At 36.5% G+C, this 60,948-nt stretch overlaps 1 protein-coding gene across 1 annotated transcript; it reads right to left on the minus strand.

Annotated features, from left to right (window-relative positions):
- Positions 1–18,244: 18,244 nt before the first annotated feature.
- On the minus strand, positions 18,245–57,338 carry LOC145292238 (armadillo repeat-containing protein 7-like). Its single transcript, XM_080138562.1, has 7 exons — positions 57,180–57,338; positions 43,275–43,373; positions 40,229–40,297; positions 33,400–33,466; positions 26,049–26,119; positions 20,339–20,430; positions 18,245–18,620 (listed from the first exon to the last, which is right to left on the minus strand). The coding sequence occupies exons 1-7, from the start codon at positions 57,286–57,288 to the stop codon at positions 18,570–18,572; spliced, it is 558 nt and encodes a 185-aa protein (XP_079994688.1). The 5' UTR covers positions 57,289–57,338; the 3' UTR covers positions 18,245–18,569.
- Positions 57,339–60,948: the final 3,610 nt, after the last annotated feature.

Below are 60,948 nucleotides of genomic sequence, written 5' to 3' on the forward strand. Positions count from 1 at the left end.
CTGAAATAGTTTTCCACCACTGTGTATTGGACTGAAGCCACCTCTTATCGATAGACGATATGCATAAAATTCTGCATGGAAACCTTGTTACGAACTCTAGTTTGCCTATTTTCTACATGAGGAATGTTTATATGCCATCCAAATTCACCATGAGGAAAGAGAAGAGGGTAAATCATTGCATCAAGATGGCAAGAGAGGTAAGATATCCTCTCCCTCTGTTGTCCTTCTGGGTACACTATAATGTCACGATGAACAGGAGGTACTCCATTATCACCGACAAATATTATTGCAACTTCTTCATTTGTCTCAATTATATAGAGCTGTCCATATTTTCTTTCTTCATTTTCATTTAGATGTAAATTTGTTGCATAATGATATATTTGTCCTTGCAATCGAAAACAATATGAACCATGTCCTGGGGGTGGCTTCACTGCAGCACCGAAAGAAGCAAAGGCAAAGGAGGAGTTATAATTCCTAATGTTTTTTCTAAAGTTGGTTGAATCCCTGTCATTTCCTTCAAAGAATTCCCTTAGAATGACCGGATATTCTAGCAGGGGCTCAAGTGAAACTTTTCCATTATGACAGCAATTCAGAGACTCTCCCTGGAATCGGAGAGCCTGGCAGTGTTCACAAATAACATTCATTGGGCCAATATAGAATCTATCAGGATTTGTAAATTGAACACCATCTGCATTATTTCTTCCTGTGTTATTTCTAGTTCTCCTATTTTCAAGATTCATCAGTCGTTCTCCTTCACTCATGTCATTTCTTCTAACTCTCATATGTTGTCTGTTGATGCTTCGTTGCTCGTCTTTCTTCTTCGTCCATTGCATATCTTCTTGTTCGCAATCTTTCTCTTGCTTGAGTGTTATACAATTCTCTTTCTTCTTCATTCATTTGAGTCATTCTTCTCTGCATTATGTGAGACTAACCGTAGCCCTCGGCGCAAGAGGGTCCGTGTGTGCCTGGCGTGTGGGGTGGTGGCTGATCCTGTGGTCGGGGCAGCGGAAGAAAGAGTTTCAAGATGGCGCCTGCCTGCTTTTATTAGAGACGGAATCTCGCAGGATCGCGCGAGATCTCGCGGGGATGCAAATTAGCTAGGCCATCTTGAGTAATAAAAATCGGTCCATTGGAGGTGCGAGTCAGTCGGGTTCTGACGTTCGTGGCGATCAGTACAGTGACCGTTGGGTTCCGTGTCTATTCGTGCAGTCAGCTGAGCTTTGTAAGTTGCCTTCGCGCCGTGGCTGTGATTGTTTGTTGGTTTGCTGTGTGTTGCTGTGGTTCTTCAGTGAAACGCTTCGTCGCCCACGACGAGTCTCACCGTCTCCTACACAAGATACTCTTACAAGCTATTTCGGCCTCCCCACTCCGAACTTGGTTTTCTTTTCTTCAATGGCGGATAGGTTCGATCTAAAATTGATACCGGAATTCGACGGATCCGACCCGGTACTCAGCTGGGTTGAGAAGGTCGAGTTACATTGTCAGTTGTCCGGCGTGAAAAATGTCGAGCGCGTGATTCCTCTGCGGCTGACCGGCGGGGCCTTCGCTGTATATCAGCAACTCAGCGCTGAGGAGAAGTGTGACTACTCGAGTATCAAGGCGGCGTTGTACAGGGCTTTCGCCACTGACCCCGCCACTGCATGGGAGCAGTTTGAGACGAGGTCTATACGCTTGGGCGAAACTGTGGACGTGTATCTCGCCGAACTTAAGAAGCTGACGGTGTTGTTCGGCGGTCTTCCCGAGAGGGCCCTAGCCTACAAATTCCTGTCAGGACTCCCCGCTGGAGCAAAGCAGCTCCTGCGAGCAACCTCTACCATGTCCTCACTACCGCTGAGTGACCTAGTGGACAGAGCCAGGACAATAATGAAGGACGACTCGACGGTGCAGGAAACGGTAGTCGCTGTCGCACAGGCCCCACCAAGTGGCGAAGGACCGTCTCAGGGACCCAGCCCGCAAGGTGATGTCATCTGCTACAGATGCAACGGGCGGGGCCACATGGCAAGAAATTGTAGAAGGCGGTCGACGGCTGTTCGCTGCTACCGCTGTAACAAGACTGGGCACATGGCCCGAGACTGTGCGGGAAACGGGGACGGGGACAAGGTGCCAGTGCCGACCTCTTCCCCGAACAGAAAATAAACAAGGCGCTCCCTGTCATTCAGGTCCGAGTAATTGACACGTTATGTTCAGCCCTCCTTGATTCCGGTTGCTCCCGCACCATAGTGTGTGCGGACTTCTGTCGGGCGTGGAAAAAGAAGAACGTCAGGATAACTACCATCACTGGAAAAATACGAATGTGTTGCGGCGTGGGTGTGGTACACATTCGCACAAGAACTGGGAACTCAGCCAACGTCGAAGCGCTGGTGACACGCGAAAAACCGCTGAGTTTCGACCTGTTGCTAGGCTACGATGCCATCAAAGCCCTGGGCGGCGTGCGCATAACGCGCGCTGGCGTTGTAGAGTTTCAGGATAGGCCCTCGGTGTGCGCAGCACTAAGAGTCGACCAGCCGGACTTCAGTGCGGAATTCGACGACCAACAGAAGGCGTGGACCGCCACTTGGAGGTGGTCAGAAGACAAGGAACCGGCCAAACTACAAAACAAAGTGGCAGAGTACCGTATGCCCGACCAGATAAGGCCTGCATACGAAAGCGAGCTCCGTGAATGGATTAAGAACGGTTGGCTGATTCCATACCCCTACGACAAACTTGGACCCCCCAAGGGCCTGATACCGCTGATGGCAGTTGCCCAACCTAACAAGTTAAAGGTGAGGCCGGTAATGGACTACCGTGAGTTGAATGCGCACGTTGATGCGTTCACAGCGGACGCCGACGTCTGTGCCAGCAAGCTTCGAGAGTGGCGCCGGCAGGGGTCCAATGTGTCCCTACTGGACTTGAGAAAAGCATATTTGCAGGTCCGGATCGGCGAGGCGATGTGGCCTTTTCAGACAGTGATGTTTTCCGGGAAGAGATACTGTCTTACGCGACTCGGATTTGGGCTAAACGTAGCACCCCAGATAATGAAGGCTATCGTCAATGCCGTGTTGTCACAAGAAGAATGGATCAGAAAGGGAACATCGGCGTATATTGACGATATATACGTGAACGAAGATATCGTGTCCTCTTCGCGCGTAAGATCCAAACTTGCCGAGTTTGGTCTAAACTGCAAGGACTCTGAGCGGCTTGAGGATGGTGCCCGCGTATTGGGCTTGAGCGTTCAAGAGGAGCGAGGGATCCTGAGGTGGAGGCGTGGAACCGCAGTTCCCGACGTACCCGACGTTTACACAAGACGTGCCGTGTTCTCCCTGTGCGGGAAACTTGTGGGGCACCTTCCAGTATGCGGATGGGTTCGTGCAGCGACAGGCGTCATAAAAAGGAGGGCAAATGCGGTCAGCAAAGGCTGGGACGATGAGATAACCGACGAACTATTGGTTCGAATGTTAAAGGAGACCGTCGCTAGTGTGAAAAAGAATGACCCCGCCACAGGGGACTGGTGCGTGCAGGGAGACAAACTGAGCGTGTGGGTGGACGCAAGTTCTCTAGCGATCGGTGTAGTTTTGGAGAAAGATGGGGCCGTAGTTGAGGATGCCTGCTGGCTGCGACCGGCGAATGATGCTGCCCATATCAACCTGGCAGAACTCGACGCTGTAATAAAGGGCATTAACCTGGCACTTCAATGGGAAGTGAAGAAACTGCGTGTGCACACCGACTCACTTTGCGTGCACCACTGGGTGTCGGACACACTCACGAGCAAGGCCAGGGCACGCACCAAGGCAGCCAGCGAAATGCTGATAAGACGGAGGCTCGAGACTGTGAAAAAACTGGTGACGGAGTACAACCTGTCCGTAGACGTAGTGCTCGTCACCTCGGACTACAACCTCACCGACAAGCTCACTCGTGTACCACGGAGATGGTATAAGGCTATGAAGAAAGAAGCTAAGCCATTGCCTCTGTGTGCTGCCTCCGTCGAGGAGGACGAAATCAGGAAGATACATCACGACAGTGGGCACCCCGGAGTGCAACGGACCTACTACTTTGTGAAGTTGGCGAGACCATCAATACCAAAAAGCGCGGTAAGAGCAGTGGTCAGGGAGTGCCAAACGTGCCAGTCCATCGACCCCGCCCCAGCCAGATGGCGGAAAGGACAGCTGGGAATGGACGCGACTTGGAGTCGGTTGGGTATGGATATAACCCACTACGGCAGCCAACACTTCCTCACGCTGATAGACTGCGGGCCAACGAGGTTCGCGATTTGGCGCCAATTGGCAAGGCAGGATTCCACCAGTGTCATCCACGAATTGGAATCCATATTCTACGAAAGGGGGCCGCCTGAGGAGATCCTCACAGATAACGACACGGCGTTCTGCAGCAGGGAATTTAGGCATTTTATGGACAACTGGGGGATCCGCCTTCGACACCGATGCGCGTATGTGCCGAGCGGCAATGGCATAGCGGAGCGATGCCACCGAACCGTGAAGAGGATCGCGGCCAGGAAGAAGTGTACGATCGCGGAGGCGGTTTACAGATACAACACAACGCCTAAGGACACCGTGACTGGCGGCAGTGCGCCTGCTGATGCGATTCATCACTACCACGTGCGCGTCAAGGACGTTGAAGTGTGTCTACCCGACCAACGAGAACTCCAGGGGACGTACCAAGTGGGAGACACCGTCTGGGTGAAGCCACCCGGCGGCCGGTGCACCAGCAGCTTTTGGAGGGGGCGGGTCACCGGCGTCATCAGTGAACAGGCCATACTAGTCGATGGTACTCCGCGCCACGTAAGGGATGTCCGGCCCGCTCTAAGCGCTGACCAATCGGCAAGCAGTGGAAGTAGCGAGTCATCCGACGATGAGCGATGGATCCAACCCGTGCCCCACGAACCTGGTGACTCAACTGCGAGCAGTGGAAGGAGCGAGTCATCCGACGATGAGCGATGGATCCAACCTGTGCCCCATGGACCTGATGACTCAACTGCGAGCTCTAATGCTGATGCTTCCGATGCCACTTCTGAGAGCTCCGATGAGGAAGTCCCGGCAATACCCCTCCCCAGGAGTGCTCGAATCAAACGGCCACGTCCGCCGTGTCACGTATGTGATCTGGAGACCAGGGGGGAGTGTGAGACTAACCGTAGCCCTCGGCGCAAGAGGGTCCGTGTGTGCCTGGCGTGTGGGGTGGTGGCTGATCCTGTGGTCGGGGCAGCGGAAGAAAGAGTTTCAAGATGGCGCCTGCCTGCTTTTATTAGAGACGGAATCTCGCAGGATCGCGCGAGATCTCGCGGGGATGCAAATTAGCTAGGCCATCTTGAGTAATAAAAATCGGTCCATTGGAGGTGCGAGTCAGTCGGGTTCTGACGTTCGTGGCGATCAGTACAGTGACCGTTGGGTTCCGTGTCTATTCGTGCAGTCAGCTGAGCTTTGTAAGTTGCCTTCGCGCCGTGGCTGTGATTGTTTGTTGGTTTGCTGTGTGTTGCTGTGGTTCTTCAGTGAAACGCTTCGTCGCCCACGACGAGTCTCACCGTCTCCTACACAAGATACTCTTACACATTATTTCTCTACTACGATTATTATACACATTTCTCTCCTCCTCGCTCATTTGAATCCTTGTTCTACGTATTTGTTCTCTGTTTCTATTTTGTTGGGCTTGTCTTTCACCCGCCGTGAACTGATTCCACCAACTATTTTGTCGTTTTCTGGCTGCCTGTCTTCGCTGCCTTTTTCGTTCGTCCATAATGAAGGTAAACAACCACAGTAGGTGAAAATTATTAAAACACACTTCAACAGGAAATGGTAATAAGAGTGATAAGTATTTAGCGTAAAACATAATTCTCTGTCAGCAATAAAAAATTTTAAATTTGACCAAAGTCCATGAACCAAATCCAAGATGACCGTAATCGTCTGCTCAAAAAACCATCAACACAATTACCTAAAAAAAGTGAATCGCTGGAACATGAAATAAAAAACGCACGATTTTTGTAGAACACCCCAGAAATCAAGGCTGCATCATCTGGGAAAGGCTTTCCTTTCAATAACAACTTCATTGCTGAGAAGAGGTGAAAGTCAGAGGGTGCAAGGTCAGAAGAGTAGGGAGGATGGGGAAGGATTTCATAACCACACACCCGTGCTTCTGATCTGGCGACATACGAGTTGTGGACCGGAGCGTTGTCCTGCAGGAGGAGGGTACCTTTGCTGATCTTGCCCCACCTCTTGATTTTGATAGCTTCCCTTAATTTCCTCAAAAGTGAAGCATAATAGGCTCCCATAATTGTGGTACCCTTTGCCAGGAAATCTGTCGTCACTACTCCATCCTGGTCCCAGCAGAGGGCTGCACCCTTGCTTTCTTTGGAGGTGGTGAGTCCAAGTGCTTCCACTGCATTGACTGGGCTTTGGTCTCTGGATCATAGTGATGGACCCAGGTTTCATCCTGTGTAATCAGTCTTTTGAAAAACTTTGACTCATCTTCTTGGCACATCTCCAAATTCATCCTCGAGCACTCGACACGTTCTCACTTCTGGAATGGTGTGAGCAACCTGGGAATCCATCTGGCAGACACCTTATGCATATGCAAATGGTCATGAATGATAGTTTCCACAGACCCTGTACTAATGTTGACATCTTGGTCTATTTGGCGAATAGTAATTTGCTGATCTTCCAAAATGGCAGCCTCAACTTGACGGGCAGATGCCTCATCAATGGCAAAAGGGGGAGGGGGGGCAGGTCTGGGAGCTGTTTCCACAGACTTCCGGCCATCTTTGAATTCACGATGCCAGCGTTTTACAAGGTCATATAATGGGGCATTATCACCATAAGTTTCTTTCATTTCATCAAAAGTCTCCTGTGGTGTGCATCCTTTTAAATACAAAAACCGGATCACTGCTCGACATTCAACAGGCTCCATTTCACACCTGACTCAGTTCAAACACCTGTAAAACAGAAACCACAATTAGTTCAGAGCTGTAATTTGCCACATAACTCGTAGATATATAAATCATTGCACATGCAAAATTTCAGCTAGATCAGACAACTGGAAGTGGGTCAGAGGCATTACTTATTGCACACCCCTTGGATTCGGCGTTCCATGGAGCTCAAAAGGGATCACATGAAACGTTTTGCATCGCAGAATTACTTATTGCATGCCCCTCGTAACAACTTTTGAAAGATAAAACCCTAAATTTTATAGAATTAAAAACAAATATAGTGTTTGTTAAAACAATGTTGTAATAAAAATAATTTATTTAAAAAATGAACTGTGATTTAATATATATATATATATATATATATATATATATATATATATATATATAGAGATTTAATGTTTTTATAAAAATATTTTATGTACAAAACAGGTTTCGTTTTGCTAATAATGTGTCACTTTTTTGGTTTGTAAGGTCAAGGCTTTTCATGAAAGTTGAGGTTTCATAACGTAGTAGGAGCAATAATATATTAACGAAAACATCAGCCGTTCGCTCGCTCTCTCTCTGTCTCTCTCTCAATAAACAAATGTAAAAAAATAAACAATGAAAAAAAATAAAATAATTGCTCAATTTTTTGTCTCCCCCGGCAGAGAGATTTGTTATCGATTTTATTACGGATTCACTTAAAATCAATTATTTCTTAACAACTTTTGAAAGATATAACCCTAAATTTTATAGAATTAAAAACAAATATAGTGGCAAGAACACGCTAATCAAATCGAATCTAGAGCATTCGTAAATGCTTATTCTGAAATTAAATGTCTATTCCAGAATTAAATCTCAACCAACCAAATTTGCTGGAAAGCGTAACACACAAAGAACACACACGCTATCATATTAATATATAAATTTACTCACCAAAGTTTTATATATCACAAATTAAAGATAAAAGATCAATAAATAATATATTGTAAATTAAAACAAAAAAAGTGTTTGTTTTTTTAAATTTACCTATAAAATCCAATGTGTAAAACCTTTTTTTTTAAAAACATGTTGATTTTTTTTTTTTAATTGGAAGCCTATGTTCTGCTTATATTGTCCAGTAAGTATTGGACGCTGACGACAATTTTTTCTATTTCATTCAATATTTTCTTTTTTAGATATTAAAAAAAAAAATTTCACTTGATAAAGAAGAATTAAAATATAATAAATACAATATTTATGTATTTCTTTGAGAAAAGAAAAAAAATTCCTCAACTTTTTTTTTTTTTAAAGGCAAAAACTTATAAATACAATTTGACTATTTTTAAACTATGGGAATACATATTCTTCACGCACAAGGCTAGATGGCTAATGCGAATGTGTGGTTTTTACTGCCTTCTGTCCATCCATAGTTCTAAACAAGAAAAAAACGGCACTTCTGTATTTTTTGATAAGAACGTAAAAATGTTTGCGTAATGGCGCTTTTTTCAAATAGTTGTGTAAAAAATTCTTTTATTAAAAAATAAATGGAATTTAAAATATAAATATGGATAAATTCTGAACAATGAAGAATGGAACTACAAATTCAATAGTATTTTTTATAGTTAAGTGATTTTTTGGAATTTATATCGATTTTTTATAATCAAAGTAAGTAAAATTTCGTTGATTTTCTTCATATCTTTTTTAAAGAAAACCGATTTAAAAAAACAAATATTGCATAATTTGCTATTTAACCTCTTATTTTTTTTAAATTTTGGTCTTTGCTCCTTTAATTGAAAAGAAAATTGGGGTTTGAATTACATTTTTCAAGTAGTTATAAGCTTGTAAAGATAGGAGGTCGAATTATTCAATTTTTTTTCACGCATTCTTAAGATCGGTTTCTGACACTGCTACCAGTACACAAATTATATTCTCCCTAAACACCCATGTGATTACAACTTCGACAAGACAGTACAGACGCTGAGGCAGATATTTGGTAAGCAAATTTCATTATTTAATATGCACTTCAATTGTCTTAATATAACGAAATGTGAGTCAACTGATTTCTCGACTTATGCAGGCATTGTAAACAAAGAATGCGAACGGTTCAAAATAACGTCCCCACAGACGCTCAATTCAAATGTTTAATTTTTGTGTGTGGCTTAAGATTGGTGGAGAATGCAGATATTTGTACATGGATTTTGTCAAAAATAGAGCAGAATCTGGACATAACTTTACAATAAGTTGCTGTGGAATGCCTGCACCTCGCATGATTCAACGATAGTACAACAATCAACAGCTTCCACAGTTAACACTGTCCAAAGACAACAGCATCCCACCCCACAGACATCAACAACTATCAAGCCACCTTCTGCTTGCTGGAACTGTGGCAACTGGCATTTTGTACATTCAAGGCATACCGCTGTCTGTTCCAAGATTCTGCACCTCACAAGGACAAAGATCGACGCAGAGTATACAACCTTTCTCCCAAGCCCAAAATCAAACCGAAAATATGTGGCTGTACAGTTGAATGGGCATCCTGTTCAGCTGCAAGTGGACACTGCCTCCGATATTACACTCATTTCAAAATTGCTATGAGAAACCACAGGTCAACCTTTATTGACACCAACAAGTCATGTAGCACAAAGTGCTACCAGCGACTGTGTCATAAGTGAATTACCAGTTAGTCTAAAAATGAAAGATAAAACGACATCAGATACACATATCCATCAGGTATACATAGCAAACTCTAGCCATAACTTACTTGGATTTGATTTTATCCTCGACATTCCACTCAACCAGATATGCAAGGTGATACCTAGTTAATCACGTCAGAGCAACAGCATCAATCAGACCAAAGACATCACAAAGCAATTTTTTCCAGTTTTTGCTAACAACCTGGGACGCTGCACTCAGGCAGTGGCTACTCTATTCCTCAAACCATCTGCTAAACCAGTGTTTCGACCCAAACGCCCAGTGCCATATGCTGCATTGTCATTGGTGGACCAGGAACTAAAGCGACTCGAGGACATGAAAGTCATTATACTAGTGGGCAGCACCTATCATTGTAGTGAAGAAAGCCGATGATTCAATTCGGTTGTGTGTGGATTTTTTGACAGGTCTCAACGCATCACTAGAGGATCACCAATCTCCATTGCCAATCCCAGATGATCTCTACACTATACTTAATGGTGGCTGCTGCTTTGCAAAATTAGAACTCACAGAAGCTTATCTACAAGTCAAAGTGGCAGAAACCTCAAGGGAATTGCTTACCATCAACACACACCATGGACTATTCCAATTCACTAGTTTACCTTTTGGGGTAAAAACAGCTCCTGCACTATTTTCAGCAGATCATGGACACAATGCTCACTGAAGTGGAAGGTACAGCTGCATGCTTAGATGACATCATCATTGTCGGGCAATCCAACCAGAAGTTGACAGAAAGAATCGATAGAGTCCTAACTTGCATCCAAGACTTTGGTTTCCAACTCCAGCCTGAAAAATACCATTTTTATTTACCTTCCATAAAATACTTGGGATATATTTTCGATGATCAAGGGCATCAATCAGATCCTGCAAATGTGGCAGCTATTCAACATATGCCACCCTCATCAGATGTTAGCAGTTTACGTACATTTCTGGGACTGGTGAGTTACGACAGGAGTTTCTTGTCATCACTCCATCAAATCAAAGCTCCACTCAACAAACTGCTGACACAGGACACAGAATAGTCCTGGCCCACAGACTGCAAAAGTCATTTGATAAAATAAAATCAAAGCACTCATCAGATCAGACCTACTGCTCACACACTGACCCAAATAAAAAAAACAGTTGTGGCAGCGGATGCATCAAACCATGGTGTGGGAGCAGTGATCTCACATATATTTGCAGATGGAAGTGAGGCCATCATTCATGCATCCAGATCCCTGACACCTGCAGAATGCAACTATAGCCAGGTTGTAAAAGAAGCACTGGCACTAATCTTTGCCATAAAAAAATTTCACAAGATTCTATTTGGTTGTAACTTTACACTGCTGACAGATCACAAGTCACTACTATCAATATTTGGCTCAAAGAGTATATTCAGGCAGTCGATAGCAACGATGTGCTATTATTCTACTAGGATATGATTTCAGTATATAATACTGCAGAACAACGGAATTTGGCCAAGCTGATGGCTTATCACGACTCATCAGAATACAGTCAGTGCTAGATGATGATACTGTCATCAGTGTCGAGGACGATTTTCAACGCACACTTACAGATTGTATCTGGACAATTCTAGTGACAAGAACTGACATCAAACGAGAAACACAAGATCCAATGATCAAAAAAGTGTGCAAATTTCTCAAAAACTCATGGCTCTCTAACCTCACGAGGGACCTCCAACAGTTCAAATGCCGCAGTGGCTCTCTTTCTGTCACTGACGATTGTCTGTTTTCAGTTCAGGCAAGCAGTCCTTAGACAATTACATTCAGGGCATCCAGGCATTAACTGAATGAAATCAATAGCCCATAGTGTGGTTTATTGGCCTAATTTAAACAGAGAAATTGAATGTACTGTCAAACATTATTCCAAATGGCCAGAAATATTTCCAATGCAACAGACTAGCACTCAATCCACAATAACAGTACTCAGATGGCTATTTAGTCAACATGGCTTGTTCGAGACTAAAGTCTTGGGCAACGAATCACAATTTACATCAGAGTCATTCCAGCAATTCTGCAAATCGTGCTGGATAACGCATGTCCAGTCACTGCCCTATCACTCTCAATTCATCGGACAAGCTGAATACTTTGTTAACACATTTAAATGGGCACTACTCAAACCAAAGGGAGAGGGGAAAAACAGATGAAATCCTACAGACTTTCCTCCTTTCGTATATAACAACACCAAATGGGGCAGTGAAGAATGGTCTGTCACTATCAGAGGCACTCATGGGATGGAAACTTCATACCATAATGGACGCTTTACAGCCCCCTGACAAAGACAACAATAAGGCCCTAACGAAAAATCAATTCCAGTTGACACACCAGCATTTGTATGAAACTACAGATCTAGCCAGGCAAACTGGGTTCCGGGCATCATTTGCACAACAAGGGACAATTTTTCTATGATGTTCAAGTCGGGAACCAATTCTGGGTACGGCACAAAAAACAAATACGTTCCAGATACACTCAAGGCAACCTAGTTGACAGCGTGTCAAACTTTCAATTTGATCTGTCAATGGACACATTTGAACTGCCATTTCCATCACCTCCCATGCAAACAAATGTAAATTAGAAGGATGAAAGACTCGACAGGACTTGGCCAAAGTGCAGTTGCATTTTAAGAAGGCATCTCTAAGTTAATCCTAAGTGCATTCGCTACAGCTAAATACTTGAAGGGGAGATGTTAAGGTCCACATAACGATCAAAAGAGTTATTCCCTTTAGCAGAAGCTGCAGAATCGGCCATGACACTTAGGAGATAACAGTGTCTGATCATTACGCACTTACAACACCAGGCTAAATGTTAGGGGATTTCAGAGCAGCAGGGGGCCCCAGAGGTGCTATGCCATGGCCCACCATTGTGTGGACATGCCTTGACACACTACCAATCCCTGCTCTGCTGCCTTGCGAGTCCCTTGACTGGGATAAGGCTAGGAGAAGGAAAACTCTGACTTTAAAAAATCCCAATAGTAAGACGGACTGGCTATGAGGCGATTAACAAACAAATAAACTGTTTTCGTTTCTGGCTGTCCATTGCAACCCACTTTCCCTGATATCGCACATCACCCCCACAAGTGCCACGAAGGAAGGTTCGGGAGCCACAGTGTGTGGGTTTCTTCCTGGCAAATTGATGCCCACCCTAAACAAATTCATGTGGCAATGGCTTTTCCTTCTTTCCTCTGGTTTGATTTTCTCTCTCTTTTACTGCTTAACTTCCTCTTTTTCTCTCTTCTACAACAAGACCAGCGGCGACAGGGAGCAGGTTTTGGTGAAACTTGGAGCTTCTAGTCTGGACCTGTACGCTGGCAGTGGACACGTGATGATCGCCCTCTCTTGGAACTGTGACTATCCGGAGGTTCGGTCCTGCATCTATGACTGGGCAGGTCTATTGAGGACACCCGCTGCCCACCTTGAATAGGGAAGGCCCTAGAAAATGTGGGCTAAAAATCGGTCACAACTGTGCCTGACTGGAAAGCTGCATCCAGTGGGACACCGTATTTTGCGGTTGAAACCAGAAAAATAAAAAAAAAACAAATCCACATATCTAACCTTTGGTGAATGGACATAAGAACCTTGCTATACCTCAATGACACGGACAGACCAGCATAACGAACTGCCCTGGTCTCAAAGGAACTCGTGGCTCTTAACGTGGACATTGCTGCACTAAGTGAGACACAACTCTCTGAGGAGGATAAGCTGGAAGAAAAAGGCTCAGGATACACCTTTTGGAAAGGAAGGGATAAAGATGAAAAAAGAATACAAAGAGTTGGCTTCGTTATAAAGTCACATATCGTGCATGATCATCAGCTCACACCAACAGCTGTAAATGAGAGACTTATGTCTCTTAGAGTCCCACTGCCTTCTGATAACTTCATTACTGTCATCTTGGCATAAGCACCAACCCTAGACGCTGACAGTGAAGTGAAATGAGAATTTTACCATTTTTAATGCTGCTGGGTAATTTAACACGAGAGTGGGGAAAAACCATAGACTCTGTAACTCTGTCATTGGTAAATGCAACTCAAATGGCCGCCTGTTGTTAGGACTTTGCTTAGAATTTGAGCTATTCATAACCAACACTCAGTTTCAGCTCCCAAATAGATTTAAAACCACGTGGAAACATCCTCGATCTCTGCATTGGCACCTTCTAGACTATGTCATCGCCCGTCAGAAAGATAAAAAGGATATCCACATTACTAAATCAGCACTCAATGTAGATGACTGTTAGACTGACCACTGTCTGGTCATCACACGTGCTAAATATACCACCAGAAAGAAGCCCAAATTTGACTTAAAACAGCAACCTCGGAAAAAAAAATATAACCTCTCAAAACTTCACCTAACAGAGGTAAAGACAAAATACTAACACACCATCGAAGAACACCTTGGTATAAACCCAACCAATTCTTGCGACCTAGAAGATGAATGGTTGTCAATGAGTAAGATCATTAATGAATCAGCCAAAGTCACAGTCGGTTTAAAGAAAAAGAAAACTCAAGACTGGTTTGATGAAAACTGTGCTGAAATTAATCTACTCATTCAAAAAAAGATAAATGCTCGCCATGCTCATGAACAAGACCCTCGAAGCCGGCATAAGACCAACAACTATGGAAACTGCAAAAAACAGTGTCAATCAAGATTACGGGAACTAGAAAACAAATGGTGGCAGTTGAAAGCTTTAGAATTGGAGGGTTTTGCAGAAGCCCATGACCTTAGAAATTTCCATGCTGGTGTAAAACAAATTTTTGGGCCTATGAGATCCTCAATCAGAACACTCTTTGCAGCAGACAATGCCACCATCCTAAACAATACACAATCAGTTCTGGATCGTTGGAAGGAGCATTTTGCCACTCTACTCAATAAAGAATCTGTTGCAGATGAGGACTTTCTCAAAATGGTCCTACAGTACCCAGCGCAATTATGGATGAATGCACTACCATCCTTTCCAGAATTTCAGATTGCGATGAAGCAAATAAAAGTAAATAAAGCCCCCGGGCCTGATAATATCCCTTTTGAACTTATCCACCATGGTGGACAACATCTGAAAACAAAGCTATTCACTCTCATTCTCTCAAGATGTGAGAAGAACGTCAAGTATCAAAAGATCTGAAAAACGCAGTAATAGTAATCTTCAAAAGGGTGACCAAAAATCATGTGGTAATTACTGTGACGGGCCGTACGGAAAAAGTAAACAAACCCGTCGAAACGGCACGTTGACAAGAGAGAGAGAGAGAGAACGTAGAGAAAGAATATCAGCAGGAGCGAGGAACAAGGGAGATAACTAAGGCGGCAAAAGAAAAAAAAGAGGAAAAAAGAGTCAGTTGCCGCGAAGATTGAAAAATGGGATAGACACAGCACACCACGTGGGAATTAGAAAAAAGAGGAATTACCAATTTAACCCCATCAAGATAAAAAAAAAAAAAAAGAAGGAGGAATATGAACCTGGAAAGCCTAAGGTAAATACAGGCATTTTTTCTTTTAACGCGGAAGGCGATACGACAAGTATGAAAAAGAATTTTTCATAGCGGGGGTTTTAATTATGTAAAAAAAAAAAAAAAAAAAAAAAAAAAAAAGAGAGAAAGCAACCAATATGATTCTCGGAAGAGATCTAGAACTTTTCGCAGATATGTCCTCTTTTCTATGTCATGAAGTGCGGATGCACTATGAACACAAAAAAAAAAAAAATGATTGATTATTATTTCAGCATCAGTATATTGAATTGGCATATATATATATATATATGTATATATATATATATATATATATATAAATGAGTAATGTGACATTTCATTTTAAATATAAAAAAAGAGAAAAGGAATCAAATTCCGATTTAATGTGCGAATGATTGATTATTATTTCAACATCAAGATATTGAATTGGCATATATATATATATATATATAAATGAGTAATGTGACATTTCATTTTTTTTATAAAAAAAAACAACCAAGAGAATTTCCCTCTCCATCTATTTCTATATTTAGTAATAAAAGAAGAATCGCGCGTGGTGCACCCGTGATTTTGGAATTAAAACATAATCCGCCATCTGTTTTTCTTTTTCTTCTCTTTGTTGTTTGATGTATATAAAATATCACAAATGGAACATTATTCCATCTAACCTCAGCGTGCTTTGGATTCTAGAAGGGAGAACCATAGTTTAGCGCATTCGCTGATCGGTCCTTCCCGAGTTTGTATGTATCAAGTATATACATACCCAGCAGCGAATGTCACATTACCATGGGATTGCCTGCTTGTTCATAATGGAAAAAATCTTTGCTCGCATACTAGTGAATCGCTTACTGCAAGTCACTGAATCAGTCCTCCCAAAATCTCAGTGCGGCTTCTGTGCCTCTTGGAGGACAATAGATATGATTTTCTGTGCTAGACAGCTGCAGGAGAAAAGCAGTGAACAACAGAAACCCCTCTTTCTTGTATTTTATGACCTACAAAAAGCATTTGATTATGACCTATAAAAAGCATTCAATAGCGTTCCAAGGGACACAACGTGGAAAGTTCTCAAGCAATTTAGTTGCCCACTTCACTTTGTAGAATACATTCCGGCACTGGATGACGACATGTCAGGATATGTATCACACCAGGGCAAGGAAACAAAAAAGTTTCCAATTACCTATGGACTAAAACAAGGCTGTGTCCTTGCACCTACTCTTTTTTCCTTATATCTTGCTGCAATGTTGCACAAACTTCCCTCAAATAACTCGGGGGTGGATATTAGGTATCGTTATGATGGGGGACTTTTCAAGCCTGCTAGACTAAAATCTCAAAGCCTTGTGAAATTTCAACACATCACAGAGCTCCAATATGCAGATGACAACATGATTCTTAGCCATTCCAAGGAAGACATCCAGAGATTCGTCAACAACTTCACAGCAGCCTATCATCACTTCGGACTCTGTTAATATTGGTAAAACAAAAGTATTAGCATAACCAGTACCCAACACCATCTTACAGGACATAAGTATTCACATAAGTGACACTCCTCTTGAGCAAGTAGATCACTTTCCATATCTCGGTAGCATAATATCGGAAAAGTGCTCGATTGAGAATGAAATAGAAAGCCGAATTGGCCTCGCCTATGGAGTTTTCGGTAAACTGATGAAGCGTGTCTTCAAAAATAAACATTTATCAATAAAAACTAAACTCATGGTATCCCACGCTTGTTATCCCTACGCTTTTGTACGGGTGTGAGACCTGGACTATGTACCAAAGTGATCACATTAAACTCGAAAATTCCACCATGAAAAACTTTGAACTATACTGAACATCAAATGGTATGACTATGTTACCAACACAAGCATTCTTGAGATAGCAAACAGCTGCAGTATTGAGGCCACCACCATGAGGCACAGACTCCGTTGGTTGGGGCACATCCTCAAAATGGATGAAAACAGGCTCCCTTGACAAACCCTGTACTCGGAGCTAGCCACAGGAAAAAGACCTACCAGCCACCCTTTACAGCGATACAAGGACCAACTCAAGTCCACTCTAAAAAAACACCGGATTTGATCTTCTCATCTGGAAAATAACAGCTCAGGATCGATGCCTGTGGCACCAATCCATCATACACGGTACCAAAGGATACGAAGCAGAAACCAGAAGACTGGTGGAGATCAAGAGGCAAGCAGGAAAAAATCGTGCTGAACAACCCCACCCCCTGCCAAGCATAGCTTGCCTTCTCTGTCCATGCAAATTTCATGCTCAGATTGGTCTGAGAAGCCATCCAAACACTGAGGGAAGAGGAAGTTGAAATTCTTGGATACAAGAAATTGGCCGACGATAGTGGCGATTTTCAATTTTTATATTTGAGATTATTGAAAGAACATTTATGACCAGAAAATCTCTCCTTGAAAGTATTACTAGCCATACCAATATAATATTTATTTTGTTTAAGTGGGAATTCTGACTTATTTAAGCAATTACAAGATCTAGTATGTTTGAGTTTAATTATGTTGAATTTTTTTTCGTTATTTATTATTTTCCTGTTATGTTTTCAATAATTTTTTCAAGATTGTCACTACAACTACAACTTAATTTTACAGTATTTTGTTAAAAATTTTATGAAGTATATTACTCGGTAGGAAATGTACTTTGATAAGGTTAAGAAATTTGTTTTAACAATTAAGTGCAAAGGAGGGGTAAACCAAATGATTTTCCTTTTCCTATTGTTTTTGCAGACATTTTTATTGGATGAGGTTTCAATGTACTCTATTTGAATGTTTTTATAACCACTATCTTTAAGGGCTTTACTGTAAAAGTTTTTATGGGAGTAAAATATTTCTTTGCTCAAGGAGTTATTGCAAATTTTTTTGCTGATATACTTAATCACCGATTTTGGATGGTTGGACAAGGTGGACGTATAATGGATTTGCGTTATCTTTTCTATAAGGTTCATAGGATCCTTTATTCAGATTAAATGTTACGCCTAGGAAATCTACTACTTTTATATTGGAGTTAATATCTACTTTGAGGTTCTCTTAAATTTTCTCAGGATGTTTTTTTTTTTACCATTTTCACATTTTAGACTGTTGGAATGTTTTATTACCATAAGGCTATCATCCCTGTCAAGGCCAATGGTGTCAACTTCAACATTTTTAGTAATATAAGATGTAAAGACCTGCCAATATATATATAACTTTGAATACAAAAGTGTTTTGAAAAACACCTTAAGATTTAAGATGCAAACATTTTCTTTTCATTTTTTAATTGAAATTTTGGATGAAACCATCCTTATTCACAGTTGTTTAGTTTCTTTTTTCTCATAAGTAAAAAATGTGTCTGTCTTTTGACTTGTGGAATCAAGGTTGTGCTAGGTGTTGTTGGCGCGCATTGATGTGATATTCAACATTCTTTATTTGAGGTTTTCTTGGTGAGATTTTAATTCCAATATGGAAAATAATTTAAAATTTTTTTTTATATTTATAAAATCCGTTGTTACAATGGTAAAACTTCTCCATGTTCTCTTACCAGGACACTTTCAGGAATTATATTTTTTTGCTTCTTCAATCTGATTTTTATCAAAGTAATCCTGAAAATGAAAAATACAGTTTGTCAGAATTAAAAGAAATGGAAAAATTCTACTTTAAATGAAGAATATCTATGTTCTCAATCTTGATAGGTTCTGTTCAAAATACTTAAGATTGTCAAGATGTATCTTCTCAAGGATTTTCACAATCCCAGATTGTTTGCAATATCTTTAAATGCGATGATGTCCTCTACTGATGCCAAATCAAATATGTTGCCAAGATCACTGTAAAAATGGTTAGATCACTCTACCACTCCAGGAGGTATCTCAATGCTGATGTATAAGAGCCAGATATGCCCTAAAATGGAGTACTGTTGCTATATCTGGGCTGGAGCTGCTCAACGCGCTCTATCCAGCCTTGATAGAGTTCAAAACCGGCCTCAAAACCTTGTAGGTGATGCTCTTTTCTCTTCCCTGCAACTTCTTTCCCACAAAAGAGATGTTGTCAGCCTGTCTCTGCTTTATTGTTATTTTCACAGCAAGTGCTTGACTGAATTCCAATCTATGGTTCCCCCTTGCTAAACTTTCACAAAAATACTCAACTAGCTACAACCACTATATCTGATTTCCCCACACTCTGTGTCTAAATCTAAATGCAGATTCCATGAACAAAGCTTCTTTCCCAGAACTGCCCGTTTGTGGAACACTGTTCCACTGGCCTGCTTCCTAGTTGAATACATGGTGGCTTTCAAATCCAATATAAACAAGTTCTTGTTGAGCTGTTCCCATAAATAATCAAATTCTACCCAGTTTATACCATTAACGATTACTACACTACCATTAAGCCTTATCCTCAAGTGGTCTTTGGGCTTTAATAAGTGGTAACCCCCAAGTTAAAAAAACAACAACAAAAAAAGAGAGTTCACTTTTAGGTATGTAATCTTATCATTCAACAGGACATGTTATTGGTTCTTTCTGTCACTTTCTTCCAATTCTCACATGATCCATGACATAACAGATAAAGTACAAAGTAAAAATTCAGTAATAAGTGACACTCTTCTGGAGGTGGAAGCTTCAATCCTCGATGCAGATGATGCTAAACATACAATCGTGAATTACTTAAATCTTCCACCCAGTCACGGCTGATGAAGCAAGAACATTGTAAATTAAACAAAGGGTTCCATTTCAACATTCCATACAGATTCCCGAGTTTGATAGAAAGACTCCCTAGTTCAACAAGATGCAGTTGAAGAAGGTTGGAGGTTACCCCGGCCAAAACGTGAGAATAACACTCAAGATGAGAATGGTAGTTCAAATAACTCAAATTATCAATCATCATCTCAAAAATTCAGAAACATAAAAAACTGATTCTTAGAATTCTAGCAACATTTAAGATTTAGAAATAATGCAAAAAACTTTATGAATCGTTGAAAAATTGCAAATGTTATGAATCATGATTTAAAGAAAAATCAAAAACAATAAACAAAATAAAATTTAATTTTAATGGAACAAGAGAATTCTACCCCCAGTGGATTAAATAAAAGGTTCAATTTGAAATTACGTGCAGATTCCTGAGTTTGACAGAAAGATTCCAGAGTTCAACAAAATACACCTAAAGAAAATCAGAGATTACATCAGCCGAAATGTTATCAAAATAAGACAAAGTAGTCTGAATAATCCAAATTATTAATCCTCATTTCAAAAATTCAGAAACATAACTAATATTTGATTCGAAGTTCTATTTCACATGAAATGATAGAAATGGTGACTGCAAAACTTACCTTCAAGAATATATTAGCCAGATTACTAAACCTCTGGTTTGAACTTTTTGCTAGTTCAAGCATTTGCTTGGCAAATTCTAAAGTTAGAATCTCTGCAAATAGAAACAAACTTTAAAGAAATATTAGGATTTTCAAAGAACATTAGTATTTTATGAAACAAACAAAATAAATAAATTTGTTTAAAAAAAATGGGTACTTGTACAAGACATTAAAAAATGAAAATATTGAAAAAAAAGTTATATTGTATGTATCCGTTTTGGACTGAAGTTCCCCTATAAAAAAATATTCACTTAATTTGATTGAGTAGTTTTTTTTTTTTTACAGCAGGAAAACACGTTTTTATGACAGCGTGTTGGAGGCAACCATGTTTGAATTTTTAGAACATGCCATGGGGAGATAATTCAGTCTAAAGGGCCAACACTCCTCTTCTTTTTTTTTTTTTTTTACACAGTGATCACCACTTATCAAGGCCCGGAAGCCACTCAGGGATAAGGGTTATTGCAAGTACATTACGTTAGTGTGGAGATTTCATGAAGTGTTTAATTAAGGGGGCAGTTCATTAGGAATTTCTTAACATTGGACTTGAAGACATCCAAGTTGTAGTCTGGAGGGAAGCAGGCAGACGGAACAGAGTTCCACAGGCGTGCAGTTCTAAGAAAGAAGCTTTGTTCATGGAATCTGCGTTTTGATTTAGGCACAGATATAGAGTGGGGGAAATTTTTCACAGTGGATTCAGCTAGACAGGTGTTTTTCGTGAAAGATTGGCGAGGGGGGACCAGAGATTGGAGCTCAGACGAGCACTTGCCATGGAAATAACGATAAAACAAGGATAGGCTCGCAACGTCTCTTCTGTGGGAGAGAGGTTGCAGGGTAGAGAAAAGGGCATCCCCCACTAAGCCACGAAGTCTATTTTGTACTCTATCAAGGCAGGATAGGCTGTTTTTAGCAGCTCCTGCCCAGATATGGCAACAGTATTCCATCCTTGGACGTACTTGGCTTTTATATAGATAGAGAATTGCATCAGTAGTGAGATATCTTCTGGAGCGGTAGAAGGATCCCACCATCTTTCCAGCGACCTTGGCAACAGACTTGATGTACATGTTCCATTTCAGATCAGGAGTAAAGGTCAAACCCAGAAGCTTGTCAAAACACGGGGCCTCACCCAGACGAGAGCCATCCATCACAATTGATGCCAGCTGGGGATCAGAGCGTTGATGATGTAAGGATAGGAGTTTGGTTTTGGATGCATTTCGTAAACCAGCCACATCTTCCCCCACTGAACCACGCGCTCGAGATCAGAGGAGAGAGAACCAGAGAGAACTTTGTCATTTACAGCCTTTGATGTGTTGTCGTAAATGGTCTTCTTATCTTAAATACTAGCTTTTATCCTAAAAATCGAAACATGGCTACCTGTTGATTGGTATAATAACAAACTGTTTTTTTGCTGTAAAAAAAAAACAAAAAAAAACTACTAGATCAAATGAAGTGAAATTCTTTTTCGGAGAATTTCATTCCATAACGGATACGTACAATTTAACTTTTTTTTTTTTATATTTTCATTTTTTAATGTCTTAATTAAACTGCACAAGTACCCTACACTGTTTTGCATGCCAATATATATTTTAATGAACTTGCACAACAAAATGAAAAGGAAATGACTGATTGAATATAAACTGGAACTTCTATCATAATAGGATAGGAGAATCATTATGATTCGTTTTACTTTAGCATGTTTCAGGATTTTAGTTGTGATTTTTTACTGAAAGTCAAAAAATCAGCTGAGGATTGTTAACTAAGGATTTGTTTCCCATGAATCAACTAAATAACATACTCAAAAGTAATATGTTGCCAAATTTCTGAGATGAGAATTGATTATTTGGATTCTTCGGATTACTGTCCTTATCTTGAGTGTTATTCTCACAATAATTCAGTTGATGTAACTTCTGACCTTCTTCAAGTGTATCTTGTCGAACTCAGAAATCTGCATGGAATTTCAAACAGAATCCTTTATTTAATACTAAGAATACAATTTCAAATTATTTTAGATTTGTACGTGGTCATAGATGATGAAACAAGAGCACACTACCACCATGAATTAAATAAAGTGTCACATTTGAAATTTCATACAGATTCCTCAGTTTGGGACAAAAATTCTCGAGTTCAACAAGACACACCTAAAGAAAGTTACATCGGCTGAAGCATTGTGAGAATAACATTCAAGATTAGCTCAGTAGCCTAAATAATCCAAATAATACATACTCAGAAGACTTTGTAACCAAAACGAAGGAAGAAAACAGTTAACTGTTGAATAATTCACTACAAACTATAATCCTGCTGTGTGCTGTATTCCATATATTTATGTTTAGTGATAGTAACCCATTTTCAGTGGCTAAGGCAACACTATAATCTAGGGCACCAGCAGCAGCTTTTGCTTTCAGATAGAGTATAAAAACATGTGTTCATCTTTGCATATTCATGTCTTATTGAAACGTGTAACTTTCAGCCGTTGATAACATTGTGATATCAACAACTGTTGCTTGATGTCACGTAACCACAGGAAATGGTAGTTTGTTGCATGTTTTATGTTCACTTAAGAAAAATCCTTGATGTTTGTTGTACTGAGGTTTGATGACAATGTAAAGCACTTTTCAAACTGTAATTAGTGATGCTTGTTTAAGGAGAAGAAATTGACTGATTGTCCTGCAAAAACCCATGACATTTGACTTCAATGTATGATATACATTCGAAATTTGGATTTTCAATCTCATAATTTGAAGGGCACCTATTGTTTTGTTTTAAATTCTTCCCCTCCCCTCTAATACAGGGAGTATATGTGTATATCTGGCTCTTTATTTTAAGGGTAAGTGTGACCAAAAATGAAGAAGGGAGTAGGGTTACATATGCAAAAAAAAGTAAATATATTTATATATTGAATATGAAAATAAAACATTACACCTTTGTAAAGTTTGTTCTTTACTTAATAATCGGTGAAAATTTCATATTGATTAGATAGATACCCGATTTTTGGTAGATTTTTTTAAGAGAGACCCTGTCAAAACAAACCTTACACCCCACCCTCCATTTTGTCTGTCGCAAATATACATAAAACATGCTTATCTTTTTTTTTTTTTTTTTTTTACATAATCTGCATATTGACTTTTCATTCAGTTGCGCACCTCCTCCCTCCTCCCTGTTCATCTTCCAAGCACAGTTAATGAAGAGAACACAAGAAAAATTCTGTATAGTTATTGGAAATGGTTTTATGTTGTTTTTGTTAAATATTATTAATTTATATTAATAAATATTATTGGTACTTGTACAGTTTAATCAAGACATTAAAAAATGAAAATACCGAAAAAAAATGTTTAAATTGTACGTATCCGTTATGGAATGAAGTTCTCTGAAAAAAAATTTCACTTAATTTCATCAAGTAGTTTTTTTTTTTTTTACAGCGAAAAAACAATTTGTTATGATACTGAGCAAAAGGTTCGATTTTTAGAAAGAAAAGCTAGTATTAAAGATGGGGAGGGAGTGTCGGCACTTTAAATTGAGTTATCTCCCCGTGACGTGTTCCAAAAATTCAAACAAAAATTTAAAAAATTCAAAGATGTCTACCTTCAACTTGCTGTCATAAAAATGTTTTTTTCCACTGTAAAAAAGAAAAAAACTACTCGATCAAATTAAATGAAATTTTTTTTTGAGATCTTCGGTTCAAAACGGATACGTACAATAAACCTTTTTTCCAATATTTCATTTTTTAGTGTCTTGATTAAACTGTACAAGTGCCATATTATTAAATGAGGAATCATTTTGAATGAAAATTCGAGTTTCATTTTTAGATAAACATGACATCAGATCAAATTTGGTGGCCATTTTTTTTGATTTAGCTTATTCACATAATGTTGACACATTTCAAGCATATTTAAAAAATAATATTAAAAAAATTATGTTTATTGTTATTAATATTATTAAATATTTTTTTCAATATCTTTACAAAATTCCTTCATCAAAGATTATATAAGCAAACTTGTCTGTTTGTGTGAGGAATGCTCTCTACCAAACTCCTCTGTTAATTTTTATTCTACAGACTTGAAACTTGATATAGGGGATTTGGATCTGTGGAACAAATTCAATTTATTCTTTGGTTGGTAAAAATAGCTGCTAAGGGGTTGAAATTGAAAAAATTGAAACTTGGTAGGCGTAGGTAAATTAAACGTGTTATTTCTATGCATGCACAAATGTACATTTATATCTTTAACAAAATTATTTTTTAAAGTTTTTGTATACATATGGATTTAGGTAGACAGTAATAAATAAGGCTGAAGAGTTATGTTTGGATTTTAATTCTAGCTAATGGCACTCAAGTCATTTTTTAAAAACTTTTGAAATCACTATATATATTAGGTACAATATAATAATAATACAGTATTCGCTTTATAATAATAAATACAATGTCTACATGAATTAAAATATCATATTTAAACATATTTTATGACTGGGCTATGATGGGAGGAGGGTGCACTACTATATAATAGGTACAGTATAATAATCAATAGAAAATTGGCTCTATAATAATGATAAATATAAAATTTGCATAAATTAATATATCATACGTAATCCTTAGACTAGGCTGGCTGTTAATTTTTTAACACCTAGTTTTTACTATTACAAACAACTGCAACAATGGTGTCTTCAAGGACTATGGAAGTCTTCTTTGCCCCAACTGCATTAATCAATGAATGAAACACATGCTTGAACCCCATGTTTGTATTGTTTTTTCATAAAAAAAATTCTTTTTCAAAGACCCTAGACTTGCTTTTATGTGATGTGAAGAAATTCACACCCATCATAAGCAATGTGTGTAAAAATACCACCGTAGCCCAAGGGTTAAGCGTATTTTACAACCGGGTAGCCTACTAGTATATATATAAATCTATTCATTTTATCTCCAGTAGTGACTGGATGATTCCAATATTTATTTCAGATTTCAATACAATTACTAATTCTGTTCTTAATTACTGATTCCAATTCTGATTCTAAAATCATCTATTTGGGGAAAGATGATCGAAGGGAAAGTCCTTATCTACTTTTAAATGTAGATATAATTTTCTTTTTAATTTGACAAACTTCTTAATGTTTTCCCTTTTTGAGAATTGGCGTTGGCAGGTTTTAGAAAATTGTTAATTATAATTCGAAAGTTGGATTTTTTATTTATTTATTTATTTTTTGTACGTAGGTTTTCAATTTTCACTACTATAGTCATTTTCTGTTATCTTTTCCTTTATGTGTGGCAAGCGAAGATGTGTCAGGCACAGAACTGCAAATCAATAGCATGAAAGTGGCAGTATTACTTCTGCCGCATTCTTTTGTATGTTCTGAGCCAAACCTGCTATAATTTTGCATGCAACTGCTGAGTCTCATTATCCAGAGTAAAACCCTGCAAGTCTGCAGTTTAACAAATAGATTAATGAGGAGGACTTCATGCAGACCAGAAAATCCTGAGGCACAATCTTCATGAGCTCTGTGCAGAAGTCCGACATGCTGATACAAACAAATACACCACCATTACAAAAAGTCTGATTCAATACCAACATTCCTTTCCCTTACCTACACCACCGTGTAAAAAAAAAAAGAAAAGAAGATGAAGTCAGAAAGAAAAGAAGAAAATAAAAAGGAAAAAAAATGAATAATTCAATCAATGAACGCTCACCTTTCTTTGATTCTGGGTAGATGAGAAACATGAGAGTTGTAAGAGCCGATACTTTTGTCTCAACATTACAGCTGAAAGAAAAGGGGAAAATATATTTGGTTATTAATGCTTGTTTTAATTTCATATTATTGTTTGTTGCTATACATATAAGAATGCCACTTGTAAAAAAAAAAAGCTAATAGCTACAGCAGCATTTAACACAAATCATTCTAACAAATAACTGAAATAGATTAAAAGTAAACTAAAAAAAAACATCCTTTACAAACTAAGCTTTCCTTTTTTATAAGAAACTTTGACAAAAATAGGTATTTACACCAAAAATTAAGAAAAATTAACAAATAGAATTTTACTTAAAAATAGGAATCAGTTTTAGCATATTTTGCATTGATGAGAGCAGAAATTTTGTAGAACAGGAGGGGAATAAATGTCAGATTAACAAAATATGAAAACTGATATTTATCTCTAAATTCTACTCAATAATTTTTCTAATTTTTGGTGAGGATGCTTATTTTTACATACTTTTACTTGGAAGGCAATTTTTACCTGTAGCTCATACTATATAAGCACTGAAACTCTTTCTTTGTGTAATGATAGATTTCTAATATAGTGAATCCCTGAATCTCATTTCATAGATGGTAATTTGAATGGGTCCTTGGAAAATTCAGAGGGTCTAAATCAATAGTTATTATTATTTTTTTTTATGTTTAGGTTTTTTTATAAGGGAACAGCGAGGATACTAAAAAGAGCTCTCGGTTGGTTTCAATAAAAAAGCGGGGCAATGTTGGCAGCTGGTTTGGCTGCCCCATACCCGGCATTACAATCTTCAAAGGAAGAAAAAAAAAAAAAAAAAAAAAAAAAATGAAAGTTACATAAAGTCAATAAACATGCACATGTGGAACATGCAGCAATAGTTTTATTAATATGGCAGTGAATTAATTTGGCCAGTTAAAGGGAAGTAATTTTAAACGTCGTATTCAAAGAAATTCTAATTTAATTCTACTCGGAAATTTTTTCTAATTTTTGGTGACGATACTTATTTTTAGATGCAACATAAGTAATTATTGATGGGACAATTCCAATTTTTTTTTCCTGATTCTGATACAATTACAGATTCTGTACTAAATTCCCGATTCTGATACAATTAACGATTTCAATTCTGATTCTTTATAAACCTCTAAAAATTCAACTATAGCTTTTATTTTTAGTCATAACATTTGAGGAAAATCAAGTGCTTGTTCAGGTTTTATATGGTGAAATACTGGCATTATATATATATATATATATATATATATATATATATATATATATATATATATATATATATATATATATATAATTTAAAGGACATTAGAACAATAGTCTAAAGAGCTGAGTGTATTTCAATGTAACAGTGAAATTACTAGTTTAATTAAAATACAGGAAAGAGAAAGTGCTCGTTGTAATTTAGATATATAATAAGCTTGATAGGTAAATATCCTAGAGCTAACTCAATATTAAGTAATGTGATTGATAATTTAAAATTTAAAAATCAAATTATAATTAAATTAAAAATCCGTTTCATAAGAAGGAACAAAAAAAATCCATTTCATAAGAAGGAACAACAACAAAATCAAAATTTTGTTGTTGTTCCTTCTTATGAAACGGATTTTTAATTTAATTATAATTTGATTTTTAAATTTTAAATTATCAATCACATTACTTATATATATATATATATATATATTTATATATATATATATATATATATGTAACCTTAATATGTATGTGACCTTGTTATTGTATGTGCAAAATATCTCTGCCAAAATCCTCTCTGAATATTTGGTCTACAGACTTGAAGCTTGATATATAGAGTATTTGGATCTTGGAAACACTTTCAATTTGGCTTTTAGTCTGTAAAAATAGCTGCTAAGGGGGTCAACATTAAAATTAAAATAGTTAACTTTAGCAGGAATAAATCAACTAACTGCTGAACATGCATACATATACATTTTTAGCTTGAAATCACTTTATTTTTAGGCATTTTTATCCATCTGGCACCAGAAGGTAACAACAAAGACTGAAGTGCTAAAAAATGACTAAGACTGGAGTTCTAAATGTTTTGGTTTTGATTCTAGCTGATGGCACCAAAGCCATTTTTCTAACTTTTAAAATCATTATAAATATATAGAATATATATGGGGTACAATATAATAATAATCAATAGAGAATTTGCTCTATAGTAATGAATACGAAATCTGCATGAATTAAAACATCATAGTTAAGTGTATTTTAACACCAGGCAATGCTAGGCGGTCTGCTAGTCTCCTATAAAATACAATGATTGCAGATATTCCCCACTGGACCAAAGTACTGTAGGTTTGCAACAACAGATGCCACATACACATTTAATATGCCTAGACTATTAGCTACTATCTTATATAACTTTAGAACACCATTTTAAACACATTTAGTCGTTATAATAAAATGCTACATTGCATCCTAATAGCAACACCATCACAATCACAACATCTTTAGAGGAAAGAGTTCCTATTTTTCTCTCTAAATATTTAGTCCTCCTACCATCAGCAGTCACCACCGGGAGGAAATCTACACTTTCTACAGATAATGTGATTTCACCCATTGTAACTAGATCATAAACATATAGACATAACATAAGCTTTCCCTTTTCAGATTCATAAATAATAAATCCGTCCATTCTGATTGGCTAAGCGCTGAAAATTCTCAAATTCCGGAATTCTATTCTACTAAATAAACGAACACTTACTAACACTAAAACATGGCGTCACTAACAGATATGTTTTAAAGGCTTTTTATTTTTCATTAGATTTATTGTTCATATTAATAATCCAAACTTTTCTTATGCACTTACATTAATGTGCTGTTTTTTCAAATTGTATTTACAAGTTATATTTGTGTTTTTTGTTTGCGTGTGTGCACGTATGTGTGTGTGTGTGTGTGCATATGCTACGCTACAATTCTTCTTATTTTACATTAAATACATCTTAGATGTTACTAGTAAATATTTTGCTTACGCACTTATATTACTTTGCTATTTTTTTAAATCGTATTTAAAATTTATCACAGTTGTATGTGTGTGCGAACAATACAAATCAATCTAATACTGCGTTAACCAGACTGAACCACAGAAAAGTGTGGCCAGGTACAGCTAGTATATAATAAAGTTTACAATTTATTTTTAATTTTAATTTGAGAAATGAGTTTCCCTTTTCTTTATTGTTTCGTTAATGTCAAAAATAATCAGTAAATAATGGAAGAAAATTGCATATATATATTTATGAAAGTTACATAACGCAATAAGCATGCATATACGGAAACATGTGAAAATATTAATACGGAGATGAATTAATTTGGATAGTGAAAGGGGAGTAATTTTTGAACGTCATATTCAAGGAAAGTAACTCCAGATTGCTTATTCTTAATTATATCATTTTTTTTGTAATTTAAAACTTCATACTTTTTTAAATAAAAATTAATTTTAATATGTGTTTTCTTTTATTTAAATGATTACCTAAATAATAATAATAATAATAATAATAATGTGTAAGACCCACGTAAACGGGTTTCTTGTAGTTTGCTCTCTCTCTCATTACTTTCGACTACATTTTAATTGCTTAAAAGTAACATGACGCCATTTGCATTCCAACTACTTACAACATTAAAGCAGCAGCAGCAGCAGCAGCACTGTAAACAAATTCTTTCTATTAACTCATCACCCCACGACAACAAAATTAGACACAAGATTAACTCCTTGAAAATGGGTCACTCTGGATTAGAAAAATAAAACTTGCCTTAGTCTAGAAACACTCCTCCTTTACGGATTGATAGAATAGAAAAGTGTTAACATCAGAACAGATACTACACTTTTCCTGGCCAAAAGGCCAAGTGTAGTCCAATTGTTTAAATTATATATAATATATATATATAAACTATATTAGAATGAAGTAATTTTATGAAAGAATTGTGCTAATATTTTTATGTTAGAAAATAAATATAATAGTTTACCTGATAGTGTGTTTTGGGTGTCCATATTAGCAATATTCTCACTAGGCCCAATATTTTTTTTCTTTTTTACAAGAAATTGTAACTAAATACATTATTATATTGCTAATAACAAAGTACAACAAAAAATAAAAAAATTGGTTAATCAGAAACAAAGTTTAATTTGTAAACTTAAATGCTATTTGGGTCTGATTTTGAAAAATTCAACTGACTTAATTTTATGGAGTAGATATATCATGTGACATAAATGTTAGATTACTGAATATATTTATTAAAAACACAAAATTGGTTAAAATCTCCAAGGGATTGAGGATGCACATAATATTCAATCTTATTGACATTTAACAGTATGCCATCATAGAGTTTATATGTTCAGAAATGTTGTAAAACCAGAAAAGAGGAAGAGAAGGGGAGACTATCATCCTCATTGATTTAACGTCTGTTTTACATGCTGGCATGTGTTGGACAGCTTTTAGAAATTGATTTACCAACTAAACTATCTCTGACCAAGTCTTTATTTATCCCTCTTTCAAGTCCATTCTTATCACTTCTTTTCATGTTTTCCTTGACCTTTCTTTGCCTAAAATTGAACCTGCTACTTCAACTGTTCTACATCTATTAACCCAAGAACTCTTACCCATTCTTTCAACATGGCCATACCATCAAAGTCTTCTATTCTGCACACATTTTCCTATAGTGTCCAGATTTAATCTTTCTCTGAGATGATCAGATCTACGCCTGTTTTAAAGCGCATATGACAGATCCGTGGTGTAATTTCTGTCTATGAAACTGTAATAAATCCAGTTGTCAACAACCTTAGCAAAAACAAAATGCTTATTGATAAGCAACATGGATTTCATTCTGCAAGATCAACAACTGACTGTGATATCGCACAGGATCAGTAACTCTATCAATGAGGGTCTTACCTCTAGTACATATTGAAATATCAAAGGTTTTGATAGGGTTTGGCATAAAGGTTTGCTTCACAAGGTTGATAGCTATGTAATATCTGGAAATGTACTCTCAACAATCAAATTCTTTCTCTCTAATAGGTTTGTAAAAGTAGTTGTTAGTGAATAGACGTCCAAAGTACACTGCATCAATGCCGGAGTGCCTTGAGGATCTATTCTGAGCCCAACCCTCTTCCTGATTTTTATAAATGATCTTCAAAATCATATTCTGAGGTAATTTGTTGACATCTATGCAGATTACACAACTATTTATGGCAGCACTTCAAAGAGCATTGATGATTAAGATCTTACAGATTCTCTTTCTTCCGATTTTGAGTATGTATTTTCTAGTTTTATGTTTCTGAACATATAAACTATGATGTATTTTACAAATATTTTAATGGTAAATGCTTCGAAAAAAACTACAAGTACCCCCTTCGATGTAAATACCCCCCCCCGATAAACCCGACAAGCAGCAAAATCCTACCCCTACACAGTAGAAATCCCCAGATGCCAGAAAGCCTTCTACGCTAATAGTTTCTTCCCCAGAACTGCTAGACTTTGGAATTCCCTTCCAGGTTCCTGCTTCCCCAACTGTACTGACATGCAGAAGAAGTTTAAGTGTAATGTAAACAAACATTTTGCTGCTCAACTCCCTACATAGTATCCCTACAATTTATGTACCAGATAGTAGTTCCCTACATCAAAGTGGCACTATGTCTTGTTTGGGGTGAAAATGCAATAAAAAAAAAAATGTAATATAGTGAGGGTAAAAGTGGTTAGTTACTTTTACTGCCTCTAAATCCAAGCTTCTGTCTTTTCAATACCAATGCTCATATTATCATTTCCCTCTCTTCCCGAGTTAAAATGAATGTCACTCTTCTTAAAGAAGCCTTCTTTTATCAGCTTGTAGGACTGACTTTTACTCCAGACCTAAAATAGAGATACCTCATTCCTGACACAATCATTTACCTGTATAAGAGCCAGATATATTGCTGTCATATATAAGGAAGTGCTACTTGGAGCACTCTTTCATACTTTGATAGTATAAAACCGATTTCACAATATAGTTGGAGATGATCTCTCCTTGTGCTTACAACCTATTTCATACAAAAAAGATGTTTGCTAGCCTCTCTCTATTGTATTATGTTCATTGTGTTTGACAGAACTCCAATCCCTGGTCCCTTCCCTCTTCTAAAAGAAAAAAACATTCATAATAAGAACTTGTCTAGCTACAACTGTTACAAGAAAAGGTTCCCCTTTTCGTGTAAGTAAGAAAAACATTAGATAGACCGAGATTCGAACCTTGTAAGCAAGGTTCGGAAATAGATTCAGAAAGGAATTCGCATTGTTCAGTTTCACATAAAATAGTTTAGATATGTTGTTGTAAAATGAATTTTAATTGTTCAATTCTTTTTATGAAAACTGTATTAAAAGTAGAAGAACAAACAATAGCAAATTAAAAACATATCGAAAAATAAGTTAGGTCAAAAAATAGGTTAGTAAGAATTCTTTGTCTGCAGAAATGGTTTGGACATGTGCGAACCATGCATGTTTAGGTCACGTGAGTTTCCACATGTGTGGCATGTTTTGAAGCCATACATGACGTCATAGCAGAAAATGAATTCTCAATATAGTTTGCTAGTTTTAGGAGATTGAAAGATGGACGGAGAGAGAGGGAGACAACGATAGGAGACAGAGTTGACTTGGTCAGAAGAGGGTCCCTTTAGAAGCGAAGGGGAAAGTTTTAAACATGTAGAAACAACTTTGAATTCCTGGATGTGATCATCATTTTGACCGGTCAAATGGAATAAAAGAACATCTCATATTTTTGTAACTGCCGTCGTCTTTCTACCAAATTGAAGGTAATGTGAAATCATTTATATGAACATTGTTCCCACTCATCTTTATAATGAACTTTGTGTATAACTCATCTAAGTAATGTGTCCCCCTCTCCATCTAAGTAATGACTGTCCTCTCTTGTGTTAAAAGAGCTGATCACCCTCCCTCCTCTCTTCAATAAACTGTAAATTGTATAAATGTCTCTTCTCTATCTTCCCATCTCATCTTAAAAAGACCCCAACTACACAACACAACCATGAACTTTCCTTTTTACCAAAAACCAAACAAAATCTCCATAAACAAAGTTTTTTTCTAAAACATCCAATCCGTGGAACAAAATACCAGAAGGCTACTTCCCAATCAATTACAACTTAGTCATCTTCAAGTTTAATGTAAATAAATTCTTGCTAATCCATTCTCTTGGATGGTCAATTTCGCTTAAATAATCTTCTGCCCATTTCACCTATTGCTTCCAATCCTTTTGTGGTGTTAAGTATGTAAGCAGACATTTGAAGACAACCCAAGAAGAAACTACTTACCTTGCTAAACATTTTCGAACAAGCCGAACACCATCATTTTTGACTATATATTCTTTGTTTTGTTTATCTGAAAATAAAAATCAATAAACGTATTTGTATATTTTGTTTAACTACATTACAAAGCATTTAAAAGATGGAACCAATAAATCAAACTGATGTATTCATTGGCATTCCTTAACCTTCAAACATTTAAAGTTACTTAATATAATTATTCTTCTTTATCGAAATTGTGTTTCACTAACAATGAAAAACTGTTAGCATAAAACAAAATGGATGCTTAGTGCCAGTTTGTTCATCTTAGGGAAAAGAGATATAGAGAAGGGGGAGAGAGAGTAAGGATGTGAAGAAAGGGAAAGAGAGAAAATAGAAAGAGTTTATGATATCACAAGAGTTTCATAAATGTTTGGAATTCCCAAATATTTATGAAAATTTCTTGTGCTATTATAGACCCTCTTTCTCTTCTCCCCACTTTTTTTCCTTTCTCCATTTTACTTATCTCTATTCTTCTCACCACTTCTCTTCTCATTTGCACTTTGTTTATGTCATTTGCCCTTCCTCCTACCATCTAAGATCTTCATGTAAAGATGTAAGGTGTGCATAGTGAAAAGCAAGCAAGATAAACTCATCAGAGTTTTACTAGTTTTCTCCTTTATTGTAGACTAGCATTGCCTGGGTGTGTGTAGGTGGTGTAGCAAGGAACCCGGGGGGGGGGGATTAAAAAAGTGGTAGTAGTGAGGGGGTGTAATCAAAACAACAGTAGACAATTTGGGTGAAGAGAGGTGTTAAAAAAAAAGTGGTAGTAGGCAAGCAGGCTTAAACCTGTAACGCGAAAGCGGGGGGGAAGGGGGGAAAAACGTAACGTCTTAGCTAATGTCTCCATCGCGCAACTGGAAGTCAAGAGCATTGAAATTAAGCATAGTCAATCCAACGGTGACGATGACTTGTTAAAATGTCGACGAAAAAAATGACCCCTTCCTTGTACAAAACTGTCTAGTTTAGCGTGAAGGAATGAATGATTTTGGCCAATTTTTCGATATTTGTCATCCGAATGACCAAGCTTAAAAACGATACCGATCTCAAGAGGATCTGTCACGTGTGTCAAAAGTTTTTGGCAGACATAAAAACACACACACATTTTGCCCTTTATATATATAAATTTTTAATTTTTTTTATTCATATTCACCCAAAACAAATTGCCGCTGACATGTAATGGGCTACTGTGAATTAGAGACTATGCCTACAGGAACACTCTATGGCATAATCATGTTGACATGCCGATTCTCGTTGTGTCACTGACATTAAGCATCACTGACCTTGGTCAGTACTAAAAGTGGGTGACTATTTGGGAATACCAGGTGCTGTATATGCTATCTGCTTTTCTTGGCGTTGTTTCAAGTTGTCCTGGACTTCACCTTACCACTGGAATCAAGCAGTGCCAACTCACGAGAGAAGTGGTTAGAGATTGAGCAACCCTTGCTTTACAATTTAGCAGGTGAAATCCATCATTATCATCATCAGTGATAAAATGGTTCTCACCATTCTGACGGGAACTATCCACCCAAGTAGAGAGTTGAGCAGCGAGATGTCTGTTCACATTACATTTAAATTTCTGCATGTTAGTCTAGTTGGGCAAGCAGGATACAGAAAGAAAATTCCAAAGTCTAGCAGCTTAAAGGAAGAAACTTTCAGAGTAGAAAGTTCTCTTGTATAGGAGGGGACCTCGGCAATGATGGCATTGGAGTTTGCTGCTTGTTGGGTTAGTTGATGATATTTATATCAAAGAGGTACTAATGCTACAAGTTTGTTGGAGCACATTCCATTAAAGTACTTGTAAAACAAGGGTAAACTGTAGGACCTGTTAATCTCTCTCTGATATTCTAAAAGGTTATCATATGGGTGGGGTATATAGTGTTCCTCAGTTGCAGTGAAAATAATATATCTAGGAAAGGGGGTGTTCTGTTGAAAAGCCAAACTGGAGAGAGGAGGCTCATTGGATCTGAAGAGCAATCTTTTAGTGATGGTGTCACAAAAAAATATACCTGCTTTCAATTTGTCATGAGCCAGATCGAAAGTAGTAAGGCTTAGAAAACTGTCATGAGAATGCTCATGTCAACATGTAATCTAATCTAACCAGAGACAGTGAATCTAAAAATTAAAACAAGAATAGAGATGCAACGTTGCGGCCATTGGACGGGTGTTGGAGCTTGGTTAATAGTGCAGGATCTATTAGAGTGGAGATTTTTTTTTGACTCCGTTCAATAAAGAAAGACTAGTGGTTAATGCACCTGGCCCATATATGACAACAATATTCCATGCATGGACGAATGGTGACTTGTTAGAGATATAAGATACTGTCAGGTATGGGTATTTTTCTTTATACACATAAAAATAACTTTAATTTTATAAGAAAAGTATTAAAAGTACAAATAAAAAAAAACTTTCTATATATATTTACAAAATATTAAATAACTAATTGTACCTATTCAATGTTACCAAGAGTTTTTTTTTATTCTTATTTTATTTTGCATTTTTTTTTAAAATTATGCTGGTTTATTTATTTTATTTGTTTACCTAGGTATTATTATTTTTTTAATTTTTTTTCAATAGGATTTTTAAAATTATATTAAAGTTATATTGAAATATCATAGTATCATTTGATTATTAAATTATTAGTTGAACTGTTATGAAACTATGACTAACTTTATCATGGTAATGTTATGATATGGCGGTTACCATAGATTTTAACGACGTTTGAAGAAGGATCACCATTTCGGTTGGTCCCCTTTTTGGGGCGCCTCTGACATTAGAGAGAGGACAAAAGTGCTGAAAAAGAACAGTTGAGGAAAAGAAAACATTAGGTTATAATTAAGTGCGACGAGACTTTAGGATTGATGATGTTTTATAAAGGTTTGCAAGATATAGGGTACAAAGAGGATGGTACATTTCTTTGATAAAAGTCTTTACCCAGGGAAACTGGTCCATCACATGTTGATGCTTCTATCGTTTCCACATGTCTGAGAGAGATTTCTTCTTTGTATCTCTCTTCAGGACAGTCCTCTATTCCGATTGGCTGAAACCTCTAGTGACGTTGATAGAAGAAAAGAAGGGAAAAGTAGAAGAATAGGGAGAAAGAGAGAAATAAGGGAAGCATACCGTACCAGCATCATAGTAGTAGTTCACTACACAAGTCCCTCTCCAAATAACGGAGTTAAGTACCCTCCACAGAATTATTAAATATGTATATTGCCTAAATTTGTTTAAAAATAAAAGTACTCATTTTTCTTTTTCCTTGTTACTTTCCTACCAGATCTAGACTTATATGTGTCAGCAACTTTATCTTCAACTTTGTCGGTATCGTCTGTCTTAATAAGTTTATCATTAGTAGTACCATCATTTGTCTGTGCCTTCTCAGTCGGTCTAATTTTATTAGTACTAGTTGGTTCTATATACGGCTTTAATCTATCTATTCATACGTGTGTATGAGTACCATTGCTCATATCGCTCTGATAATGCTTATCTGATCAAGTCAAAACTTTATAAGGACCTGAGTACGGTGCTTCTAATGGTTTCCTAACTCGATCAACTCTGAGCCATACTTTTTCACAGGAAAATAAACCTTTCGGTATAAATGTTTTGGGACTGTCATGGATATATCCTTTTCCGGGTTGAGTACATCAATTTGGGACATCCATTCACACAAATTACGTATGTACTGTTTATTAACTGGAGTTTCTCCTACTCTCTGCTTGTGTATCAACTGCTGAGGAATCAATATCGGAGCTCCAGTAACAGACGTAAAAGTGGAAAAGCTTCATTCATTAGGGGTGCTACGTATACCCAGCAGAATCACCGGTATCGCTTTCATCCATGATTCTTTTTGAGCCATTATTGCTGCTTTAAAGGTACGGTGTGCTCATTCGATCATCCCGTTACTTCGAGGGTGATATGATGTTGTCCTCAATTCGTAAAAACTTACTACCTTGGCTAATTCCTGGAACAATTCGCTCTCAAACTGACTACAGCTGTCCGTTATAACATGCAGTGGGACTCCAAATCGAGATATCCATGCATTGATAAACGCTTCTGCTACCGACTGTGCAGTTATCTCAGTCATAGGCTGTACTTCAATCCAGCGAGTTGCACGATCAATGCAAGTAAGCAAATATTTGTAAGGGCTCAGGTAAGGGTCAGACTCATTGCGCGATATGTACCGTCTGTAAACGTGCAGATGGTAACTCAATTTTTTGGACTGCAGACTTTCTGTGTCTGTGAATTTTTGATTGTTGACACACTACACATTCTGCACAGAATTGTTTAATCGTTTTATCTAAACTAGGTGAAAAGTATCTGGACTTGACCAGTTTTATAGATGCTCCCGTACCAGGATGTGCCAAGCTATGTAAACTGTTAAAAATAGCTTGACGAAGGTCTTTTGGGATAAACGGTCTGGGGTACTTAGTTGAAGTGTCACATAGGACTGAGCCGACTTCGCTTGACACACAGTATTCTTTCAAATTAGTGTATGACTTTATTTCATCATCAACTTTTGTGCCTGGGCTATTTCAGCCAAGTCGCATGCATCTATCTGCACAGCTAATGCAGGCCGAGACATACAGTCTGCAACTATATTTTCAGCTCCTTTAATGTACTCCACGTCAGCATTATATTCGGCAAGCACTGATAAGTGTCGCTGTTGTCGATCTGACTTTGCTGGTGTCTGACTATAAAAGGCTCCGCATAATGGCTTATGATCAGTGAATAATGTCACATGACGGCCTTCTATAAGGTGGCGGAAATGTATCACTGAAAAATAGGCTGCTAGTAGCTCTCTGTCAAACGTGGAATACTTAGCTTGGGTTTGAGAAAATTTATTGGAAAAGAAACCTATAGGTACTGGTTTCTTATCTATCAACTGGTGTAATACAGCACCAGCGGCGTATTGACTAGCATCTGTAACTAAGTGGTATTCTGTAGCTGAAGACTGCGGATGAGCTAATGCTGTAATTTCCGATAATTTGCTTATTATTGTTTTGAAGGCGTTAGTTTCTTCCTCATTAAGCTCGGTCTTTGCTTCCGGATCCAACCTTATCCGTTCGGATAGTGGTAAAATTATGGATGCATAATTAGGGACTAATTTGTGGTAAAAATCTGTCATCCCCAGAAATCTACGTAAGCTTTTTGAGTCCTTAGGTATCGAAAAATTTTCGAACGTTTTGATTTTCTTTAAAGTAGGCAGCAAACCTTCTTTGCTTACGTGAAAACCTAAGAAATCTAACTCTGGTACTCCGAATACACACTTATCTAAGGAAATCTTTAAATTGTTATCACTAAGGATCCTAAATACTCTATCTAAATCTTCCTTGTGCTGTTGCTCACTTTCGCTAAAAACTAGTATGTCGTCTAAATATATAAATATGCAATTTAATTTTAAAAATATTTTATCCATAAAATGCTGAAATGTAGCTGCAGCATTCTTTAAACCAAATGGCATGTAATTAAACTCAAACAAACCAAAAGGTGTCACTACTGCTGTCTTAGGCACACCTTCAGGGTGTACCTTAATCTGATGATATGCTGCAGTTAAATCTAATTTGGAAAAATATTGTTTATTATCTAACTGTGTGCAGAACGAATTTATATTTGGTACCGGGTAGCGGTCTGTTTTGGTAATGCTATTTAACGCACGGAAATCACTACACGCTCGATATGACCCATCCGGCTTCTTCACCAAGTGCAAAGGGATTGCCCACTCGCTACTCGAAGGCTGGATAACTCCAGTATTCAGTAACTTTTTAAATTCTGCCTGTGCTGCATCTAACTTAGGACCGGAAAGTTGTCTGGCTTTAGCAAAGACTGGTACGTGGCTGCCTGTATCAATCCTGTGATACACTCCACCATAATCTTTGTTTGTGTCGCTATGTAGTGAAAGCACATTATTATATTTACCTATTACTTCGGCAACATAATCTGCTAATGCTATTTTGTTAATCATTACAGCATCGGTTCCCGTTACTGCATTGACTGTAATTTCACGCTCCGTTACGTTATCACGGATGGATCTATTTTTACAATCCACTATAATGTTAAATTTGTTTAAAAAGTCAAATCTTAACAAAGGGTTAGTGACATCTGCGATCACGAAACTCCATTGAAAAGATCTTCTCAAATGGGGTATCTTAACTTCAAGGTTTGTCTGACCATAGCATTTTATGCTTTCACCGTTAGTGGTAGAGATATGAACAGGAGTTGGCTCCAGAGTAATAGTAATGTTATAATCTATATTTATAATGTTATGAAACTATGACTAACTTTATCATGGTAATGTTATAATATATATTTATAAAATTATTAAACATAAATCGCTTTTAAAACTTTTAATATGTGAAAATTTTGACTGCTTCCAAAGGAAGTTACTCTTTACGTGGAGGTGATATGGCTAAGTGATTAACAACACTGACTGAAAACCTATGTGTGCTAAGTTCAAATCTCATTTGTTCGACAAAACCTACATCTGACCTTGTGTCTAACCTCCTGAAGAAGTGATAAATACTCTTTGAGAAAAAAATCTTTCTTACTTCCCAATCCATTGAATGTATTTTCAGAAACTGAAACAAAATGAAATATATTCCTGTCAATAATATAGTGGAAGGAAAAACTGAAAAAAATGGATTCGTTTGAATCGAGTATGTGAGATTGATTTCTATTTGGGTCTACCTTTGAAAACTTTGTAAGATATTTTTTCTTCAAGTTCTTTGTGCCATATGATGAAGTTATATAAACAAATGTTTCGGTTAGAAAGAAAAAGAGGTGAGAGATAATGGTGTATCACCTAAGCAAACGTTGCACAATCCTCCGGACGCAAATTCTACCAATTTATCATCATCATCTTCTATGGCATCTAAAAAATAAAATAATAATGAAACAATTCAAGGCAATAAATTTTCATGTAAAGGAATCTGTAAAAATAGAATACACTATGTTTAACTTTTAAGAATACAATATGTTTAACTTTAATGAGATTTCGATAATCTTGCAGAATAGTTAACAGTCAAGAAAACTGAAAAAAATATATGCAACAAATAAAGGCATTAAAAAATAACAACAAATAAAGCCATTAAAACTTAATTTTCTACTAATCTGAAATCTAGAATTAATCAAGCAATGCTTTATTTAATCCAGGATTAACATAATATTTTCTTTCATCTAGAATGAATCAATCAATATTTTATTAAATGTAGGATTAATCTACCAAAGATTCATTTAATCCAGGATTAATTTAGTATATTTTATCTAATCTAAGATTAAGCTAAAAATGTTTTATTTAATCCAATTCAATCTGGTAATATTTTATTTAATGTTGGATTAATCTTACAATGTTTTATTCGGCCTATGATTAATCTAGCAATGTTTTATTTACTATGAGATTAATCTAGCAATATTTCATTTAATCAGAGATTAATCTAGCAATATTTCTTTTAATTTTGGATTAACCTGGCAATGCTACATTTAATCTTAGATTACTCTAGCAATGCTACATTTAATTTCGGATTAATTTAGCAATGTTTCATTTAATATGGGATTTGTCAAGAACTTTGCAGCTAATTCTACCCTTTGCGACCAAGACCGCCAACCCCCAATATTTCCTCCTGTATCAGAAAACACGCTATGTGATATACGTATATCTGTATGTGATGTTGCGAAGCTAATCAAAAACCTTGATTCGAGTAAAGCAACTGGCCCTGACGGTATTCCAATTATAGTACTCAAAAAACTTCAACCTGAATTAGCGCCCATACTTACAAAACTGTTTAAACGTTGTCTTAAGGAGAATAGTTTCCCATCTCCGTGGAAAATCTCATCAGTATGCCCTGTATTTAAGAATTCAGGTGATCGCTCATCCCCCTCTCAGTACAGGCCAATAAGTCTCCTGTGCGTCATGAGTAAGTTGCTAGAATCTGTGTTAAATACAGAAGTAATGAACCATCTCAACAAAAATAACCTTCTTAGTGACACTCAATATGGTTTCCGTTCTGCTAGATCTACAGCAGATGTCCTTACAGTTATATCGCATAGGATTAGCAAATCTCTCGACGGTGGCAATCTTTCTAGGGCAATTGCTCTTGACATATCTAAAGCCTTTGATAGGGTATGGCATAAAGGTTTACTTCATAAGATCGCTAGCTATGGTATAGCTGGAAAAGTCTTCTCAATTATTAAATCATTTCTTTCTGATAGGTTCATAAGAGTAGTAGTTGAGGGGCAAAAATCAGAAGCTCACAGTATTAATGCCGGTGTCCCTCAGGGATCCATCCTGGGCCCAACTCTTTTCCTGATCTACATTAATGATCTTCCAAATCATATCCTTACATCATTTGTAGACATTTATGCTGACGACACTACCATTTATGGTAGCACATCTAAGACCAAGTTCTCTCCAATTCTCTCTCCTCTGATCTTGAGCACGTAGTACAATGGGGAAAGGAGTGGCTGGTTACTTTTAATGCATCTAAAACCAAGCTTCTCTCTTTACATCATCAACATTCTAATCCACATTTGTCATCAATTGAAATGAATGGTTCTCGTCTTCAGGAGGCCTCAAGTTTTGACAAGCTTCTGGGCTTGACCATTACTCCTGATCTTAAATGGAACACGTATATCAAATCTGTTGCCAAGGCCGCTGGAAAAATGGTGGGATCTTTCTATCGATCCAGTAGATATCTCACTGCTGATGCTATTCTCTACCTATATAAGAGCCAGGTACGTCCAAGGATGGAATACTGTTGCCACATCTGGGCAGGAGCTGCTAGAAAGGACTTGTCCTGCCTTGATAGAGTCCAAAATAGACTTCGTAGCCTCGTAGGAGATGTCCTTTTCTCCTCCTTGCAACCTCTATCTCACAGAAGAGATGTTGCGAGTTTGTCTCTGATGTATCGTTATTTTCATGGAAAGTGTTCAACTGAGCTTCAATCTATGGTCCCCCCTCGCCAAACTTTCACAAGAAACACTCGTCTAGCTGTAAACACTATCAATAATTTCCCCCACTCTTTATCTGTGCCTAAACCTAAACGTAGATTCCATGAACAAAGCTTCTTTCTTAGAACTGCACGCCTGTGGAATTGTCTTCCGTTTTCCTGCTTTCCGGCTGACTACAATATGGTTGTGTTCAAGTCTAAAGTAAATAAGTTCTTGATGAGCCGTTCCATATAAGTTATTAAATTTACCAAATTTTCATTACTAATGATTACTATATTGACCAATTTCTACTGTACACTCTTTAACCCTTATCCTTGAGTGGCCTCTGGGCCTTGATAATGTGGTGACGCCTTTGTAAAAAAAAAAAAAAAAAAAAAAACCTAGCAATGTTTCATTTAATATGGGATTAATCTAGCAATGTTTCATTTAATATGGGATTAATCTAGCAATGTTTCATTTAATATGGAATTAATCTAGCAATATTTCATTCAATATGGGATTAATCTAGCAATATTTCATTCAATATGGGATTAACCTAGCAATGTTTCATTTAATATGGGATTAATCTAGCAATGTTTATTTAATATAGGATTAATCCAGCAATATTTCATTTAATATGGGATTAATCTAGCAATATTTCATTTAATATGGGATTAACCTAGCAATGTTTATTTAATATGGGATTAATCCAGCAATATTTCATTTAATATGGGATTAATCTAGCAATATGTAAATCTGATTTCATTGCTCATTCATACATTTCAACTTATCTAAATCTTATCTATACTTTTATATATTATGATCAAAAATCAAAAAAAAAAAAAAAAAAGAAAAAGTTCAGGTAAAAGATGAAAAACTGGTAGTTTTCATTTTTTAAAAATCTCCAAACTTAATTTACTTACCTAAGAACATATCCAAGACATTCAGTTGTCGAAAATAATCATAATTTAATGGATCATATCCAAAATTGGCAAGATTGGCAAGTATTTGTCGTTTGGCATCTGTAAAGCATCAAAATTAATAAACTTTGTGTGTACTGAGTATATATATAAAAAAAAACACTAGGTAACACAAATTGAATACAATTTAGCTTGATTTCCTAGAGGGATGAAACCCAAAAGCCTTTGTGTTGCTTAATTGCCATAAATATATTTTCAGAACTTACTACCTACCTCTATTCACGTATTGAGAATAGTTAAAATAAATACTGAAAATCGACACATAAAATATTACATCTCTTTATAACATTTTATGTGAATACATGAAAAAATTATATATATTCAAGCAAATATTATTAAATGCAATGGAGAAACTTTGCTTTATGATTCTTTTTTAATTTTTCGATTTTCCGTATAATCTCTTTCGTATCAAAATCAAAAATATTAATAAAAGCTCCATAGTTGTTGCTGTCACGAGTGCTTTCGATTCAGATGTTGAAGTAAAAGTCCGAAGGAGCGAAAATGAGAATTAAATGTAAAAACTAAAATATACAGAAAACGGCGATAAGTTAAAATATATAGTCGATGAAAAGGCGATTAAAAATATAGGTCGATTAAAAATACAAATGTTCTACTGTCCTGTCCAGTACATACTACAAAAATACAATTTTTGAGACAGTGTCAATACCTTAAAAAATCCATCTTTGTGGTATTGTATGCCCTCGGTGGTTTCCTTTTAAAATGATACTTTCATCTATTTCAACAATTACGCCACTACAAATTTTGCACAATGTGTTACAGTTCCCCTACCATTAAAACGCTTTTGCTTAGTCATAAGTTCTCCAAAATTGGTTCATATTGTGGTAATGTCGCTAAATAGGCTTTGTGAGTGACATGAGAAAATAAGTCTGTGTAGGCATTAAAAATGTTTATCTCAAACATTTTTACATGAGGAGTCATTTCGAGTATGATGTTAATTTATTTTACCCATAGAAACTCGAGAAATGCATGATTAAAATGTGTAAACATTAAATGAATAAAACTCAAGACAGCTGTAACCTGGATTTTCGTAGCGTAAGGTAGCAGCCTTGACCTTGTGATCACAAAACAAGATCGAGTAAAACTGAGGCAAAACTGACAAGACAATGAAATAACTGTTATCAATATTTCTATAAGTAAAAAGAAATGGTGCTTCATGACAATAGTGTATTGTTCTCAGGGTTGCAAGACCATAAAAATATTTTAAGCCAAAAAAAAAGGTCAAAAAAGGCCAAATTGTAGCCAAATTTTCACAAACAGTAAAAGCCAAATTGAAATAACAAAGATTGTGAGCATGAATTTATAAACATTTAAATTATTGCTTTTTTGTGTACTTGCGTAGATTGTGATGTGGCGCCCAAAAATTATGTAAACGGTTCATTAGAAAAATAATTATTAAAAACCAAATTTTTCAAAGTTGCGATTTTAATTTAACCCTTCCAAGATTGGAATCAAGGGAGATAACTGCAACTATAGATGTAATTGTTGAAAATGGACGTCAATTCTCTGAATTTGGTATATTTAATTGATCTAACTAGGCATCACCAAAAACTGACTGAATTTTTTCAATCACAAAATCTATTGGCATCTGTATGAACATGTTCATATCAGACACAAATGCGGCTTGCTGTATGGACAGAGATAGTGGATGGATTTATGTGAACATGCTGTCATTGCAAAAAAACTGTCTAGTAGACATAGGTTTTATTTTTTCGGTTAAAAACTGCCACTAAGAAATTTATGTTCATCTAATTCTGGGTATATGAGAGAGTAGATTATGAAAGCATGAGCACAGGTGTCACGTGACGTATAATCAGACAATTGTTGATTGGCATATGTTTATGCACGATCTGTGCGTCGGATACTTCATATGCCATTCTCAAGTACTTGGTGGCGACGGATGAACAGCAGAAATCGACAAGACACTTTTCTGTCAATGAAAATACAACATGGGCCGTATAACATACCAACTTTGGGTTTTGGGTAGCTACAAAAAGGTCACAAGATCAGGATTTCTAGTGACAGTGCCCTCCAGAAACATAGAAATCCTGATCCCCATTATAAAAAACTATGTGCACCTTGGCATCACTAAAGTGTCAGAGTGTTGGAAAACCTATGACAGGGTTTCCTCTAAAGGTTTTCACCATTTACGTGTTAACCACAGATACAAGTGCGACAACTAACCACATTGAAAGAATATGGCATGAGGTCAAAGGCCAAAAAATAAAAAGGAATACGGAACACATAGCAACATCATAGATTCTTTTTTTTTTTTTTTACAGTGATCACCACTTATCAAGGCCCGGAAGCCACTCAGGGATAAGGGTTATTGCAAGTACATTACGTTAGTGTGGAGATTTGATGAAGTGTTTAATTAAGGGGGCGGTTCATTAGGAATTTGTTAACATTGGACTTGAAGACATCCAAGTTGTAGTCCGGTGGGAAGCAGGCAGACGGAACAGAGTTCCACAGGCGTGCAGTTCTAAGAAAGAAGCTTTGTTCATGGAATCCGCGTTTTGATTTAGGCACAGATATAGAGTGGGGAAATTTTTCACAGTGGATTCAGCTAGACAGGTGTTTTTCGTGAAAGATTGGCGAGGGGGGACCAGAGATTGGAGTTCAGACGAGCACCTGCCATGGAAATAACGATAAAACAAGGATAGGCTCGCAACGTCTCTTCTGTGGGAGAGAGGTTGCAGGGTAGAGAAAAGGGCATCCCCCACTAAGCTACAAAGTCTATTTTGTACTCTGTCAAAGCAGGATAGGCTGTTTTTAGCAGCTCCTGCCCAGATATGGCAACAGTATTCCATCCTTGGACGTACTTGGCTTTTATATAGATAGAGAATTGCATCAGTAGTGAGATATCTTCTGGAGCGGTAGAAGGATCCCACCATCTTTCCAGCGACCTTGGCAACAGACTTGATGTACGTGTTCCATTTCAGATCAGGAGTAAAGGTCAAACCCAGAAGCTTGTCAAAACACGGGGCCTCACCCAGACGAGAGCCATCCATCACAATTGATGCCAGATGGGGATCAGAGCGTTGATGATGTAAGGATAGGAGTTTGGTTTTGGATGCATTAAAGGTAACCAGCCACATCTTCCCCCACTGAACCACGCGCTCGAGATCAGAGGAGAGAGAATCAGAGAGAACTTTGTTATTTACAGCCTTTGATGTGTTGCCGTAGATGGTCGTGTCATCAGCATAGATGTCAACGAACGATTTAAGTATGTGTTTAGGGAGGTCATTGATGTAGATCAGGAAGAGAGTTGGGCCCAGGATTGACCCCTGAGGGACTCCAGCATTTATATTGCAGGCCTCTGATTTTTGTCCATCTACCACTACTCTTATGAGCCTATCGGAGAGAAATGATTTAATGATTGAGAAAACATTTTCAGTTATACCGTAGCTGGAAATCTTGTGAAGTAGACCCTTATGCCATACCTTGTCGAAGGCCTCTGATATGTCAAGAGCAATTGCCCTAGAAAGGAAGCCTTTGTCAAGAGATTCACTAATCCTGTGGGATATAACCATCCGCACATCTGTGGTAGATCTTTCAGAGCGGAAACCATGTTGTGTGTCACTAAGAAGGTTATTCCTGCTGAGGTGGTTGACTATTTCTCTATTTAATATGGATTCCAGCAGCTTACTCATAACACACAGGAGACTTATTGGTCTGTACTGAGAGGGAGATGACTTATCACCTGAATTCTTAAATACAGGGATTCGGAAAGCACTTCTCCTTAAGGCAGTGCTTAAATAGTTTCGTAAGTATGGAGCAAGTTCTGGTTGAAGCTTTTTTAGCACTATAACTGAGATGTCATCAGGGTCAGTTGCTTTACTGGAATCAAGGTTCTTGATTAGCTTGGCGACCTCATGCACGGATAATTGTATGTTACCTAGCTTGTTCTGTGTTATAGGAGGAAATATGGGGAGTTGATGGCCTTCGTCGCATAGGGTAGAATTAGCTGCAAAGTTCTTTGCAAATAGTTTGGCCTTGTCTGACGCTGACGAGATGACCTCTGGCCCATTGATAATGGTTGGGATAGAACGCACACTTGTGTTCAGGATCCTATTTGTTATTTGCCAAAACTGGTGGGAACCAAGCCGCTGATCAGCTACCTTGGATTTAACAGACTGGGCATATAGCTCTCTTGCATTTTTTATTACTCTTTTACAGTGGTTGCTGGCGGTCCTGAAAGCAGCTTTAGTCTCAGTGCATCTATTACGTTGGTAGCTATGGAAAAAGTGATTTCTGTGCGCGATAGCAGCAGCACATTCTGGGGAGAACCATGGCTGGCTGTTAGGTTTTTGTTGGAATTTTTTAGATGGTATGAATTGGTCTATGCCTACAAGTAACCATTCGGTCAGATCTGATACTGGCTGAATTTATGTGTCAGCAAAAATTCAGAGACACACGCCTGGAATTACTTAATTTAATTTCAGAACAGAACCCTTTTAAATTTGTTTAAACTAACCTATTTTTTTCTCATTAGTAACTTACCAAAATATCTGGTCCTTATAATGAAATGAAAGACTTTTTTTTTTAAATCAAAGACGTGTTATATTCCTTTTAATTTAAAAGAATAAAAAATCCTTTTACTTTTCTTTAAAAGCAAAATCAAGCAATCATTGTTATTTAAATAAATTAACATTCTATTTAAATTTATTCTAATAAATTAATTCTACAAAAAACATGTTATTTAAATAAATTCATTATTTTCTTATGTCTGCTGTAAATTCTGTTTTTAATTATAATTATTTTTCTACTGAATCATTTATCGTAATTTTTGGAATTTATAATAATTTCGGCATGACACTTTAGTATGTAATGTTTTTCTATCATCGTCATAAGTTTTTTTTTTTTGTTTTTTTTAATTCAATTTTCACCCCAAACAAGGCACAGTGCCACTTTGAAGCAGGGGGCTACTATCAGGGACTTAATTAGCGGGGTCATTATGAAGGGAGATGAGTAGAAAGATGTTTGTTAACATTACACTTGAACTTCTGCATATCATTGCAGTTGGGAAAGCAGAATCCCGGAAGGGAGTTCCAAAGACCCGCAGTTCTGGGGAAGAAACTATTGGAGTAAAAGGCTTTCTTGCACCTAGGGATCTCTACTGTAAAGGGATGAGAATTAGTAGCTTGTCGGGTTTGTCGGGGGTAGTTACGTCGGGGAGGTACAAGTGTTTGCAGTTCGTCAGAGCATTCACCATTGAAGTATTTGTAGAACAGGCAGAGGGATGCAACATCTCGTCGATGGGACAGAGGCTGAAGCCTAGATGACAGTTCAGGACCTATCAGGTTGGCGACTCTCTTTTGAACCCTGTCCAGGAGCGAGACACAAGAAGCAGATGCACCAGCCCAGATGTGACAACAGTACTCCATACATGGGCGAATGGTTGCCTTATAGAGGTATAGGATACTGTCAGGCGTAAGTAGTTTTCTAGCACGGTAGAGGGAGCCAACCTTCCTTGCAGCAGTCTTGGCAATGCTCTCAATGTATCTATTCCAGTTCATATTCCTTGTAAACGTTAGGCTGAGGAGTTTAAAAGAAGTACTTTCAGGTAATGTGTTCTTGGCCATTGCTATTGGTGGCAGAGAAGGTTTCTTGTAGTTATTGAAGGAAACAAGCTTAGTCTTAGCAGCATTGAATGTGACCAACCATTTTTGTCCCCATTCCACTATGGATTGGAGGTCATCCTCTAGCGTTTCTGCCATTTCCTTGGATATGTGTTCATTTGTTTTCCCCTCATATCTATTATAGAGAGTGGTGTCATCGGCAAATATACCCATCTCCGAAACAATTTTATCAGGGAGGTCGTTTATGAATATCAGGAATAATAGAGGTCCAAGGATAGACCCCTGAGGTACTCCCGCATTTATGTCGTATTGTTTGGATGTACGACCGTCGAGGACAACTTTGATTTTTCTATTACTTAAGAAGGATTTAATTACATTATGAATTCTTCCAGTGATTCCATATGATCTAATTTTCCTTAGAAGACCATCGTGCCATACCCTGTCAAAAGCCCTAGATATATCGAGGGCCACCGCTCTACCCTCCCCTGTTTTATCCAATGAACGGTATATACGTTCAGAAACTACAGTTAAGATATCTGCTGTTGAACGGGCTTGCCTGAATCCATATTGTTTGTCAGTCAGGAGTTTAGCAGCTGTTAGGTGCTGGACTAGGGCTTGATTAACTAAGGACTCAAATATTTTGGCGAAAAGCGGGAGGAGGCTAATGGGGCGATAATTTAGTGGGTCAGTTCTTTCACTAGAATTAATCAACTGAGATAGGGAATGGGATATAGAGAAGCTTTGTGTTGCGCTACCAGCTACGTCTGTATGATTAGAGAATCCTAGCCAGTTACTGTGGTGGACATTGAAGTCACCAAATACATGTATTTGTGCGCTAGTATCGAGGGAGAGTAAAACATGTCCATGTGCTTCATTTGGTTTGCCATCTGAAAGCATAACATTATTACATACAAACCACTTGTTGGCAACAATTTGGCTTTTTTGTTTGTGAAAATTTGGCTATGATTATCAATTTGGCCTTTTTTTTGGCTTCAAATATTTTATGTTTTGAGAACCCTGAGGATGACACGCTATTGTAAAGCACCAAAGAAATTAAAAGGAAAATAATTTAAATCCCTTCTTTTTACTTATGTAGAATAAATGCAAAAGAAAAAAATAATAATTAATGCTATCACGGTAACATTAGTGCATAAGTACCTAAACAAGGTAAACAATTTTTTAAAATTTTTTATTTTATTTTCACCCCAAACAAGACACAGTGCTGCTTTGATATAGGAGGCAACTATCTGGGACATAATTGTAGGGATACTATGTAGGGAGTTGAACAGCAAGATGTCTGTTCACATTACACTTGAACTTCTGCATGTCAGTACAGTTGGGGAAGCAGGAACCGAGAAGGGTATTCAAGTCTAGCAGTTCTAGGAGAGAAACTATCAGAGTAGAAGGCTTTCTGGCATCTGGGGATCTCTACAATGTAGGGGTGGGATTTTGCTGCTTGTCGGGTTTGTCGGGGTATTTACGTCTAATGGGGGTACAAGTGCTTGTAGTTCGTCAGAACGTCTACCATTAAAATACTTGCAAAACAGGCAGAGGGATGCAACATTTTGTCGATGAGACAGAGGCTGAAGCCTAGCTGACAGTTTGGGATCTATTAGGTTGACGACTCACTTTTGAACCCTGTCCAGGAGTGAGAGACTAGTAGCAGATACACTAGCCCAAATGTGACAACAATACTTCATACAGAAGTATTTTAACTACTAATAATTACTACTATATTGTCCCATTGACTACTGTATACTCTTTAACCGTTATCCTCGATGGCCTCTGGGCCTTGATACTTTCAGATGTAAGTAACTTATAGCATAGTAGAGAGCGCACATCTTTCTTGCACCAGTCGCGGCAATGCCCTCAATGTGTCTGTTCCAACTCATGTTCCCTGTGAACGTAAAGTCAAGGAGTTTGAACAAAGTACTTTCAGATAATGTATTATTAGCCATAGCTATTGATGGTTGAGGAAGTTTTTTTATAATTCTTAAAGGAAACAAGTTTAGTCTTGGTAGCATTGAATGTTAGCTGAAAACTATCAATAATTTCCCCCACTCTTTATCTATGCCTAAACCTAAACATAGATTCCATGAATAAAGCTTCTTTCTTAGAACTGCACACCTGAGGAACAGTCTTCCATTTGCCTGCTTTCCAACTGACTACAAGATGGTCGTCAAGTTCAACGTAAACAAGTTCTTGATGAGCCGTCCCCTTAAGTAATCCAATTTACCAAATTTTCACTACTAACAATTACTATGATATTGTCCCATTGACTACTGTACACTTTTTAACCCTTATCCTCGGGTGGCCTCTGGGCCTTGATAAGTGGTGACTCCTATGTACAAAAAAAAAAAAAAAAAAAAAACTTTTTGTCCCCATTCCACTACAGACTGGAGGGTTCTACCATTGCCTTAGAGTGTGTTCATTCGTTTTTTTCCCCTCATGCCTTTTATAAAGTGTGGAGTCATCAGCAAATACACCCATCAGGAAGACCATTTATGAATATCAGGAATAATAAAGGCCCAAGGATCGACCCCTGAGGTAAACCTGCATTTATATCATATTGTTTTGATGTACGACCATCAAGGACAACCTGGATTCTTCTCTTATTTAAGAAGGATTTAATTATGTTAAGTATTTATCCAGTAATACTATATGATCTGATTTTCCTGAAAAGACCATCGTGCCATACTCTGTCAAAAGCCATGGATATACCTTGGGCTTACTTTCCCCTGCTTTATTCAGTGCATGGTATGTATGTTCAGCGATTACAGTTAGGATATCTGCAATAAAACGGGCTTGCCTAAATCTATATTGTTGGCCAGACAGAAGTTTAGCAACTGTAAGGTGGTGGACTAGAGTTTGATTCATTATGGACTCAAATATTTTGGCGAAAAGAGGGAAGAGGCTAATGGAGCGATAATAAGTCAGTTCTTTCGCCAGAATTCTTGTAAATTGATACTATAAAAGCAGTTTTCCAGCAGTCAGGAAAGCAAGATTCGGCTTATTGAAAAGTTTTGAGAGAACTGGAGCAACTTCAGCAGAGCATTTTTTTAATATTACAGTCGGGATGAGATCTGGTCCACATGCTTTTGAGGTGTCTAGGTTTTTTATGATATCATGCACTTGAGAAGGGGTGATTTCTGTCCATAAACGAAAATTAGAGAGGGAGTGGTTTGCTGGGTCCAATGTAGAGTTTGAGGCAAACCGACTGGCAAGCATGTTAGCCTTCTCGGTTGCTGAGCAAACAACCTCATGATTGTTGGATAGTGGGGGAATTGTTGATTGCCCATTATTTACTACATTGTTATAGATTTTCCAGAAATCATGAGCTCCTAATTTCTGTGCTTCAATGCGTTTCCTGGTGGTTTTGGTGTATTTTCTTTCTTTCAATTACTTCTAGCTTCTATATACTTTTGTCTATTTGTACTGGACTTATGTCGGTTAAATCTGTGGTATGCATGTTGCTTTTGAACTTTGTTACTGTTTTTGCTTTTTTTTGATGAAAAGTGAGTTTTTGTGGGTTTTTTTAAAGTTTTTTGTTTTTATGAAAAGAGATTTTTTGTTTTTTTTAAAACATTTTTTTAAATTGTTATAAATTTTGTGAACATGCTGAAGAAATATTCTGAAATTTTCAAGTTCTTTTTCACTTGTCATATTGTATGCTTCTCAATACATGGCCTCGTCAACATGAAACTATTTCATATCTCCCACTGATCCTGATACATACTTTAATCTTCTTTTAATGCGAGACCAATAGACCTCAATATTGTTGGTGCAAACACCGGTGATGGAGTCCATGAAAATTTGAGAATGGTTAACGGTCCTGTGCACATAGCCTTGATTTCCTAAATTAAAATAACTCCCCCACTGGTCGGTATAAAGAGTTGAGCCAGCGGCTACACATTTTGAAATAACATTCCAGTGTTGTGACCAAGCGGTCAGGGATTTGCTGTAAAAATCCTTTTTTTGAGGTTTGATCATAAAACCCAATGACCCATATTTGGCTGGTGACATAGTTTTCGTTTTGAAAAGAGGACTTTTGTCAATTTGCACTACATGTCCAGGGCCACTAATCAGTTTCCTATCATTCAGCATTTTACTGGCACATACATCTCTGCAATATTTGTACCACTGAATAGCAGATTTAAGTGCCATTGCCATTTGCCGTGTGACAGGAAGTTCTTAGATGAAGTTGAACATTATTTGCAAGACTGTTGAAATTGTCAGTTTAGCTTTTTCAAAAAAATGTATCATTACTTATAGATATGATACTCTTGCAATGGAAGCGTCTCTAGCAAAAGTTATCTAGTTTAGCTCTGGCATATGCTTGCATGGGCATGTCATGGTCACATGACTAAACCTTGGTTTGTAGTGTTAATTGTTTCTACTGGGCATATTGTATCGGTGATTCACTATGTTTCTTCATTAATTCCTATCTTGGGTTTCCAGAGATGGCCATACTATTTTTTAATTCTCACGTGTTGTCAATGAAAAAATAAAAAAATAAAAAACAAACGGCAATAATTAATTTCCATGATTACAAAATAAAAAAAATAAAAACAACAACAACAAAGGGCAATAATTCATTTGATAATAGTGCACAAAAGTAAACACTAACTTTTAAACACACTGGAAGTTAGCACCTGCGTCTCTCAATTTAGGTGTGAAAGCACAGAATCGACAGCAGTGTCAGAAATAGCCATTAAAAATGCGTGATAAAAACTTGAATAATTCAACTTCCTATCTTTCGAAGTTTATAACTAATTGAAAAATGTAATTCAAACCCTAATTTTTTTTCAATTAAAGGAGGAAAAACCAATACTAATGATTACTACGATACTATCTCATTGATTACTGTACACGCAATAACCCTTATCCCCAAGTGGTTTCCGGGCCTTGATAAGTGGTGACTTCCATGTAAAAAAAAAAAAAAAAAACTAAGAAAAAAATAACAGGTTTAATAGCAAATTATGTAATATTTGTTTTTTAAATTGGTTTTCTTTAAAAAAGATTTAAATAAAATCAACAAATTTTAACTTACTTCGATAATAATAATATATATATATATATATATATATATATATATATACACATTCCAAAATATCACTTACCTATAAAAATACTAATCAATGGGTACTTCCATTCTTCATTGTTAAGAATTTATCCATATTTATATTTTATATTCCACTTGCAAGGGGTACCCAGCATTGCCCGGGTGTTTGGAGGTGTGTGTGGTTTTGGGTAAATCAAAACTCCGGGGGAGGGGGGGGTTAAAATAAAAAAAAATGTTTTGGTAGGTAAGTATGAGGATCAAACCCGAACCCTTGAGACAAAGTTGGAAATTAAAGTCTGAAAAAAAAAAAAAAAAAAAAAAAGAGTGCAACGTTAACCATTGGGCCACTGCGAGATGCTAAAGGAAAAACGTTTGAATTTATTTAATTACTTAAATTAGCAGGTGCACGTTTTAACGACTTAATGAGGTCAACTTTTGAACGCTTTTTTTTTTCCCCAAGATGTTGGAGTAGGGGGAGCTCCACTTGTCCAAATTGAATAGCAATTGTCTTCTGATATAAGGAAATAATATTTCCACATTGAGTAAAGCTCATTGCTTTCGGACATTTCCGGCGATCGAGACCGGAAAAATACCTAGACAATTAAGTGTCGCTTTTATCATAGGAAAAGGCCTAACCTACATGCGGCGAGCGAAAACTGTTGAATATTTATCTTCCCGAAGTCGAGCAAATTAAATAGACAGGCGAGCTCCATTGTTAACTCTGAGATATTACGATTTACATGTGTTTTAAAAAGTTGTTAAGCGACCGACTGCTTCTCTGAAAAAAAGCCTTTCTTGGACATACACAAAAAGCGAACACACAAACACACACACACATTTTCGCTTTTATATATATAGATGTCCTTTTCAAATAAAATACTTTTTTAAGCAAGGATTAAAAAAAAAAACGCGACATCAGATGTTTTTCACAGTTGAAATAAAGGGAGACAAATGTCTGCTTTTCTTCGAGTTGATATCTTTGGTGGCTTTAAGCGCCAGAATTAATGTCTCTTTTTATTGCATGCTATAAACAAAAGTTAGTAAACATGCGTCACCATAGCTGAAAAATGATCCCATTTCACTTATCAGTTTTTGCCGTAAAAAAAAAAAAAAAAACACTCTACAGATTTTTTTTTTTTTTAATTCTCTTAAAGAAATACATGCGTTTTTGATTTAATATATTTTAAATTCTTAATGGAGTGAATTTTTTTTTTTAAATATCTAAAAAAAAAAAAAAAAAAAAAATTAAATGAAATAGAAAAAATTGTCGTAATTGTACGAAATTTTCTGAACAATATAACAAGATTATAAGGTTTCACTTAAGAAAAAAAAATTTCAACATGGTTTAAAAAAAAAAGGTTTTAAAATTTGGACTTTACAGGGAAATTTGCAAATAAGGTTTGTTTTTTTTAATTAGCTTGTTTTATTTATTGATCTTTTATCTTCAATTTGTGATATATAAATTTGAGGTGAGGAAATTAATTATTTTCATAGATCTTTCAAAATGGGGAGGGGTGATTTTTAAAAACGCTTGTCTAGAATAAAAAGAGCATAAAATTTCACATTGAATCTTAAAATATCTTAAAAATTGAACCAATAGAAAAATTTTGATAGATTTTTAAAGTTTAAAAAATTTAACTCATAATATTCAATGTATTTCATTATGTAAAAAAAAAAAAAAAAAAAAAAAAATGGCTGCATGAACGTGCGCAGGCACTTTGCAAACACTGTTTTTTTTTTTTAAATAAAAAATAATATTTCCTTTACTTTTAAACAACTTTAATAGTTTATTTTGGAAGTATATTCCATAAAAAAAAACACCCATTTTAAAAAGAGAAATTACGAGTTTTTTTTATATTTTATTCGCAGTTTTATGTTAGGGGTATCAAAAATTCCCAAAAAATTCTGATACACCTACAGAATCGATACAATTTTAAATTATATTTTATGTTTATAATTGATAAAAAATTTACGTATTTTTATATATTTTTATTATAAAGGGGTGCAAAAAAAATAAATAAATAAACAAAATATAATTGAAAATTGGGTACTCATGCAGAGAGTGATCCGTGCTGAAATAATAACGTTATTATTTAAAAAGCCATTCTTAACATGGGAGGGGAGAGTGTTTTGTACTTATTCTGTACTTTAACCATACAATTGAATAATAATAATAAAAAAAACGTATAAAACTTTAACTAAACGTGGAAATACGATTTAAAAAATAGCGCGGCGGATCACTCTCTGCATTAGCACAAAAAATTGTATCAATTCTGTGCTTCCATACCTAAACTAAGAGACGCGGGTGCCAACTTCCGGTGTGTTTAAAAGTTAGTGTCTCCTTTTATGCACGATTACCATTCATTTTCATGTTTACAAAATGGGGGATCGATTTACTTTAACATTGTAACTAAAAACTGAGCACCTCTTTCAAATGTCGAAATATTGACTTTTTTTTTTTTTTTTTTTAGATAATCTGGTATATTAGGGTTTAATCAATAATAATCCATTGAAAAAATTGAAAAGAAAAAAAAAAATTCTAACAGGGGAAATTCTCGTTCAGATCCGTCCATGACGTATTTTCTCATATATGCCCCATGCCCCACAAACTCTATTTCGCGACATTATCCATATTGTCTGTATCGCTGTTCAAAGGTTAATTTTCTGCCGCGACACTGTCGTCCGAGTACCACGTGACCTAACTTTTCCGAAACCAGGGCTCAAATTTCAGACTTCATTGCACAAGTACCAGTTTTGTTTAGTACGGATATCAGCAAACTCTCGTTGTTAAAGACCACCTTGAAATGTTACAATAAATTAAATCAATGTTGTTGTTTTGTTTTTCGTTTTCCGTTACGTGAGCCTTGTTTTCATATTTTTGTCGTTGCCATGCGACCGAATTTGTAAGTGTAAACGCACAGATTTTTTAACTACTAGTTTGAAAACAGTAGAAAAAAATACAACTAAATTTTAAAACTGTATAAAATATGCAAGCCTAAGCCGGGGATAAACTTTCTCATATAAATATTTTGTAAGTCTGAAATAACACAGAAATGTCACCACATACATCACCCACACCCATACATAAAAAAGCACGTGGTTTCGTCTATGATAACACAGTTTTCTCTCGCACAAATCTATTGTAAAAAAACAAACAAAAATATTTCGAAAACAATAAGCAAATACCATTCGACTCAGTTTCTTCGTATTCCGTGACAAGAGACTGTAAATAACTGAGTCGGCCAATTCCATATGGTCCGGTTTTCTTCTCAAGATATTCCTGCGAACTGAACATGTTTTATTGTTTTTTTGTTTTTTGTTTTTTTTTTTCAACTTCCGGAAACATTAAGATTGAGCATGCGCACTGATAATAAACAAATACGTAGTAAACTATGGAAGACGAAAAGTGACAATTCCCTAAAACTCCGAAAACAGAGTTTTTACATATTTTGTGTGTGTGTGTGTATATATATATGTGTGTGTCTGTCTGTCTGTCTGTCTGTCTGTCTGTGTGACTGACGACTGCAGTTAACTCATAAACTACTGATCTCATCACACTGAAATTGACAAAAAATAGTATTCATACACTAAAGATTGGTTAACAAGTAAAATCTTTCTTTGGATGGATGAATAACGCGTACAGACATTTACCAGCAAGTTAAAATGTAAAATGTTTATTTCAACTTGCGAACATATGTTACTTATTTCTGTGCATGCCCAAATTAAATTCATTTCTTCAAGTCGTTTAATATTAAATATTTCTTACTTATCGCTCGATAGTTATGTCGGTAGGAGATGCAGTTGGAACGCTAAATGTCTTAGTTTCGATCCAAGTCATTTTTTTAAAAACTTTTGAAATCACTACTATTAATCAAGTACAATACAGGGTGAAATGATAAAATTGTCAACCTAAAGAAAACAATAGTACAACTTTATTTTAAAACTTTTATTGAAAAACTCAATGCAGGTAACTTAATTATGTAGTAGAACTGACATCTATTCAATGTAGCCATCTTCAGCCTCAATCACCACCTCGATATGGGTCCAGAACTGGGAGCATGCCTTTTCCACAAGCACTGGCAGGAGCTTGGCGAATACACGGCGGATGGTGGCGATCAGGTTTGCTTTGGTGTTGTGGGAGGTCATGTTGGTGATGTTCTCAACATATGACCAGACGTAGTAGTCCAGCGGGTTCAGGTCGCGGAAGGAGGAGGAGCCAGTGAGAGAAAGGTACAAAGTCGTAGCACTCCTTCTAATGCGGACTTGTGGGGCAGCACCGAGTCCTGCTGCCACACCCAGGGTCTGTCAGTGGCCACTTGATTGCATCAGGGGATCGCAACACTCTTCAGCACATCCAGGTACACTTTGGTATTGACTTTCAAGCCGACTTCAAAGATGTGATGAGGCAAGATAGCCGAAACTTTGTTTGCATCACCCTGAACACGTCTCTGTTATTTGTGGCAATTCAGCAAAGCATTTTGAGGATGCTGACAATGGTCCTGTTGTCATAACAAAGTTTTGGTTTTGGTTTCGATTCAAGCTGATGCACTCAAGTCATATGGATATATTTGTTTTTATTTTTGAAATCACAACTTAATAATATGTAAAAATAGATAGAAAATTGACTCTATAATAATATATACGAAATCTGCATAAATTAAAATATCATATTTAAGTGTATTTTACAACCGTGCTATGCCAGGTGTCCCTGCTAGATAATATATATATATATACTTTTGCAGCTTTAACAAAAGATCGACCATAATATCATGGTGTCTCTATTTACGCTGAACATCCACAGAATGCCAACATCAATATATTACATATAAAAGAGTCTGCTGTGGAATTTCCACAGGTCCCGCTAGTTTATGTTTAATGTGGAAGGGTAAGTTCGCTGTTCTTGTTAATTTCTTAAGTTTCTTTCTTCCTTTAAATAGACCTTTTGCTGCTCTTATTTCAACCGGAATCATTATAATATATTACACCTATACCCCCCCCCCATATTTTTCACTGAAAAGTAAGAACATTTTGGATCAAGTAAAGAATAGATACCCTATAGCAGACGACGCCGCCTGGCGGTGACAAGCGCACATTTCAACTAACACCGGTGATTCGATCTTGACATTGGCACACGCACATAGCGTCGGTTGTTTGTAAACAAGTCAAATAGCAAACATGCTCGAATATTCGCCAGCAATTTTTTTTTTTTTTTTTAATATATATTTACAAAACTATTGAAGATTTAAAAGAAAAAGAATATATATTTACAAAACATTTTTTTTTTTAAGTAAGTAACAAAACGAACGTATTTAAATAAAAGATATTTAAATAAATAGGTGTCTTCTGTTTCGGATTTTTGCGACTAAATCTTTAAATCTCGATTGTTTATACTTGTGATTTTAGTATGCATAAAAATTGTCTCGGCCTAGAAGGATTTCTCCTTCACTGACCACCGACATACATCGCAGTTTAAACCAATTTTGAGTTGTATTATAAATAATAATGAACCTTTTTTTTTTTTTAATAAGTTTTATTCAAACAGTTTTTATTTGAACTTAATGGACTGTTTTTTTTTTTTTAATTTTTATTAATTGTTTTATTCTTTTTTATCAAACAAAAATAGAACTTTTATAATGAAATCTATATTATGGACTGTTTTTCAAACATCGAAATTTTAAAATTAAAGTTTTATTCAAAAAAAAAAAGAAAAAAGACGAGGTGTTTTTTCTTTTCGAGATATTTTTTTCACCATTTATCATTTTGAAATTTAATTCAACAATGAAATAATAAAAAAACACTTTTCGATAAATATATTTTAAAAAAATTATCATAAAATATCTATAAAGTCTATTTTTTTATGCCTGTAAAAGTTTGTTGAAAGTTCAAATAAAGTTTATAATAATTTAATTGAAAAAAAAAACACCTCGTCTTTTTTTTTTTTTTTTTTTTTTTTTTTAAATAAAACTAACTTTAATTTGAAAATTTCGATGTTTGAAAAACAGTCCATAATATATATGTCATTATAAAAGTTCTATTTTTGCTTGATAAAAAGAATAAAATAGTTATTAAAAAGTCCTGTAAATATATTAAAAACGCACTCAGAAAGACGCCCATTTATTTAAATATCTTTTATTTTAAAAAAAATATTGCTCGCGAATATTCGTCAAAATTTAATATTTAAAAATATTATTTTAAAAATATATTAATTGTCGCTGAAGTTAATGTTTTAAAGAATAATTAAATAAATATTGAATTGTCTTAAAAACGCACACAGACCCCCCCCCACCAAAAAAAAAAAAAAAAACCATGGTACATTAAAATCAATCTTGGTCGAAATAATCCGAAACAGAAGACACCCAATTTATTTAAATATCTTTTATTTAAATACGTTCATTTTATTACTTACTTAAAAAAAATGTTTTGTAAATATATATATATATTGTTTTTAAATCTTCAAAAGTTTTGTAAGTATATTAAAAAAAAAAAATTGCTGGTGAATATTCGAGCATGTTTGCTATTTGACGTGTTTACAAACAACCGACGCTATGTGCGTGTGCCAATGTCAAGGTCGAATCACCGGTGTTAGTTGAAATGTGCGCTTGTCACCGCCAGGCGGCGTCGTCTGCTACAGGGTATCTATTCTTTACTTGATCCCATTTTTTTTACATAAAATAACAGAAAAATTCTGTAAACTTAATTGACATATTTTTTATTTGGTATTTTTTGTTTTTTAAAATATACTGAACGACTACCTTTTCCTCTGTCAGCTTTCTACTTAAGCAAGGGATAATGAATAAAATAAAGATTTATTTTTCCTTGCGAATCAATGTCTCTTCCAAGCAATTATGCCACACACTGACCAATCAGCTTGCAGGATGCATTGATTCCATCTATCCCCTGAGGGACTTTTTTAACCCTGTTTTATCCTTCTGTATAACATTTTTTGTTTACTATT

The sequence above is a fragment of the Euprymna scolopes genome, chromosome 2, assembly GCF_053919585.1.
Source record: "Euprymna scolopes isolate OS-2025 chromosome 2, ASM5391958v1, whole genome shotgun sequence".
Classification (NCBI taxonomy): Eukaryota; Metazoa; Mollusca; class Cephalopoda; order Sepiida; family Sepiolidae; genus Euprymna; species Euprymna scolopes.

What these genes read in the sequence shown, in the direction of transcription:
- LOC145292238 (XM_080138562.1), bottom strand. Translation starts at nt 57,288, where the DNA reads ATGTTCAGTTCGCAGGAATATCTTGAGAAGAAAACCGGACCATATGGA. An exon ending in TGTCTTGGATATGTTCTTAG is followed by an intron (nt 40,298 to 43,274) that starts GTAAGTAAATTA and finishes TTTATTTTTTAG; the next exon opens with ATGCCATAGAAGATGATGAT. An exon ending in CTACCCAGAATCAAAGAAAG is followed by an intron (nt 20,431 to 26,048) that starts GTGAGCGTTCAT and finishes TTCTATTTGCAG; the next exon opens with AGATTCTAACTTTAGAATTT.